This window comes from Microtus pennsylvanicus, chromosome 2 (assembly GCF_037038515.1).
Source record: "Microtus pennsylvanicus isolate mMicPen1 chromosome 2, mMicPen1.hap1, whole genome shotgun sequence".
NCBI classification, from domain to species: Eukaryota; Metazoa; Chordata; class Mammalia; order Rodentia; family Cricetidae; genus Microtus; species Microtus pennsylvanicus.
Genome location: NC_134580.1, coordinates 107,918,758 through 107,989,792, shown reverse-complemented (window position 1 = coordinate 107,989,792; position 71,035 = coordinate 107,918,758). Strand labels below are relative to the sequence as shown.

Here is a 71,035-nt window from a genome sequence, read left to right as displayed (position 1 = left end):
TAAACTCTTCCTCCTTACTTTCATTGAACTGTTTCTTTGTGTTTTCTTTAAACGCCTCAAATTCTTTAATGAAGTTTATGATTGTTGTTTTAAATACCGTTCCTGGAGTTCATCTAGGTAATTCTCATTGACAAACATTTCTATAAGACTGCAGTTTTTGAGAAGATACTGGTTTGATCTTTCATATTGTTGGTATCCTTGAGATGAAACTTCCTTTGTTAGTTCAGGCTAGACCCTGGAGGGGGACATGGAAAATCTGGGTATCTCTCTTTTCTTCTACTAGCATATTAAATATACATGCAATATGATTCCATTGTAATAAAATGGGTCCAAGCAACACAAAGGGATGAGGAACTGAAAGTAAGGACTTGTCTGCTCTCAGTGGGCAGATTTCTGGGAGCAGGTGGCATTAATTGCATAGAGTGAAGAGGAGTTTACACAGTATACAGGACACCATATCATGTGTGAAAAAAGGTAATCCTTGGGGACTATTAATACCTTCCAGGTGATGATGGAAGTTAGACAGGAGGTGAAGCGTGCCCGTGAAAGTCTCAGGTAGGAATGTGACTCTATCCTGAAGGCATAGGTCCCTTGAGAACCTTTCCGCTCTAGAGTGTCACCTAAGCAGTGAACCTGAGCCTTGCAAGTACCTGCTCCAGCTAGGCTCTTGTGTGTTCACTAAGTGCATATGCTAATGCTCTGCCTGTGGCCACTGGAACCTGCTTAGCTTTATAAGCCCCTCCTGCCAGGGGACTCCAAAGATATCCAGATTCACGGAGTGAGCAGCTACTGCATTCTAGCCTCTCCGTCTTGCAAAAGGCCCTTGTTGGATTACCCAGCCCCTGTCATGTAAGGCAATGGTATAAATCCTGTTATAGTATGTACATATTGGATCTACTGGTTCTGTCACTTTTGAGAACCCTGCCTAATCCTCCAGCACAGTTTTAGAAAGATAACACGAAGCATCATCCAAACAGCCCCACTGCCAGCACTAAAAACAAACTGGCTCAGGCACACTGCTTGGGAACCGTCAGGATCTTAGCTACCCACTCCTTCCCCAAAATGAACTAGAGAAGAAGATCAAACTGAGGGGGAAGCAGCAAAACGGTGCTCCAGTCTCAGCTGCAGTGGCAGCAGAACCCACTTGGAATAGAGGCCAGTAGATCATTGACCAGCAGGTGGTGGCTATAACGAGGAACTCCAAGGGGATGGGAGATAAAAAAGCCAGGTGGGTCCCAGGGGGGTCAAAATTCAGATGGCTCAGGGGTCAGTGACTCTCTGGGTTTCTGGTATTCAGAGAGATTTGAAGAAGGGTTTGCAATAGCCATTCAGCACCTGAAACTGCAGGGCCTGGCTTCATGGCAATCTCTGGGCAAGGCATTGCCTTCAGGGCTTAACAGGTAGAAAAGTCAATTCTGCGTGATTGGAAGAATAGGGGTAAATAGGCCCCCTTCCAGGGGTTGATGGCTTCTTGCTGGCTCCTTCTGGAAAAGGAAGCCCCCTAGCCAGTCGTTCTCAACCTGTGGGTCTTGACCCCTTTGGGGGTTGCATATCAGATATCCACATTATGATTCATGACCATAACAAAATTACAGGTATGATGTAGCAATAAAATAGTTTTATAATTGGGGGGTCACCACAACACGAGGAACTGTATTAAAGGGTCGCAGCATTGAGGAGGTTGAGAGCCACTGCTCTGGGCAGTCTTAGCCACATAGCCTGCTCCTCAGAGTTTCTTCTGAGCTATCGGTAACTCCATACTGCATCAAGAAATCTGAATGCATTTGCAACTGCTGGGTTTGTGTCAGGGACAGAGGCTGTGAGCAGAATCTTCTCAGGAGTGCAGTATCTGATGCAGGCAGTGTGACATCCTGGGAGTAATGTCCATGGCTCTGACCCTACATCACCTGGACCTACAGAAAATACCGTGAAGGTATGTTCCTAGCTGGAGGTAGCCTCCAGGGTCCCACCACCATCAGAAAATACCGTGGAGGTATGTTCCTAGCTGGAGGTGGCCTCCAGGGTCCCACCACTATCAGAAAATACCGTGGAGGTATGTTCCTAGCTGGAGGTGGCCTCCAGGGTCCCACCACCCTCAGAAAATACCGTGGAGGTATGTTCCTAGCTGGAGGTGGCCTCCAGGGTCCCACCACCCTCAGAAAATACCGTGGAGGTATGTTCCTAGCTGGAGGTGGCCTCCAGGGTCCCACCACCATCAGAAAATACCACGAGGTATGTTCCTAGCTGGAGGTGGCCTCCAGGGTCCCACCACTCTCAGAAAATACCGTGGAGGTATGTTCCTAGCTGGAGGTGGCCTCCAGGATCCCACCACCATCATTTGTCTCATGGCCTGGGTGACTCCAGGAATCTAATGCTGTCTACCTTTCTCCACTGGTGTCCCTCTAGGCCATGTCTATACACAGTCAATGTTCCCACCCCAGTGGAATTGCATGTTGTTCAGGATAATGTTCCAGCTCCTCACCAGGTCCCTCCCAGGTCCTACCTCATCCACATCCTTCAAAATGCTCATTCTCTCCCTCCTGGAGCTCAGTTCCACCTCCCAGCCTTAGCCCTATGCTATTCCCTCAGCTTCTCCTTCTCTTTCTCCAAGGAGAAGTGGAAATGTCACCTTTCCATTTCCATCTCAGGCCCAGTACCTTTCCACAGCTTTGCCTAACATATTTTTTGCGTAATAATCAACATAAGGTAATGCATTCTCAATTGATTGTGTTCTTATCCCTCCCACTAGGACTGGGAATAAGGATTTATTTATTTTTCCTTTCCTTTTCTTTTTTATTTATTTATTAAAGATTTCTGCCTCCTCCCTGTCACCGTCTCCCATTTCCATCCCCCTCCCCCAATCAAGACCCCTCCCTCGTCAGCCCGAAGAGCAATCAGGGTTCCCTGACCTGTGGGAAGTCCAAGGACCACCCACCTCCATCCAGGTCTAGTAAGGTGAGCATCCAAACTGCCTATAATTCGTGATCCTAGAGAAGCTAAATAAGAAGGTGAACCCAAAGAAAAACATATAGTCATCCTCCTGAATATTAACCTTCATCAGGCGATGTAAGGAGACAGAGACAGAGACATTGGAGCACCGGACTGAAATCCCAAGGTCCAAATCAGGAGGAGAAGGAGAGAGAGCACAAGCAAGGAACTCAGGACCGCGAGGGGTGCACCCACACACTGAGACAATGGGGATGTTCTATCGGGAACCTACCAAGGCCAGCTGGCCTGGGTCTGAAAAAGCATGGGATAAAACCTGACTCGCTGAACATAGCGGACAATGAGGACTACTGAGAACTCAAGAACAATGGCACTGGGGGTTTTTGATCCTACTGCACGTATTGGCTTCGTGGGAGCCTGGGAATAAGGATTTAATGGACCATGAGTCCTTCTCTGGTATCGTTGCTTAGAAGTTGTTCACTCCAGTTGCTGTTGCAGGGAGCTGATGAGTTGAGAGCTTTGGTGAGCTGGAGAACCACAGCACAAGGGTGAATTTCACAGGAGAAGGAGTGGGGCCCAGTCCAGGGACATTCGCAGAAGCGGGACTGGACCAGTGATGTAGGCCGGAGAGGGCCTGAGACAGCGAACTCCACAGGAGCAGGACTGAGTTGGCAACCTAGTCCAGAGAGGGCCTGAAACAATGAACTCCCTGTGGAGTTGCTCCTGTAGCAGGTACAGGGGAGCAACCGCTGAGCAAGTGGGCTGGAGCCAGAAACTTCTGTGGGTCCAGGCATGACTCTGGGACCTTTAAGGGAGTAGACCTGAGCCAGGACCCCTAAGGGTCCAAGTGTGAGTCTGGGACCTTCAAGAAACTAGGCCTGAGGCAGGACCTCTTTGGGTCAGATGTGAGTCTGGGCCTCCGAGGGAGTAGGCGGAAACCAGAGACCTCTGTGGGTCAAGCGTGAGTCTGGGACCTCTGAGGGAGTAGGCCTGAGCCAGAGACCTTTGCAGGACCAACCCCAAGCCAGAACCTCTGCAGGAGCTGAACCAGACCGGGGACATTTACAGAAACAGGTCCAAGCCTACAACCTAGGCTAGAGCAGGTCTGGGACAGCAAACTCCACAGGAGTGGAGCAAAGCCCGGGAGCACTGAGCGACCTTCAGGAACACAGAGTGACCGATGGGGTAACTGGAAGCATGGCACCGACTTTATCACGAGGAGCAATCATCTGAGCCTTGGATCCCCTGGCACCTGGAAGATTGATCACCAGAGTCACAGACAGCCCCAACTACACCAAATGACTTGACCAAAGCACCTCCCTTCTTTATTCTCCCTTGGGAACCAGAGCTGCTAAGAATACGCTGGATGATGTGCTCAAAGTGTCCACTGGGACCTCACCCCTGTGGGAGCTAACAGGACAGCAGCTGGCCTGTGGGAAGCAGGCCTAGAAGCCACATCCCAGTGCCTTGACCAGGCCACACAGGGCTCTACAAGTCTGGTGGCTTGGGTCCCTTGTGAAACCCTAGCTGTCACCCGTTCTGTCGTTCCTGTGTGGTGGAACATGACACTCTTGGCGTCTCCCCAGGGGAATGCGCCTGGGCCACTTGTGAAATAGCTGGGGCCCAGGAAGCTTCTAGGTGCTAAGGGCAGGTGTGACCCCCAAAGAGCCTTTGCAGCAGCCTGGGAAAGATGAGCACTCATCACTTGGCCACAGCAGAGCGAATCTTGTAAAAGAGACATCAAGTGTCTGGGAAATGTGACCCACGCTGGGCAGCAGCTTGTTTCTCGGAGAAATCGCCCGTGAAGAACAGGCTGCTTAACTCTCCATTTCCGTTCCCGTTTCCTTCCTGCTGGGACTTGACACTGACTATGGCTCACAGTTCTTTCTCGTTTTCTTTCTTGCTTCCCTCCGTCCCTTCTTTTCTCTCCTTCCCTTCCTTCTCTCTTTCCTCCTGAGATAGACAGTTGTTATGCGTTGTTATGCTGCCCTGGCTGGCTTCAAACTCCTCTGCTGAAGTCATATCCTGCCTCAGGCTTCCGAGTGCTGGGGCCACGGACACACACCATGTCCTGATTTGATTTTGATTAGTTGGCAATTCCCCTTATTTTCAACAAGGCCTTGGGTTTCTCAGTTGCTTTCCATATTCTGAACTAAAGTAGGCATACAACAAATACTTCTCTAATTATCCCTTCCCCCCCATTCTGTCCTGTTGAAAGGCCCTGGAGAGAACCCTGCCTTGAACAATTTCAGGTGAGCAAACGTAAGTTTGTTTCAACTTTAACCCATGATCCTCCCGTCTCAGCTTCCCAGGGGCTGGAATTACAAGTGGCCCAGGCCTGCCTTTGAAACTTCGCTCTTAAGTGGCGCTAGGCACAGGGATCAGGCTGCCTGGATTTTAACCCAGGCTCTGTCTCTTACCAGATGTCACCTTGAGAGAGTTTTTGAAGTCTTTGTTGTGCTTCGGGCTCCTCAGCTTGGAAAGGGACCCTCATGATTCTTGACTTAATTACTCCTCTATTGCTATGATTCAAACACCATGACCAAGGCAACTTCTGAAAGAAGGCATTTATGGGGCTCCCAGTTTCAGAGAGTGTCAGGGAGCATGGAAGCAGACAGGCATGCTGCTAGAGCCATAACTCACAGCAATAGCTAACTGGGAATGATGTGGGGTTGAAACCCCAACCCCCACCCCAGTGACACACTTCCTGCACGGCCACACCTCCCAAACCTTCCCAGATTGTTTCACCAACCTGGTACCAAGCTTTCAAACATGTGAGCCACTGGGGTCTCACTCAAACCACCACAGCACCTCTTTAGAGACTGGCGTGAGGGATATAACGGATTGACACACACAAAGTGCTTACAAGAAAAACTGGCACACGGGAAGTGAGCTATTACTTATTGCTATATTATTTCCCTTAAGAAGAATTTTATTACAGCATATAAATAGGGTACCAATTTTGAATTTATAGTTTCGCCAGCTCTGCTATCCAGACACTCCCACTGAAGCTGCATACAGCACTCAAGACAGAGTATTTCCACCTCCCCCAAGCCCCCCTGCCACTTCTGGTCCCCCCCCCCCTCAGCCCCTGACAGGGGAGTTGCAACAGTCCTTGGTCCTAGCACTTTCCATAAAGAGGATGCGCATCTGAGTGCTGATTCCTTTGGATCAGCATCGATTTGTTTTTGTTTTTGTAATTCCCTCTCTCAATAATTTATACCTTTTTTAAAAAAATTGCTCTAAGTCAGGTTATAGCCAATTATTTTCTCCACCTGAGTTTTTTTTTTTTATTTGTAAAACGAGGTTAATGCTTTCAACCCTCTTGAAGATAGGAAGGTAGTGAGGAGATTTGCACACCTCGCTAAGAACATACATGCTGTCTCCCATAATTCCCCTACTTCTCTAGAAGAGGAGCTTACATGATAGGGAGCTTTAAGCCCAGAGGACCAAAGGCATTCTGGAACTGAGGGGGAGAAGGCTTCAGAGTAGATTCACAGCTGCAAAAGAATGGCTTTGTTTATCAAGCAGACTGTTGTTTTTTAATTTTTTAAAATCTGGGTATCCTTTCTACTACCTCCCTTCTCTAAACATAATTAAGATGCAAGCCAGCACTCCCCAGGAGGAGATAGCTGAACATTTAATTGCCCTGAGCAAAAACTTCTTGCAAAAGGTCACGCTACAATGGTAGCCCAGGCTCCTTTGCATTTCGCACACAACATCGGGGATAATGCATTAGTCTGTGTGCACGGGGGACCCAACTCTGAGACAGCATCGGTCGGGCTACAGGGTTACCATTAAACGCTCACCCAGCCTCATTTTGAAGACTGTTTCTGTGGCTTGGATTCGTGCCATTGACTGCGACCCCAGCTGACCCTGTCTGAGTGGACAGGCAGGGTCAGAAGGTCTTGACCAGTGGGGACAGCTCTTCTTACCATAATGCCTTGTCCTTGAAGTGGGGCTAGGAAGACACATCTGCTGAGTGGCAGACAGTGGGACTCTCAGAATTGGGTCATCACCAGCTGGGGCTGTACAGGCTTAGGATAGGAAAGGTTTCTTGCACTTGTGTTTTCTTTTCTTTTGTTTTTATTTCAACATATTTAAGAAGGAAAAAAGTAAGATAAATATAAACAAAAGCTTGTTCTTAAACTGGTGGCATCTTGTAGTCTCCACAGAATCACACCTGGTAGGCACATCATCACAAAGCCTATTGAAAGTCAGGGAGAGCTAGGTGAAGTTTATTTACCGCTTTACTTTTTAGACAGGGTCTCTCTTATCCCAGGGTGGCCTCAGATCACTACATGGGTGAGGATGACCTTGAACTTTTGACCTTCCTGCCCCAGCCTTCTCTTGTGCAACTGCACCTGGTTCTCAAAGTACTGGTACTCAAATCCAGGGCTTTGTGCATCCAAGGCAAGCAATCGAACAGAATCATACCTACAGCCTGTGGCGTTGACACATAAGGAATAAACCAAACTTAGACAACAGGGTCTTTGGATCGAAGCTAACCTTAGGACTGGGTTAGGTCCTCACTGATACCACCAAAAATAGAGTTTTTCCATGTTTCTGCCTCACTTTTCTCAGCAAGATGACTTCCAGCCTCATCTCACGCTGATACTGTGAACATTAAGCCCTCCATGTTTCCCCCTTCCCCAAGCTGTTGGTAGCCACTGCTCTATTTTCTGTCCACACATTTAAATATTCTCAATGCCTCATACAAGGGAATCAAATAGTACTTTTGTGTCTGGCTTGTTATACTTAGCTTGCCTTCAAGTTTCATTTTTTCTTAGAACACGTGCCTGTTTTTTTTTTCAAAAGAAGACATACAGAAGGCTACCAAGTCTATAAAAATGTTCAAAATCACTAATCATCAGGCAAATGCAAACTTAAAACAGTAAGGTATCACTTCCTACCTGTCAGGATGACCACTATCAAAAAAGCAAAGGGTATGGGAGAGAGTGTGGGAAAAGCAGACACACATACATACATACATACATACATACACACACACACACACACACACACACACACACGACCTTTGGACATTGTTGTTGGAAAATTAAAGTACCTATGAAAACAGTGTAGGCTCTCCCCAAAAAATTTAAAAGTAAGGCTTGGAGGCTGCTCAGTATTAGGATACTCACCTAGCACACACAAGGCCCTGGGTTTGACCCCCAACACTGTTAAATTACAAATAGAACCATGATATGATTCAGCAAACCCACTACTAGGTCTATAGTCAAGAAGAGATGGAATCCATATTTAAGACAGAGCTGAACTCCCAATTTCATGGCTGCATTGTCTACAATAGTTAAGGTACAGCCTTAAGCGCTTATTAAACACTGAGTGGGCATAGCATTGCATGCTATAAAAACCTTAAGGGCCCCATATTAAAAACCAGAAAGTAATGCTGTCATACTGGCAACAATGAGGATGACCAAGGAGGACATCATGCTACGTGAAATAAACCAGACACAGAAAGAAAATTACTGCATGACCTCACTCGTGCACATAAATCTGAAAAGGTCAAACTCATCGGAGAGGAGAGTAGAATGGTGGTTACCAAGGGTGGGGTGGGGAGCTTGGGGAGATGTCGGAGTGGAGAGTAGAATGGTGGTTACCCAGGGTGGGGTGAGGAGCTTGGGGAGATGTTGGCCAAGAGTATAGTTTTAGTAACTCAAGTTGGGTAAGTTCTAGAGGTCTATTTATAGTGCAGTGACTATGGATAATAACAATATACTATATTCATCACAGTTGCTTAGGGAATAATTTTTAAGAGTTCTCACCACCAAAAAAGATGAGTAATACACCCACTAATTAGCTTGATTTAGTCATTCCAAAATATATGCATTTCAAACATCTTATTTGTGACATGTACAATTTTTACTTGTTAACTAAATATTTATTTCTTTAAAAAGTTCAAAATAATTCCTTCTTAAAGTTGAGCAACGTTCCATTTATGTATTCGTCACCATCATTAGTTGATGGACCCTTGAGTTGCATCCACCTTTTACCTGTTGTGAAGGATGCTACTGTGGACATGGGTAGGCAATGCTGAAGGCTTATTTTCATTTATTCCAGGTATATACACAGAAGCAGAGCTGCAAGGCACCAGGAGTTTTGTATTTGTTTTTGGAAACCATCTACAGCAATTGTACATTTATATATCGGTAAGGAATGAGTTTTCCAATTTCTTTACGTATTTGCCATTGCCTGTTATTTTTTATTTACTTGACAACAGCAATGTAACAAATATGAGATGGAATCTCATTGTGCTTTTTCACTTTCCCACTGTTGTGGTTTGGAGGAAAATGGTCCCTGTAGATCCATCAGGACTGGTACTATTAGGTGGTGTGGTCTTGTTGAAGTAAATGTGGCTTTGTTGGAAGACGTGTGTCACTAGGGGTGGACTTTGAGATTTCAGATGCTCAAACCAGCCCCAGTATCTCACTTTCTTCTTGCTGCCCATGAATCCAGATGGAGAACTCTTAGCTACCTCTCCAGCACCGTGTCTGCCTGCATGCTGCCATGCTTCCTTCCCTGGGAATAATGGGCTGAACCTCTGAACTATAAGTCAGCTCCAATTAAATGTTTCTTTATAAAAGTTGCCATGGTCATGGTGTCTCTTCACAGCAATAGAAACCCTAACTAAGACACCCAGTAAAGCTGAGTAGCATGTCACGTCATTGTTAGTCATTTGTGGATCTTCTTTGGAGAATTATCTAAAGACCTTGCCTGTTTTGAAATTATTATTATTGTACATGGTATTCATTCAATGATGTTCTGTACTTAGTTACCACTTGGCTCTCTATTTGCATCACAGTTCCCCACCTTGGATTGGAAGGACCATAGGGCTGGGCAGCTGGCTGTGATTTACAACAAACAAAGGGTCACAATGCTTTTGTTTCATTTCAAAGATATTTTTTTTTGCTTTAGAATCATTTAATTGTTTTTATTGAGCTATGTATTTTTCTCTGCTCTCCTCCCTGTCTCTCCCCTCCCCTTCAACCGTCTCCCATGGTCCCCATGCTCCCAATTTACTCAGGAGATTTTGTCTTTTTTTACTTCCCATGTAGATTAGATCCATGTGTGTCTCTTAGGGTCCTCTTTGTTATCTAGTTTCTCTGAGATTTTGAATTGTAGGCTGCTGTGGGAGCTCCTTTTGCTCCTTCAGCCAATAGCCTTTAAGATACCAGTCCACTTGTGCATGGTCTCTTACACTATAAATGCAGCTGTAAAGCCTGTGCTCACTCTCTTGCTTCCAGCTCTTGCTTCCAGCTGCTAGACTCTGTTCCTGTTCCCCATTGTGCAGAGGACTGTGATCTAGGACAATGATCTGTAAGTTTACCCTTTATTATGCGTAATTCTGAACTAGTGTGGGATTATTTTGTAACTTCCACCATCATCTGGTGCCCAAATGTGGGGACTAGTCCATATTGTTTTGGACATGAGGCTGCAACTGCAACACCTGCTGGCCAATAATGATTATTACACCTACTCCAATTCATTACAATTACTTTATAATGGTAAGATCTGAAAAGCTACAAAAATGACTAATACCGTCCAGGAGTTCAATAATTATTTTGCTTATAATATGGAAGGTATTGTGCAAGACTTATGTGATTTTCCTTCCCTTTATTTGATTCTAGGAATTAGCTTTGTCTTCAATATTATCTCATTAAAAAATGGTTTAATACTTTGGAGAGAGATAGCATCAATTTGACAAAATTATCTGAAAGAATTTGTGCTGTTGAACCTAACTATCGAAGTCTGTTGAAAAAAGTTATGACAGGTCCAAGAATGAGACATTATCTTTACTGGACAAGTTTCATACCTTAGAAAAGAACACTAGACAGGAGATTCAGACTTTACAAAGGGCAATACTAAAAAAATTTGAAAAGATTGATGAATTTACTGAAATTGATGAGCAGGGAGGGACAGAAGGTATAAGGACAGGATTTAGCCTCATTATTACGTGCCAGACCCAGGGGTGACTTACACAGAGTTTTAACTGCATATACAGTAATTTCCTCAGAAAGACCATCTGGCACAAAGTACCCTAAAGTAGCCAAAGAATATTCATGGGAACCAATATGTATGAGTGATTTAAAAGAAATAAAAACAAGCAATAGTTTCTTATGGGCTACATTCACCTTTTGTCAGGGAAATGGTGAAAACGTGGGCTTCAAGCACTAAGACCACCCCATACTGTTCTGGATGATGGAATAAACCTGGAGGATGAGTCAAAAACTTCAGTAGGGAAACATATATTTTGGTAAACTTCTATAAATGATCAAAGACCAAAGCTAAGAATGCATATAAATGATATTGTAATTGAGGGATTACTAGACACAGGTGCGGATGTGACTATCATTACTCCAGAATCTTGGCATCCAGATTGGCCTCTTCAAGAGGCAGATACTTAATTCCTAGGAATTAGAACCCTATCTCAAGTAAAACAAAGCACGAGGTAGGTTGAATGCATAGGTCCAGAAGGACAGAAAGGAAAGCTGAGGCCATATGTAGCCAATATTGCAGTGAATTTATGGGGCCATGACCTATTGCAGCAATGGAATGCCCAGGCTAACATTTCTGCAGTTCCCCAAACTCATGTTTCTGGGAAGGATATTATAAAATATTATAAACAAAGGTCACCAGCCATTCAGTCTGTACAAGAACACAAAGCAAATAGCAAACCCTCAAAGGTACTAACAGCCTTGCCTTTAAAATGGTTAACTGAGAAACTCATATGGGTTTAAAATGGCCTTTACCGAAAGACAAATTGCAGGCTTTAGAACAGCTGGTACAGGAGCAATTAAATGTTCACCATATTGAAGAATCAACCAGCCCTTGGAATTCCCCTGTATTTGTTGTTAAAAAGAAATCTGGAAAAGGGAGAATGGTGACAGATATAAGAGTTGTCAACAAGGTTATTCAACCTATGGGCCCTCTACAGTCTTGAATTCTTCTGCCTTGTCTATTACCAAAAGGATGGCCTCTTATAGTTATTGATTTAAAGGATTGTTTTTTCACTGTACCTTAACAAGAAAAGAATTGAGAAAAATTCACTTTCACAGTGCCTACTTATAATAATTCTCAGCCTACTAGGAGATACCAGTGGACCATCCCCCCATAGTCAATACTCAAAATAGTCCCTCCTTGTGCCAATACTTGGTAAATCAGCCATTTGAAATAATACGTAAGCAATTTCCTAAGTCTATAATTTACCATTACACAGATGACATTTTGTTATCGGACTCAAATGCAGATACTTTAGAAAAATGTTTGAAGAAGTAAAAAAAGTTTTGTCTTAATGGAGATTACAAATTGCTCCTGAAAAAAATACAAAGAGGAGATCTGTCAACTACTTAGGTTACAAAATAGGTTTACAGAAAATTAGAACACAAAAAGCACAAATTAGGAGAGACTGGTTGTGGACTCTTAATGAGTTTCAAAGATTATTAGGAGATATTTCCAGACTATGACTGGCTGTTTGGATAACACCTGACCTAATAGTTCATTTAAACAAAACCTTAGATGGTGACAACGACTTAAATAGTCACAGAAAATTAATAGCTGAAGTGGAAAAAAAATTGATGGTATTAAAGAGAAATTACAGGAGGCACATGTAGATAGAGTGAATCCAAATCTTAATTGTATTCTGGTTATATTGACTTCCAGAATATCCCCCTACAGGAATTTTAATGCATAGGGAAGATATTCTCTTAGAATGGATCTTTTACCACATAAACAAGTAAAAAAATTTAAAAACTTATGTGGAAAAAGTCTCTGAATAAAAGGAAAATTGAGACTTTGTCAACTAGCAGGTATAGACCCAGCAGAAATTATAGTTGTTTTTTTTTCTGCTGATGAAATTAAAAAAATTATGGGAAGACAATAAACCTTGGCAATGAGCTTCTGTTAATTTGGGGGGAGAAATTAATAACAATTATCCCAAAAGTGGTAGAATTAACCTTATTGTTGGGGGAGCAGTCTATTTGGTGTTCTGTAAATTTCTTGTATCTTCAAATGCATATCTTTCTTTAGATTGGGACAGTTTTCTTCTATGATTGTGTTGAATACATTTTCTGTGCTTTTGAGTTGGATTTTTTTTCTCCTTCTTCTATCCCTATTATTCTTTTCATGATATCCCACATTTCCTGAATATTTTGTGGCAAGCTTTTGTTAGATTTAATGTTTTCTTTGAGTGATGAGTCTATTTCCTCTATTGTATCTTCAGCACTTGAGATTCTCTCTTCCATCTCTTGTATTCTTCTGTTTATGCTTGCATTTGTGGTTCCTGATTATTTTCTCAAAATTTCCTTTTCTATAGTTCCCTCAGTTTGTGCTTTCTTTATTGTCTCTATTTTGGTTTTCAAGTCTTGAATAGTTTCTTTCATCTGTTTGATTGTTTTTTTTCTTGGTTTTCTTTAAGGGATTTATTGATGTCTTCTAATTTTTTGTTTGTCTTTTCCTCCATTTCTTTGAGGGAATTTTTCATTTCCTCTTTAAGAGCCTCAAATATTCTCCTAAAGTTAATTTTTAGGTAATTTCTTCTGCTTCATCTGTATTTGGGTGTTCACATCTTGCTGTTGTAGGCCCACTAGTTTTTGTTGGTGTCATGCTGCTCTTTGTGGTGTTGAGTTTTTCCTTACATTGTTATCCATCTTTTCCTGATTGGTGTAGTTGGGGCTGTGTCTCTGTTGATCAATTTTTTCAGGTGCCAGAGAATCCAAGGCTCAGATGGTTACTCCTTGTGGTACAGTCAGGGCCACAGTTCCAGTCACCCTGAAGGTCACTTGGGGTTCATTTGGCCCTGCTCCTAAGGAAGTTGCTTGCTTGGGGCTGCTTCTGCTGAGGTTGCTGCCTTGGGCCTGTTCTGGCAGAGGTTGCTGGCTCTGATCTGCCTCCTCAGAGGTTACTGATTCACACCCAGTTCCTCAGAGCTCTCTGGCTTAGGCCTGCTCCCTCAGTGGTGGCTCCCTTGTACCTGTTCCTGTGGAGGTCGCTGCTTCATGCCTCCTCAAGCTGAGGTTGCTGGCTCAGGCCTGCTCCTTATTTCAAAGTTCTTTAGCTTTGAGATGTTTTGAACAGAAAAAATGAGGATAATGTCATGGGTTCTGAGTTAGGGCCCAGACAGGTTGCCCAGTCAACATAACCTAAGGAAGGCCTCAGAGGGTCCATCTAAAGGAGACTCTAAGGCACCATAGTGAAGAACATAATTGACCCACCAAATATGGGTCTCATGGCTGCCCATTGCCTGGATCCAGCACCATAAGCATTCCATTTAGAAGATCTGACAGAGCATCTGCAAGCAGCATTCGCTAATGAAAATAAGACAAGGCCATTCTTGGAAGAGTGTGCCCCAGAAGATACTCTTTGTCACGAGACCAACCAGGTTCCTTTCTAAGGTCCCTCAGAATAACAGCCTGGGAGCAACTAAGACTTTCCAAGGCTGACAAGGCACAGAGTGGACAAAGGAAAAGATAGCAACACATGGGAAAAATTTTGGCTTATAAAACTCCAACCTCAGGCAGGAACAACAGTAAAAACCAATATGCAGAAGCAGATATGAGTGCAGCAGAGATGATCTCAGAAGTTGTCAGCATCTCCCACACTGCCCATATCCCAATGATCTACAGACATAGATCAGCAATCAAGGCATGATGTCAGGAAAGAACACTTGGCAGTTTGAACTATGTTACAACAAGTCCTATCAGTCAGTGAAAGGAACGCTGGCCTAAGTTTGCCTGAAGAGCCTTGGGTGAGAAGTCTTGGCAGTGCTCAAAATAGCCAGCCAAGCTAGGAAGTCTTTTGCTTCTGCTTTGAATGGCTGCCCACCCTTGTTGAAAGTCAGCTTATAATGCAACTGGATAGGGTCTTGGTGTGGGTTGTCAAACAGCAGCATCTGAGATACCTTGACTGGAGGCATTAAAGGACTAAATGCAGGGAGCTTGGAGCTGGATGCTGGCTGCAGCTTCACTCGCATTGACTTGGTGACAGTCACCTGAATCATATTGTTCCATATTGCTGGGTGGCAGTGCTCATCATGGCCAACAGCAGCACCTGCACATCTGGGTGGCCAGGGGCCCCAGTCTTGGGAAAGTGCAGCAGAATTCTGAAGCCATTCCGGTCACACACGATGCTGGGTGGCAGGCTGCTGGGCTTCACAGACTCCAGTGGGATGTACACTTGAGCCAGAGGTAAATTCTGTGAGGCTGGGGAAGAAGCCAATGGTCCAGCCTCCCAGGGACAACCTGAAGAGGACTTGGTATCTGGTGGTATGTCTTTGGGGATGCTCTTTTTGCAGAACATAATTCAGTGGTCCTGGAGATGGCTGTGGTGAGAAGAGATCCAGCAAACTCCTGCAGGCAGAAAGGCTCTGTACTCCAACCCCCAGGAGTGTAAGGGCAGCCACCTGCTTGTCTTTACAGCAACTTGGAATCACAACCTTGTTCCCAGCGGTACCATGGTATCACTGATCTCTATGGGTGCCAGGTCCTGATGAAGCAAAACTGGAGCTTGTAGGTCAACGAGGGGGCAGCTCTTCCTGTAGGCTATTTGATTCAGAGAGACTCTGGGGACAGGAATGTCTCCCTCCGCAGTGGGTCACTGTGTTGACTCACCCTTCAACCACATCGACTCATCCCTCTGCCATCTGTTTGTACAGCCAGAAACCCCTGGATGAGCAGGCCATTTGCTTGAAGAATCTCCACCAGTGCATCCTTACCATCGGCCGTGTCGCTTGCTAGCTGGAACAGGGTCCACCAGAGCTTCTCGCATCTTTCATAAACAACTTGCATGCAGGACCTCGTGGTCAGGCAGGGCTGCGCCTGGCCTGTGGTACAAGCTCAGCATCTCCCACAGCATCTTCATGTGGTTCTGTACTTCCCCCACCGCACTGACTCACTTGAAAATCGTCTCAGACTTTCCTTGTTCCTCCTTGACCAGATTCTCTATCAGCCTGTTTGCAGTCGGAAGGTCCTCGGGGTGTTTGCTCTTGAGAAGTCTTGGCAGAGACTTTGACATTTCCTCGTCAGCATCAAAGATGGAGCTCTTTGACCAGGAAGAAGGTGGGGGCAAGATTATATCCATCGGTGGCTTAGGATCTTGCTGTGTTATTCCTTGCTTCTTCAGCGTTTGATGAGCATCTCGGATCTTGATGTCTTCTGGAAACCAGACCATCCAGCTGAAGAGAAATCCAGTAACTCTTCCTTTAGCCTTCTCCATTACCCATGCCCCTAGGTACTTTGGGGATAATACTTTGATCAGCTTGTTCAGGAAGTGGAACTTGGCCACCTCAATGTGGATCTTTCCCTCTCCACCTCCCCCACCCCGGAAGTAGTGCCTGCACATTTCCAGCATGGTCAGGGTGTAAGAGGCTTCCTTCTCTTGTGGAGACTGGATCTTTGGACCAGTAGCAAGGGTGTGTCAGGCCACTGGGCTTACTGTTAAAACACTCGCAGAAATTCTGGATAGCTGAACAGTCCTGCTCCACCGTGCATGGGTCTATGGCTGTGTTGAGCCACAGCTCCAGCACCGAGGTGAGGTCCAGGAGCTCCCTCAGCTGAATCGGTCTGCTCCAGGGCTCTGGTCTCCACTGCCACCACTATCGATGCCATTGGCCCAGCCCAGTGCTGAGGCCACAGTCCGCAGCCACCCCTGCCCCAAAGCTGCAGTCTCTGCCACTGCTTAGCTTTCTCTCCAGCTGCCAAGACAATAGGGCAATTTTATTATTATTGAGTTCTTTCTTTTATTTTTGAGATTTTAGCAAAATTATATCCACTTCTCTCTTCCCTCTAAACCCTCCCAGAGATCCCTCCCCACGCCCCTTCAAAATCACGCCTCTTTTCTCTGTTAACTGTTGTATGTATATTTATGTATATATGCACAGATACATTCCTAAATATGACCTGTGTAGTCTGTGCAGTGCTGCTTGTATGGATGTTCTCAGGGCTGACTATTTGGAACTAGATGTGCTCTTTCCTGACAAGACTATTTCTGTTATTGCTTAATAATACGCAGTTCTTAGCGTAAGGCTGAGGCCGCGGGGCTTCCCTCATCCACTTTGGCGTGTCTGTTCATGTCATTCTTGTTCAGCTCGTGTTTAGGCAGTCACATTGGTGAGATTTTTATGGTTGTAACTTCTGATATTGCTAGGAGACACAATCTCAGAGCAAACTGCCTGGTCCTCTGGCTCTTACCATCTTTCTGTAATGTTCCCTGAGCCTTAGATGCAGGAGTGTTTCGCAGATGTATCCATTGGGGTTGTGTTCCACAGCGTTACATTTTGATTGGTTGTGGATGTCTATTGTATCCTCCATCTGTGGCAAAGATAAGTTTCTTTGAAGAGGGCTGAGGACTATACTTATCTGTGGTTATAAGGCAAATGTTTAGATTGTCATTGTGGATTATGCTGGCTTAGAAAAGTAGGCTCTCTTCCAAGAGTCATGACTTCATTAATCCTAAGTAGTTGGCTAGGTTCCCAGTACCATGAATGGTTTCACTCTTGCTGAGCACATCTTAAGTCCATTGAGAGGATCGTTGGTTACCACCAAGATATTGATGCCACTATTGCACCGCCAGGGTTATTCTGCCGTGCTGGTCATTGTTGTGGTTCACAGCTGTCATGGCTGGGTAGGGCTGTTGGTTGCTTCTCTCCTTCGAAAGCTTGCCTGATATCTTCTTATACCATGAAAACTAGTCTTCAGGGAGGGAGCATCTGGCTCAGTTCCTGCTCAGAGGCCTCTAGATCCTGTTTCTGAAGTGCACAGTGGCTTCAGCAATAGGGGCTTACCTTCTGCCTCTGGAGGATGAAAGGTCAACAGCAATAGGCTGTATGTTTTGGAAATCCTCTGGAGAACCTGGATAAGGGCTTCTCTGTCTGCCACTGGGGATTTACTTAGAAAAATCTTTGATTCTTCGAGGGAGCATTGCCAGGCCATTGAACTATATATTTATATATAGAATCATGCATCTACAGTGTCTTGTTGAGATAAATAGCTAATAATATGATTTCTTATTATCTTTCCTGACATCCTTATTGTTAATTTACCCTCCTCCCTCACTAAAGGGTCTACCCTTTCCCCACTGTATCTTGTTATTCCCCTTTACCCTCCTCCTGCTTTCTGCTGTATTTACCCCCTTCCCCTCTCGCTAAAGAGCCCCCTTTCCCTGTCAATCTGAACAGATCCCTGTGCCCTGCTACTTCCCTCTATATTGTTTCCCAACCCCTTTACTCCGGGAATGGCTCCCTTTACTAAAGGAATGGCCTCTTTTTATTTACATGCTTTCTGCGGTTACTCTGAGATATGTACTTGAGGATTTGGAGCTAGGAGCCTCCAATGAGAGAGAACACGTGATGTTTGTCTGTCTGGGTCTGGGTTACCTCACTCAATATGACCTTTTCTAGCTCCATCCATTTATCTGCCAAGTTCTTTGTTTTAGTTTTCTTTACAGCTGAATAATACTCCATAGTAATTATGTACCACATTTCCTTATCAATCTGGAGGCTGTGGTGGCATTTTGTTTGCCTCCATTTCTTAGCTATTGTCAGCAGAGCAACAGTGGACATAGCTGAGCAAGTGTGGGTGCAATAGGGTGTGAAGTACTTTGGGCGTATGCCAAGGAGGGCATAGCTGTGTCAAATGGCAGGTTTATTTTTAGCTCTCTGAGAATTCTTCCCACTTCTCTCCACAGTTGCAGTCCCAGTTAGCAACCCCAGCAGCAGTGAACACACGCTCCCTTCACATACACCCCCCCCTCCCGCACGGCTTCCAGCGTTTTTTGCTGGTTGTTTTGTTGATCTTTGCCATTCTCACTGGGTTAAGATAAAATCTCAAACTTGTTTTGATTTGCATTGCCCTAATTGCTAGAAATGACGAACATTTTTTCTTTTTGGAGATATTCCTTAGCTATCTTTTTTTTTTTTTTTTGAGAACTCTTGTTCAGATCTCATACCCATTTTTTGAACGAGTCATATTTTTTTCTAACTCTTTGGGGTTTTCTGAGTTCTTTGTATGTTCTGGATATTAATCCTCTGTCAGAAGTACAGCTGGTGACGATTCTCTTCCATTCTGTGGGTTTCCTCTCTGCTCAGCTGATTGCTTCTTTAGCTTTGAGGAAGCTTTTTAGTTTTATGAAGTCTCCCTTATAAATTGTTGGCCTTAATCCTTGGGCAAACGGAGTCCTGTTCAGAAGTCCTTTTCCCACACCTTTATCCTGTATGGCTCCGTCTATGTTTTCTTCTAGCAGTTTCGGGGTTTCAGGTTTTAAGTTTCGGTCTTTGATCCATTTGGAGTTGGTTTTCATACAGGGTAATTTCACTCTCCTGTTTGTGGACATCCAGTTTTCCCAGCACCATTTGTTGATGGTGTTTGTTTTCACCAGCTTGTGTTTTTGGCATCCTGATCAAACATTAAGTGGCTGAAGTTACATGGACTTCTGTCTGGTTCTTTGAGGCTGCCCCATTGGTCTACACAGCCATCTTCACCACTACGGTATTGCTTTTCTTACTGCAGCTCCTTAATGCACCTTCAGGTCTGGAATGGTAACACCTCCAGCTCTGTTCTTGTCCTCAGGATAGTTTTAGTTATCTGTGGTGTTTTGTGGTTCCAAATAAACTTGAGGATAGTTCTGTGAGGGATGAGTTATGGATTTTGATTGGGATCTCACTGAATCCTTAACTAATTTTTGCTAAGTTGCCTGTTTTTATAATGTTATTCTTATCAATCCATGAGCATGGATATTTTTCCCTTTTCCCTCCCTCTTCCTTCCTTCCTTCCTTCCTTCCTTCCTTCCTTCCTTCCTTCCTTCCTTCTTCCTTTCTTTCCTTCTTTCCTCCTTCCTTCCTTCCTTCCTTCCTTCCTTTCTTTCTTTCTTTCTTTCTTTCTTTCTTTCTTTCTTTCTTTCTTTCTTTCTTTCTTTCTTTCTTTCTTTCTTCGAGACAGGGTTTCTCTGTGAAACAATCCTGGCTGTCCTGAAACTCACTCTGTAGACCAGGCTGGCCTTGAACTCACAGAGATCCATCCTTTTACTCTAAGGCAGTGGCTAACTTTAAAACAAAGACATGTTTCTTTTTGACAATAGATGTAGTAATAAGGGCGGCGGGGCTGCGTCCCCAGCACCCCAGCTGCCTGGCTAGCTTATGCCCGAAATAACAACACACAAACTGTATTCATTTAATCACTGCTTGGCCCATTTCTATCTAGCCTCTTCTAGGCTAATTCTCGCAACTGGACTAGCCCATTTCTTATCATCTGTGAGCACGGGTCTTACCGGGAAGATTCTAGCCTATGTCCATCCTGGGTCGGAGCTTCCTTGCGTGTGTCTGCCTGGGAGCAGGGCATGGTGTCTCTCTGAGGCATCTGCTCCCGAGAGGAGAGCTGTGGAGTCTGAGCTCACTTCCTCTTCCTCCCAGCGTTTTGTTCTGTTTACTCCTCCCACCTATCTTCTAACCAATGAAATGGGCCAAGGCAGTTCCTTTATTAGCCAATGACCTTCCTCCATCAAATAGATAGTTTTTCTTTCTTGATCCATTTAGTCAGTCTTGGCCTTTTGATTAGAGAATCCAGGCCAGTGGTATTTAAAGTTATTATTGAAATGCGAGTGTTAGTTATGATCATCGTATTGTTGACTTTTGATGTTGTTTGTGTTCTCAGTGACATCTTGTGTTTTAATAATTATGTCTTCATATTTTCTTCCATGGTCTCTCTGCTGGACTCACTCATCTTTTCAGCCCGAAGGAAATTTTCCTGTGTTTACTTTAGGTTTGGTTTGTTGACTATAATTTTTTAGGCTGTTCATGTTGAGAAATTTTTCTTTCTCCTTCAATTATGGCAGATAGCTTTTCTTAATATTTTACTCTATGTTAGCCATCATAATATTCTAGTACTTGGAAGTCATTGCTCTATACTCTTTGACTTTCAAAGTTTCCATTGAGAAACTGTTCTTATAGGTTTTCCTTTTCATGTGACTTGTGTGTTTCCTACTTAGTGTTTTAACTGTGATCTGCTGTGAAGATTTTCTTTTCTGGTCTGGTCTATTTGTGTTCTTTGGGCTTCTTGTATCTGTAGTGGTGGGTGTGCCTTCCCTGAGTTTGGGGAAGTGTCTGTCAATGATCTTGTTGATGATCTGGTCTATGCCATGGACTTCAGATCCTTCTCTTTCATCTATTCCTAGTATTTGGAAGTTGATGTTTTTCATGGTGTCTCTCATTTCCTGTGTGTTTCTTTCCTGTGATTTGAATTTTTCATATTCCTCACTTACTTTGTCTAGATCCTGGACTTATCTTTGAGTCCTGATTGTCTGTCTACCTCCTGTTTGATTCTCTTTCTTTTAACTTTCTTTTATTTATCCCATGTGTCTTTCACATCATGCATCTCGATCCCATTCATCTCCCGTCCCTTCATATCCACCCTCTGCTCTTGCAAACCTCCATGCCCTCTCCACAAAATAAAATAAAATTTAAGAGAAAGAAAAAAAATCTCATCATGGAAGTTGTTGTGAGTCACACAGTAACCCCTTTTAGCCACAGATCTTTACTTGCAAGTGTTCATTGCAAAGAGTCATTGGTCTGGCTCAAGGCCTCAGGTTTCTGCTGTACCATGAATAATGGGCCCTGACTGGGGCTCCTCTTGGATATCCTGTTGTTTCCCTGTGTTGTGGAGACTCTGCAGCTTTGCATTTGCAGGACATGCCCCTTCCCTTGCTCTAGCAGATCACAGATGGATGTTGGCGTGGGCCAACTCATAACCCTGGTTCTCAGCCTCGGTATTTGCGGGGTTGATCAGCCCATCAGCTCTCCCCCATCCTCACCACCAGGGTGAGCTTTCCAACATTATCCCGGCTATTCACCTTTTAATGAGATGAGCAAGGGGTGAAACTGGTTCTCCTGCTTTCACATCCTCAGGGTCAGCTCGCCCACACCTGCACCATCAGGACCAGATCTACTGTGTTGCCCAGGTGAGGTGCAGGGCCCACTCTCCCTAATGTCACAGCTGGTAAGGGGGAGGGTAAGCTTCCTCAGCTGCCACCAGGTGATGAGAGACAAGAGGTAAGAGGGGGCATCCTTCCCCATGCCACCATATACAGATGAGAGGCAGGGCCAGATCTCTCACCCACATCCCTGTCAACAGGGTAAGCTCTATTGTGCTGTTCAGATGAGGCATGGGGCCTGCTTCTCAGAGTGCTGCAACTGGAAAGATCTTCTATTATAATTATTATTGATAGAGTTTCTCTGTATAGCCTTGACTGTCCTGGAACTTGCTATGTAGACCAGGCTGGCCTCAGTCTCAGAGATCCCCCTGCCTCTGCCTCCTGAGTGCTGGGATTAAAGGCGTGCGCTCCCATCACCCAGCCCTGCTTGGTTCTTTCTACTTGTGCAGTTTTCCTTTGAGTTCTCCAGTTCAATCATTGGGTTTTTCAATTTTACCTTCATTTCAGCTTGTCCTTTTCAATGTCACTATCAAATTCTCAGTCATCATAATCATTTTCAACTGCCTTATGCTTATGGGTTTCTAATTTTTTCCACCATTCAGATATTTATATCCACTAAGTTCTTCCTCCTTAATTTTCTTTTTTATTTATTGAAAACTTTTTCATATAATATATTGTAATCATGGCTTTCCTCTACTCCAGATCAATGCTAGTACAATAATGGCACAAATATTGTAGGAGTAACCAGCCACTCTCTGACTAGATTTAAGTCCTACTCCATGAGATGGAACCTGTGCCTGATACTGCTTGGGTGCCCAAGACATTGAGACAGGATAGGCTGCAGGCCTACAGGAAAACCAAATACTGGTGTTATGCTAAAACCTAGCAATAAAAATCACTCCTTAGGTTATTCTGCCATACCCAAAGATCAGTACCTTTTCAGCCATTGTTGGAGAAGCTTCCTCTTGCAGTAGATGAGAACTAGCGTAGAGACCTACAACTGGCCAGTTGTCAGAATGAAAGGCTCTGGCACATACAGTTCTTTCTCCTTAATGTCATTAGGCTGGTTTGTTTGTTTGCTTGGTTAGATGGTTTGTGTGTATGTGTGTGTGTGTTTAAATTCCTCGAATTCTTTATGAAATTTACAACTCTCCTTTTAAATTCTGTGTCCTGGGTTCATCTAGAAAACTCTCATTGGCAGATGTTTCTATAGCACAAGTAGGTTTTGAAGAGAAGATACTGGCTGGCTCTTTTGTATTATTGGCATTTTTGAGGTAAGATATGGTAAGATCATTTCTTAGTCTGTACAGAACAGGTTGGAAATGAAGAGAGTAAGTTGAGTGGGTAGAGATGTGGGGCCTAGAGGCTGGAAATGGCTTGGGTGGAATGAAGTCAGGTGCATAGACAGGGAATGGGCAGTATGCACTTCCTGCTCTAAGCCTAGACTCTGGGGGTAGATATGACTGGTTGGGTATTGCATGGATGGGTCCTGTGGGCTGGGGAATAGGTAGGGCAGGTGTTGTCCAAAGCTTAGAGATCATCTGTAGAGCAGGCAGGGGTAGAAGTGGTTGTGGTAAAGGTATGAATTGGGAGGGGGGCGAGGAGACTCACCTGGCTAGACCCTGGAGAAAGAAGAGGGGTGTGTCTTACAACCATCAATAAGATATCTGTGGGTGTTACGTGGGTGTTACAGGTAGGGAGGGTCCTGGTGGGAGCCTAGCTTGACTGCAATGCAGGCAGGCATGGTTAGACTAGGTCAGGGCATTAGATGTGAGACCCAGGCCAGATCTGGCAGGTTTGGGAGGAGACATGGAAAGGGAAGTCAATGAAACTTCTTGGGCTAGACCATGGAGGTAGATGTGGAAATTTTTATTACTGAGTTTTAGGAGATCTTTATATATTCTATATATTAATCTCTTAGTCAATACATAACTGTTTTCTTGTAGTGAATAGGTAGACTTTTCATTCTGGTAATAGTATCCTTTGAAGAACATAAGTGTTTAATTTTTTGACATAGGATCTTCCCATCCAGTCCTGGTTGTCCTGTAACTCACTATGTAGACCATAATGGCCTCAAACGCAGAGATCTGCTTGCCTTTGCCTCCCAATGTTAGGATTAAGGCTTGTGCCACAATGCCTAGTAAGTTATTAATGTTGATGTAGCCCAACTTGTGGGTTTTTTTCTTTTTTAGTCTGGAGTTTTGGTATTATACCCAAAAACGTCACTGTTATATCCAGAGTCATTAAGCCTCCTCCTCCTCCTATGTCTTCTTAGATGAGTTTTATAGTGTCAGCTCTTATATCTAAGTTTCTGTTCATTTGGATTTTTGCATACGGTATTAGCAAAATAAAAGTCTTATTTTAATCATTCATTTCTCTAAACTCCATGATTTATTTTATGTATATGAATATCTTGTTTGAATGTGAATATGTGCACTACATTCATGGTTAGTGCCCATGGGAGTCAGAACAGGGCTTCAAATCTCCTGGAACTGAAGCTACTGATGGTTGGGAAATGAACCTGGATCCTTTGCATGAACAAGTGCCCTAAACTGTTAGGCTGTCTCCCAGTCTCAACAATGTGTCTTTTATTTAGTATCATGTTTAAAATACAAATTCAAATATTTATCTTGTATGCCCTTTAAAATGTTTCCTGAGTTTATTTGAATATGGCTGTATTCTTCCATCCTGTTTTCTATGTATAGCCCCAGCTCCCCAAGAAGAGGCACCAAGGGCTTAAACAAGTGTCACTGGCTCCTTTGCCAGCTGGGAAAATGTACCCAGGACTATGAAGCTCAGTGGGAAAGGTCCAGGGACTAGGGCTTCAATCTAATTCTTAACCTGGAAGCTAGGGGGTCTTAGTGTTCCTAAGATGCCAAGTAGGCTCCAAACTACATCCTTTCTCTTCCCCTTTTCCTTCCTTCCTCTCTTCCTACCTATCCATCTGCCCGTCCATCCATCCATCCATCCACTTACCCATCCATCCTTACATCCAGCAATCTATCCACTACTCACCCTTCATCCTTCCACCGTTTTATCCATTCTCTCATCCCTCAAACAATTATTGCTGGGTACCACCTGGGGGCTGGTTATGGGAATTATATTAAGGAACATATTCCAATACCCTCCTTCAATCAGACAGCCCCAGGTCACTATAGAAGAGGGAAGCTTGTCAACCAACAGAAGATCCATGTGTAATTACCAACTGTGACATGGGTTCCAAGGACTTGCTGGGCAGTTATGACATGTCTAACAAATGAACGAGGTCCACTTGCCAGATTGGAGGGCAAGTGGAAAGTAGGTGTTCTGGACTGAGCAAGCCGGCACAAAGATCCTGGGGTCCATTTTTAAAGCTGTCAGCAGGCTGATTGCTATTGCAGGGGTGATGGAGAGAGAAATGTGAAAGCCGGTGCAGCTCTGGTAGGAACCAGCACCCGCAGGGAAGGCTGGACCAGAACCCTCAGGGAAGGACCAGCACCCTCAGGGAAGGACCAGCACCCACAGGGAAGGACCAGCACCCTCAGGGAAGGACCACCACCCGCAGGGAAGGCTGGACCAGCACCCTCAGGGAAGGACCAGCACCCTCAGGGAAGGACCAGCACCCTCAGGGAAGGACCACCACCTGCAGGGAGGGCTGGACCAGCACCCTTAGGAAGGACCAGCACCCACAGGAAAGGACCAGCACCCGCAGGGAAGGGTGGACCAGCACCCTCAGGGAAGGACCAGTACCCTCAGGGAAGGCTGGACCAGCACCCGCAGGGAAGGCTGGGCTCTGCCTGGATCTGGCTGCCTTGGACAACACGACTCATCCTTACTCAACATTTAGATCTCAGCTTAGGGATTTCCTCTCTGGAAAGCTGGTTTGCCTCGTGCAGGCTTAGCAAATGAATCTCATGTATTTTCATCTAATAAGAAAAAGTATCCCAAACTTAGAAGTAAGGCAAAGGGAGGGGGTGTTTCTTCTCATCGCTGCAGTAGAGCACCGTTTAAACACACTACTGAAGGATTAGTTCATCCCAACAGGGAAGACACTTGAGCTTGTTTCTGCTGTCTAATTAGAGCTCAGATTGTATAAAGTTATGATATATGCCCATCTGTAGATTCTGTCTGGGTGAGGGACAAACAGCTTGTTTAGCAAGAAAGATAACTCTCGAAGTCTGGCAATCACCTTGGGGACTGTAAACCAGCTGTATCTCTAACTTGACATTTTTCCCCATATTCCCTTTATAAAAGCCTGTGGGCCCCATTTCCTCTTGGCGGCCGGGCTGCCCTCCCGCAGGGGAACCCTTGCTCCCTGGCTGATGTTCTCACTCTGTATGTGGGCCATGGGCAGTCACAGCTGTGCTGTGAGGGCTGCCCAGGGCTCTCACTTCCTCCTGCCCCATGAGCTCATCTGGGTGTGGCTCACTTTCGTCAACACTGCATTCTCAGAATTTTGCGAAAGGCCTGGTTCCCAGCAGGATCTTGAGAAGTACTGATTAACTCGATGAGTGATCTGGAGTTTGCTCCTTTGCCTCTCTGAGCCACATTTTCCTTTCTGTGAAATGGGCATCATGAGACGCATCTTCCGAGATTCCGTGAACTGAAGAATGCCAGAGACCGCAAGAGTCTCGGGCACACTGTGTGGCTTAGCTCTGTCTCCCCAAAGGCTTTTGTGTTGAAGGCTTCGTCTCTGACTGATAGATGGCACCAATGGCGGGTGATGGGCCACGAGAACTATGGCTTGATTGACGGGCTCTTCCACTGAGTCATAATTTGATATCATTACTGGGAGGAGGTGGGCACTAAGAGACGGGGTCTGGGTGGAGGAGGCATGCCCCTGGAGGCATGTCTTTGAAGGCTATGCCTTGTCCTCGGACCCTTCTTCCTGGCTGCCACGAGGTAAGGAACCTCTGCTGACATGTTCCTCCTCCGCTGCCCTAATGTTCTGTCTCGCCACAGGCCCATAGCAGTGGGGCCAGCTAAGCAGACAGAAATCTCTGGCACCTGGAGCATTGAGTTACTTTTCAGGTGTCTTGTCACAGTGATAAAGAGCGGACTGGCACACAAGGCGGGCCAACGCCTCCCTTATGCTAGGGGCTGGGCACTAAAGACAGCATATGAATTTCTGGGGCGGGGAGCTCATGGCCTGGTTGAGAGGAGACCAAGCTACAGGGGGAACTCCTCTATGGCCTCAGCATTAGTTCCTGGCCTGACTTCCTTTGGTGACGGACTGGGTTGTGTAAGTGTAAGTGTAAGCTCTTTCTTCCCTAAGTCCCTTTGGATCGTAGTGCATTATCACAGAAATAGAAAGCCTAAGACAGGGTCGTGCAGGCAGAGAAGGCCAGCCCAACACCCAGTGCAGACCTGCCATATAGCACAGGGGGTTCCTTCCTTCAATCTCCAAGGAACCCCGCGAGGGGCACAATCAAACCCCATTGTACAGCCAATGTCCCCGAGGTTGCGGGTGGGTGAGTAAATCCTCCACAAAACTGAAATAGTGGAGAAAGGATAAAACTCTGTGTCTGGGTTTCAGCACAACCAATAACGCCATGACTCCCTCCATGCAGAGGGGACAGAACCTTTACATCTGTGTGGCCTAGAGGAGACCGAGTTACACAGAATGTTCCGAAGCCTTGACAGTCCAACCTCATCCCCAGCTCTAGGGGACAGGCAACTGGCAGACTCCAAGGACAGACAAGGTCTCAAAAGACAAGGATTGCAACACCCAAGAGCATTGTTGTTACCCAGAAATCTTTATTACAAAAATATTTTGCAAGCCAAAAATTTTAAGTTGCAACTATGTACAAAATGGGGCCTGTTTCCTTCTCATCTGGTCTACAGATAAACCGGATCCCACTCCTCTCACAGGACGCTTCCCCCCTTCTTCCTTGTACCAGAGTTCCATATGTAAGTGTGGGGGCGCTCCAGGCTGCCTGGCTAAAGCTATAGCTATAGACTTTCCCTGCCTCATTCCCTTTCTCCCTCCAAAAAAAAAAACCTAAGACAAAATTAGGATGTCAGCCAGAGGCTATTCTTTGAACTGGGCTTTGTACCTGTGTGTGCATACTCACGTGTGCCATCTCTAGGCAGAGAAGTGGGTGGAGGCTTACAAATCAACCCTTTGGAAACAGAAGAGAGTCCAAGAAGATGGCAGGGCCACCATAGGTCCCAGATACCAAAGACAAGTTCTGGTTTGCTGGCCCGGTGCTGTCCACACAGCCTACTGGCTCAGCTAACTCCTGGATGCCATCATTGGAAGTATCAGGTCACCAAGCCCAGAGAGCTGGGTCCTTGCTGAGTTCCAGGTAACCCCCTCCCTTGCACCTATAGAAACAAGCAGGTTGCCTCAGCTTCGTACTTGAATAGCCTGAGCCAGGGATACCCAGGGATCAGGGACATTGACTAGCGCCTTAACTTGCTGAACTACATGTTAAGACCAGATAGCCAGGGTTGTCACATCTGCTTGGCCATGAGCCCAGCCAGGCCCCGGCATCCAGTCTGAAGGGTGTGGGTCAGACAGAGCCTCTGCCAAGATTCCCTAGCCAGTGACAGAGGGGTCTGCCCTGGCTTACAGCTGTGTCATCACAGGTACGACCAGGGTCTGTCCCAGTGGGATCCTGCTGAGGTTTGACGGCAATAATGGACTCCCCCTGCCTTGATTACGTCAGAGCGCTGGAACGCCGGCTGCTGACTGGGCGTCCCTTCCCTCTGCGTGCCTCTGAGGTGCTTGTGAGTGAAGGAGGCTGTCACTGACCTTCTCCCCTCAACGTGGAATGGCCAACATTAGGTCAGCATTGGGTCAGACAAGGCTGCACTTACCACAGCAGCCACGGAGGCAAAGGGTCAGCCAGCCCCGCGGCTGTGCAAGAACAGGGCCCAGTTCATCCCAGTGAGGCTGAGTGCCTCAAAGTAGCAGCTGAGAGATCCCTTTTGGTCCTCAGAGTTCTGGGAATCGGAAAAAAATCGGTTTCTGCTGTAAGAAAATCCTTCCAGAGCAAGAAACTGTTAGACCTCAGACTTCACAAGACCCAACCATTCAACACATGACAAAGAGTCGAGATGCTGCTGCTGTTGTTTTAAGAAAAAAAGAAAAAAGAAAAAAGAAAAAAAATAGACCTAACAACAACCAAACAGCACAAATCAAATTTCCTAACACCTTAGCTTCAAGACTGCACAGTTCACATTTCTCAATAATTTACAGGAGTCCACAGAGTGACGCAGCTGAGTTAGTACTAGCTGGAGGAAGCAAGCTGGGGCTGGAAAGGAGGTGGGGCCACACTGAGCATGCCCAGGGAGTCTCTGCTGGTCTAGGAGAGAAGGTTCCTTCTCCCCCAGGGCTAGTCAGCCTGGCGGGTGGGAGGCCAGCACTGTTGGCTGGAAACTTGCTGTCTCCTGGTGTAGTTCTTCCGCAGATGGGGCAGTTTGATCTAAAGGGGTTCTTGCCCCCACAAAGCCCAAGTTGGGCGGAGGTGGGGGGCTCTTCTCCACACAGGAGACCAGGCTCTGGATCATCAAGAAAGCAACCCGGAGTCGCCAAGACCAGGATCCAGACCCGTGTGTGGAAGGCCGAGGCACACTTCTTGGGTTCCAGGCAGCTTTCTTCAGTTCCCCCCTCTGGTTCTGCAACACCAGCCTCCAGAAGAAGGGACATGGCTGCCCTGGAAGTGTTGGAGAGCCAAGGAGGGAAGACAAAGGCCACCCTTACTCCTGGTCCTAGGACCTGTGCCATCTGGCCTTCTAGGGCTGTCCTCATCATGGCCACTCCACGTGGGACAAGAAAACTTGTGGCTATGGGCCCTAGAGCCGACCACAGTCCCATTCACTTCCTCTGGACCTGGACACTGGCATACTCTGAGAAAGACGGCTCAGGCTTGTGGCCTGGCTGTGCCCGGTTAAGGTGGACCATGTCCAGGTCGGCATAGGTGAGGGTATCCTCTGGCCTAGGCGCTGCTTTGCCTGTCTCAATGCTCGCATATTCTGTGTGGTTGTTGGGCTCGGGGACCCGGGGGGCAGGCTTCTTCTCTTTGGGCAGATTTAGGTCTGCGTATGTGATGTCATTGATGTCATTTGTGTCCTGGATCTAAAAGACATAGAGAGAAAGTCATTCTGGTGCCCTGGCCTGCTCACCCATCAACTGGCTAAAGTCTGCCTGCTACTTTGCCAACGGACTCAGTCTTAATTCAGGCCCATCTCCTGCCAGTGCGATTTTATTTCCAGTCTTTCTCCCCCCAGTCCACCTTCTTCCCCATGGAGCCTGAAGGGTCTTCTGAAACACCACAGTGGTTGTCTCATATCCCTGCTTCATGTCACCTCCTTCGTCTAGGTGGAACCACCTGGAGCTCTCTTCTCCCATTTTCCTTGGCCTGGAGTACCCACTTCTCCTTATTAGAGGCCCAGGGCACCACGGATAATTCTGCTCTAGCCTGCTCTCAACGCCTCCTCTGGCTGGGCCCAGAGCCCCTCTGAGCTCTTCAGTTCACATCTTCCTATCATCGTATCTACCACCGAAGACTATGTTTTGCAACCTTAGTAAATGTGACCTCCCAGGAGATCGGGAAACCGTCTTCATCTACATAGCCATTCCATGACTTTTTACTGGGTTTTACTGTTTTTTACTGGGTATCTGTTAAACTGCAAACAAGGGCAGCAACAGAAGCCCAAGCCGCAGTGATGGGATGGATGGACGGTAAGATTAACATGGAGGATGGGTGGCTAGATGGATGGAACTATACATCAGGGTCATTTCACTTGGGCTTGACTACAACTCTGCCAGGGAAGAATGTGACCTAGGGAGTAGATGAAAATTCAAGCCGGGCAGTGGTGGCACGCGCCTTTAATCCCAGCACTCGGGAGGCGGAGGCAGGTGGATCTTTGTGAGTTCAAGGCCAGCCTGGTCTACAAGAGCTTGTTCCAGGACAGGCTCCAAAGCTACAGAGAAACCCTGTCTCGAAAAACCAATAATAATAATAATATAAAATAAAATAATTTGGGCTAAGCCACTCAGCTAAAAAAAGAAAGCAAGCCCGTTTGATCCTAAAGAGGTGGTACCCTGAGTCCCGCAGGCATTCACTGCTCTCTGGGAAATCATGTTGACTGAACTGGTGTCCCTCCCTGGCAAGGTATGGTGGCTGACACTGGCAGCCCAAAGTCTGCTGGCTGCAAGGGAGAGAAAACTGGCCACCTTGCTCCAAGACCGGGCACTTAGCTGCATACTCAGTAAGTCTTGGGAGGTGACTTTCTACAGGCTTCAGTAACCGATTCTCACCGTCATCTTTTACCCAGAAGATTCCAGAAGGAAGCGTGAAGACAAAATAACAGTGGGAAAGGGTTCTCACTGCCACGATTAGAATTGTTCTACATTTGCTGGTAACCACTCAGCGCATGCCTAGGGCTGGTAGGGGCTGGGACAGCCAACCACGGCGTCCTGTCTCCGAACACCATCCCATCCAGCCTGGCTCTGTCAGCAGATTCCGTCTAAAGTGGTGTCAGCTGCCCTGGGAATGGCAGGAAAGCTGGCGCTTTCGTTCCGGGTCCAGGATAGGGCTTATCTCTTTACCAGGCTCAGAGGGTCCCAGTGTGACCAGAGCTGGCACGTTGGGACACAGACAGTGGGGCTCAGGGGTCTGGGATATACACTAACAATGCTGCCTATAAAATCTCCTAATCAGTGTGTGGGGGGGGGGGGAGAAGCCACCAGGTCAAGGAAGGTGCCCTTGGAGCCCAGGTAGTCAGTGACAGGGGGCTTCTCCTCCCCCATAGAGGCGAGAGAGGACGTGCTGGCAGGAAGAATCAGGCTACAAGGAGGTGGCAGTGAGGTTGCAGGGATGAGCAACACAAAGGAAGCTGCAGCCTGACTCCAGGGCATCATTCACTTGGGACACTTTGCTCTTTGGAAATTGTGCCCTGGCTAACAGAGAAGCAAGCCGTCCACAGACTGTGGCTGGAGCAGAGAGAAGGGTGCAGAGGACTCGTGGGTGACTCAGGAAGTGCACAGATCCTCCCTACCCTCGGAGTCTTAATTTAGAACTAGATCTGCAACTCCGGCTGAAGCAAGGAAATCACACCCCGAGTTTCCCAGGAAGGGCAGCTCACCAAAGACTGTACCTGGGTTATTTCCCTGGCATTCTTCTCGGGCTCGTGCAACCTAAAACGGAAAGAGACACAGATAAAAATATCTATCTCAAGAGCTTATGCAAATCAATCAGAATAACATTCGGGCCCTACTTCCTACATGGGTGGGGGAGGGACCATAACTGCTTATCAAATGTCTGGACCCAGGAGCCAGTCTCACTGAGGGAATTCTAAACAATGGCACGCTCTGTTGGGAGGATCTTTAAATATGATGCTGGAAAGGTGAACAGCGAGGGAGTGGGGGGAAGGAGAGGCACTTCCGCATACGGCCGCCGGGGATGGGGAGCAAGCCAGGGCTAGCCTCTGAGAAGTAGTGGGCAAATCAGGAGCACAGATAATGATCCCATCTTTTGACCTATGCTTGTGCCTTTCTGGGGGATTCAACATACAAAGGCATGTGCCCTGGACAAGATGTGGAAATAAATTCACAGCCTGGTACTTTGCCAATGGGCAGTGGTTTGGGGAGAATTAGCATAAAACAAACCATTTCGTGTTCAAAAGGTAGGTGAGAGAAGCGGTACTTTCGTAGGGCTGGGGAAAGGACCCACCGCCCCGCTCATGCTAATAAAGCGGCATATTTGAGTCATGTCTCCAGTCCTGAGAGTTTTTTTCCCCTTAAGTTACAAATGCTTTCACTAAAATGAGTGAAAAATCAAATCTCTATGAAGTACCCCCCCACACTAAAAATATGTGGGAAGCCGGAAAGAAAATGCTAATAGCAGTGGTCTTCCGAGCATCTTCCTTTGTTTTAGTTTCCCGTATCTCCCAAATGTTCTATATTATAAATATACTCATGCAGCGCTGTTAAAAGAAAAGGAAGAAGGAAGACCAAAATGTTTTGCTTCATCAACAACAACCGTGCATGTCCCTGATTCTGCAGTCAGAGCCCAGGCTTGGTTCCCTGGAGGGTCACGGCGAAGGTGAAGAGCAAGCTGGAGCCACTGGTTCTGCAGGGGTTACATAAATTTCCAAGCCAGGGACTTGGGGCACGTGAGCATGAATAATGTCAGAATGAGCAAGCAACGGGGCTTGGCAGCAGGGTTTTTGATAGCGCTGTCACGAGTGCTTGGATCCTAAAGTGTCCCAGGTGGCCAAATAGTCCTCTAGGCTCCAGGACACAACGGATAGGAGGTCATGCCACTCTCTCCCCAGTCAGAGCTCCCACCCTCTGCAGTGCCCATTGCTTGTCTGGTTCATAGCCAATCACCGCAGCGTCCCCCGACACCCCCACCCCCGCCGTGGTCTGCTGTGTCTGCTCACTTCACCACCCTTACTCGGTCCCATGTCTGCACACTGACTCTGCATGGGGGTTACTGCTGCTTTGCATTTTCTGCTTCAGCAATAGCCCTGGGTGACTCTGTTCTACCGCTGTGATGAAACACCATGACCAAAGCAACCTGGAGAGGAAATGGTTGGTCGTCGGTCTCTAAGGTGTATGCTTCCTCATCACTGTTCTCGCTGAAGGAAGTCAGGATAGGAATTCAAGCAGGGCAGGATCCTGCAGTGCCCGTGGAGGGGTGCTGCTTCCTGGCTTGCTCCTCATGGCTTGCTTATGCTGCTTTCTCATAGAATCCAGGACCACCAGGTATGGCACCACCACCAAAGGGCTGGACCCTCTCCCATCCATCACTGATTAAAGAAATGCCTTACAGGCTTGCCTTCCCTGATCTTAAGGAAGCATTTTCTTCATTGTGGTTCCTTCCTCTCAGGTGACTTTTAGTTTGTGTCAAGTTGACAAAAAAAATCTAGCCAGCATAGGTTCCTAACTACTTTTTCTCTTGGTTAACTTGTATCCTTTAAGACTTAGCTGTGTGTTTCCTCCCTGGAAGGCTTCACCAACAGTGCTGAGTTAGCCAGACTGCTTCTCTCTGACAACCTCACATCTTCCTGTACATCTTCATTTCTGTTTTCTGTTCCTCCTTGCTATGCTGCCTTACCACATAGGCACAGGCACCCAACCTTGAAGCTAGCACCTATCAAACGGCCCCAAGGCCTTTTGCACAGACAACTCTCTCTTCAGGTCTTTGAAATCCTATTTTAACACTTTTCTTTGGAGACAGGGTCTCACTGTGTAGCCTGAGCTGGCCTTGAACTCACAGAAATCCACTCGCCTCTGCTTCCCAAGTGCTGGGATTAAAAGCATATACCACTGTGCCTGGCTGAAATCCTATTTTAAACAGCCTTATCTGAACCTTCACAGAACTTCCGAACTCTGTTCTCAGGAGACCATCCCTGTCTTTCAGAGCAGAAGTCAACACTGTAAGCATCGGTCCGCTCTGTTTTAAAATATGGCAGCACCATTACTCATCCTGGGTTCAGGTTAGAGTGGGGCGCATCCTGGATTCTTCCCCTTTTCATTACAAGGTGAACTGGCCATCTCCAAAAGTGACGTCAAATTCGGCTACTTGGTCATCTTATGTTGCTGGTCCCAGGTCCCCAAGCTTCCCTGCCTCCATTTCTTGCTTTTATAAGGCATATTGGTTCATCCCTATAATCCCAGTACTCAGGAGGCTGAGACAGGGATTCAAGTTCAAGGCCGGACTGGGTTATATACTGAGACTCCAATCACGAAACAAAACAAAAAAGGTGACGGAGAGAGGAGGAGAAAGAAAACCAGGAAGAAGAAGGAGGAGGAGAAGAAGGAGGAGGAAGAAATTACTTTCCGTACTGAACCCTTACCATACAGTATAGTCCATTTGTATGGGTGAGGCTGTGCACAGCATATTCCTGACCCCTGCTGTGTGCTCTAGCTAGTCTAGCCTCATCCACACCCCTGCCTCAGGGCCTTGGCATTAGCTACTCCTTGTCTAGTGTACTTCGGCCCCAATGGCCCCACCCTAGAGAGTCTCTCACTAGCTGGCTTCTAAATGCAGCCTCCGTTGGGAAGTTCTCCCTGATCACCCCTTTGCTCTGAGCCTCCTTCCACCTTTCCTAGCTCTTGCTGCGTGTCAATTATTAAGCTTCTAGTTGGTAGGGTAAGCTGCTTGCCAAGGAGCAATGAAACCCTAGCACCTAGTCCTGGGCTAGCTTGGGGGATGATGAAACCCTAGCACCTAGTCCTGGGCTACTCAGGGTTCATACTCCTCCATGAATACTTGCTGAATGAATGGTTTTCTCACTGAATTTCCCCAAGTCTGGCTCCAAACTGAGCTCAATCCAAACAAATAAATGAACAATCGAGGTAGTTCTGGTATTCTGAGAATAAATGCAGCGAAAGTGTCACATTTCATCAGTGCCCATTCAAACAAACCCCAGGGTCCAATAAAAGAGCAGACAACACTCCGATGTGGGCGGGGATAAGAGTGTTCCGCCTGGGTGTCAGAAAGCTGGGCCTGTGGCCAGCCAGCGTCCTGCAGGGTCCTTTGAGTTCAAAGATGCAGGATTCCCGTCACCCTCCCTGAGGTGCTAGGCTGTCTCCTACACCAGCACCAGTGTCTTTCAGAAAGTATTTGATGCCATGCTGGGCCAGAGCCACTGCTGCCCGGGAAACCGCCATTAAGGCTTGCTACCCACCATCACTTTGGTCTAGAGACATGAAAGAAGCTAGTGATTTCGCTCCCTGGGTAGGCTCACACTGGAATGATATGAAAGGCCAGAAAATGTCCTGCTTCACTAGAGGAAGGAACAGAGGACGGGAGGCAACAGAGCATCAATGGGGACATGCAGGTGTCAGCACCAGAAATCCTGCACAGGCCCGGGGCAGCCCGACATTACATCAGTTCTCAGATCCTGGCTGCCTCAACTACAGAAGAGGGACTATAATAACCTCCTGAGACAGGGGCCCCCAAAGGGTGGCATGGAGTCGGAATCAGAGACTCGGCTTTGGTCTGTGTTTGAACAGCCCTGGAGGCTTCGGCCACACTCGAGTCTGGAAACCATTGTCCTTCAACAAGGATAGGAAAAGAAAAGAAAGACGAGGAAAACCCATGGGAAGGAGTTTCAGGGGCTCGGAGCTCACAGGCTCTGCAGGGGTGTGAATGTGTGTGTGTGTGGGGGGGTGACAATTATTCAGGCATTCTTTCATTCAACAAGCCTTTATGAAAAACTTATCCCATCCCAGGGATGGCACCAAGGGATGCAGGAACTGCTGGCTGTGAGCAGAAGGGACGTAGAACCTGTGTCCAAGAGATAAGGTCAGGAAAATGTCGTCAGGCTAGAGCTACTTCATACATACCAGAATGTTCGTGCAGGACGCCAGAGGCTCACAGAAAGCCTCCTGACCCAGGAGGAAGTACTGGCCTCACTGAGGAAGACCACAAGGGGCCAGATCAAAGAAAGATGTCGACACTAGCTACTTTGGCACACAATTCCAGAGGTATCATTTGCAGGACCCACAGTGTTTCCATATCCGTTAGAACCCCTGGAGGGTACTTGTGTGGAAGAGGCAGGAGTGTACGGGTTAGCAGGAAATCCAGGGCCCCATAGGTGGCAGGAGAGAAAAGAAGCCTGGCCCAGCCCAGCCCAGCCCAGCGGGAAGCCTCATGGTTGTCCAGAACTAACAGTGTGTAGGCACAGGGCCCAGCCATAGGCCTTTGGATTTAACCTTGAAGGCCCACAGAGGGCAACTGAAGGTGTCTGAGCAGAGAAAGGAGAGAGGAGAGCCAAGCCTTGACCTTGGACAAGGCTGTAACGGGGAAGAACGAGACAGACAGAGTGTGGGTGTGAGGACGGGATTCCTGAGGGTGGCGGGGGTTGGTACAGCCATGGCATGTTCAGGGGCAGAGGCTGCCTGGGGAGACCAAACAGGAGGGCAGACCGAGGCGGATGAAGCTCCCCAGAGCCCCTGGAGGTAGGTGAGGTGAGGACAAGCTCCTCGCTGCCCAAACATGAGTTGTCTTTGACTCTACATTCCCTTTACCAGCAAGTGCTCTTGGCTCTGTCCTTAGAATATAACCAGAACCTGACCACATGCTAGCCCCCACAGCACCTGGCCCAAACTTTCAGCATCTGCTTAGCCCAGTATAGTCATTTCCTTATTAGCCCTTTTGCTTCCACCTCACTGGTCGCCTAGGCGATACTTGAAAAACATAAGTTAGACCACATCTCTCCATGGAACCACCCAGAGTCCTTCTGCAGTCAAGCTCTGTAGTACTCGCTTCCCCTCTGGACCCTCAGTTCAATCCTGGGCTCCAGAAGGAGGGGAAAGAGAGAGGGAACGATGAGGGAAAGAAGGAGAGACCGGCACAGCTCACATGATCACGGAGTCATTTAAGGTTTTATACAGCACACTGGCACACTTACACAACAGACTGTGGGGTGCTGTCCTACTCTCGGGGAGCACCAGGGCCCATCTTACAAGCCAGAAAAGCCTTTCTCCAAAAGGGGCGACTCTCACTTGGCTGTGCATTTCCTCATCTCTCACCTTCCTGTGCCCCGGTCAGTTGGGCCTCCCCACTCCAGGCTTGGCTCTACCTGTTCTCTTGTCCAGGCATGCTAAGCCTGCCCCAGAGCCCCTGACTCCAGGTCCCTGCTCACAGGTCTCTTCAGAGACTGTGGCTTCCTATACCTAAGCCATATATGGCCACCCACCCTTGCTGTGTTGGAGCCACCATACCCTGGATGGCTGTTTCCACACCCACTTCCTCCCTAAGCCTGAGACGGGGTTGTACCCGAGCCCCTAGAACAGAGCTCTGGAACCCCCTTGAACAAGCTCAAATACCCTTGAACACAACTTCTGCACTAAGGTGTCCTGTGATGTCACCACCTGAGCTACTGAGCAGGCTGTGACCTCAGAAGGACTTCCCCACTTCCCCTACCACCCTAGCAGGTCCTTAAGCTACATCCTAGGGAGATGCTTCGCAGAAGGAAGGAGGGGACCATGACTAAGGCCTGGAGAGTCCCGTGGAGTGCACAGGGCTTCATGAGTACAGCAGGTGTAAGGAAGGAGGATAGCCCCATCACTGTCACTGGGTAGTAGGCAAAGGCCTCGAGCTACCAATGCCAATGTGCCCTGAAACCTATTTCTTTAAGGCAATAATAAAAAAGCTTAATCAATTAAAATAATTATACTTTAAGGTTAAATAGTCCTGACAAGCAGGGCACAAGAGAGAAAGCACTATGGACAGGTAAGAGCAAGGGTCGGTGATTTACAGTGTTTTGGGGTCTGTCAGACAACTAAGAAAAAGGGGGTCAGTCCGAGTAGATGGCTCCATGCAGAAGTGCCAGCTGCACCCGAAGACCAAGTTTAGCTCTCCAGAACCCACATAAAGCAGAGGAAGCAGCTTAAGTCTGGCTGTAACCCCAGCACGTCTAAGGGGAGACGGCTGACAAAGACGGGAGAGTCCCCAGTTCTTCGGCTAGCTAACCCGGCATACTCAGTGGAATCAGAGGCCCCCCTCAAACAAAGTGAAGGCAAAGACCCTTCAAACGCATGCCGCAGCACACACATGTCCACGCTCACGTACACAAACGTGTACACACAGGTTAGAAAAAAAATATGACTATGATAGTATCCTGGCCCACAGAAGCGCTTACCTTGTGGAAGAAGTTGACCCCTTAGCTGAAAGAGAAAAAGAAAAAAAAGCGGTTATTTAACCAGAAACTGTGTAACTTTCCTTGAACCAAGATCTGCCTCAGGGATGTGGGGAGAATTAGCTCAGCGAAGGCCTAGTGTCAAGCCAGTAGATGGTCTACTCTCACCCACCACCTTCCAGGGCTAAGCTAGGCTACTGTGTTGCGCTTTTATCAGATGCCAATGGTCACGCACAGCCGTCAGTCCTGGAGGGCCCAGCCGGCTTCCTACTCTCTTCTGGGCCCCTCTCCATTCAAGCACATAACGCTGGCAGACCCCACTTAGGTCCCATACTGTTGGGGAGCAGATTCAAACAGGAATTTGAGTTGGGGGAGGTGGGTGTGGACCCTGGGCCTGCTCCCCCACTAACCTGCTGTGTGATCCTGGGTGGGTCACTTCCTGTCTCTGAGCATCTTTAGCTCACTGGCTAGCCATGGCATTCATCATTAACCCACCCTCACTTTCCATGAAGGCAGCTGTCTGGGTCAGCGTTTTTAAGTCTGTGGTATAGGAAGGGCATCCCAGAGATTATCCCTGGGGGATTCTCTCTGCAACAGTTTGATTCCCATTTTGTTATAAAATTGCAACTAAAAAGTAACATATGTGCCAAGACAGGCTCAGCACCGCACTTTGCCCAGGCCACCCAAGGATGATGAGCTCCGGCTGCTGGGCGGGGCAGGCTGGGGCATCCCAGGACCTGAATCTGCAGGCGAGCAGGGACAGAGAGGGGCTGCAGCTAGCATGCTGCAGCTGAATGGGGCTCTGGACCAAAGGTCTGAGCAAAGCCACCTTTGGGAGTCGAAGGACAGATACGGTCTTCATTTTAAACTGGGCAATGGTATCTTCTCAGAAACACAGAGCTGGCATGTAAAATGGGGTCCTTCACCCTGAATACAGCCCTGATAGGGGAGAAGGGTGGCTACTCTTTAGAGTAGGAGGGGAGTGGAGTGGGATGGTGTGTAGAGGAGACCCTAATGTATCCTCTGGCTCCGAATTCTGGCCTACCCACCGTGACGTTTTGAAGAAGTTTTATAATGCTGCCATGTCTCAATCTCCTCATCTGTCAACTGTGTCAGTCAGAGTCCCAAGGTCTGTTGTGAGAACCGATTGCATTATTACATGCAAAACATCAGGGGTACTGTGGGCCTGGGCCGATCACATTTTGGCCGTCCCTGTTGCTTGAGTCTGTGTTTGACTCTGCACACACTCACTTCTCAGTGCCTGTGCTCACAGTCTTCCAGGCTGCTATGTCTCCCCTGATCTCTTAGGCACTGATGCTAATTCACACAACAGTGAGCTCCCAAGCACCCTGCACACACTTGGTGCCGGGCCTCTGAAAGGATGGCTGGGATTTCACCAATGTCTACCTCGAGTGGACCAGGGGCCCCTCCTGTGTGACTCTCTCAAGGCACTCTGGGAAGAGCCCGGCAAAGATGACCGAGAGCTCAAGTCCTCAGTCAGGACTTGAGGCTTGGCTGCTGTTTCAGAGATGAGTCCTTCCAGGTGGTCCAGATGGGACAGAAACTGTGGGACATAGCCGGAGGGGTGCCGAAGGGATGGGAGACAGGTGGGCCATGCTGTCCCTCCTAAGCAGACACACGGCTGCAGAATGGCAGCTCGGGATGGTACTCGTGTTCAGGCTGTGGTTCATGAGGCGTTTTTTAACAGCCAAGTGAATAGGATATAAAAGAGAAAAACCTCGGAGTTTCAAATGGATACAAAGGGGTGTGCTGAGTAGAGATAAAATGTTACATCTATAAACATTATGGAAAACCAGCGCAAAACAGCCTCCTCCAGCAGAGGGAAGAAGACGTGTACCGGTGTGTACCAGAATGCAGCAGACCTTCTCTGACACAGCAGTTCACACTTGGGCCTCCTAGCTACCCTCCAAATCTGTGCCCCTGCTTAGCGGTGTGCCCTCGAACAAGTCAGAAGAACAGCGTGCCCCCTGCCAGTTTCCTCTACGGTGACTGTGGCCTAAATACAACACTGAAGCAATCTCAGATGGGGGGAGGGAGTCCGGTGGGGGCTGGGATGATGCGTCTGAAACAAGGGTCTGGAGCCTGTTTGCTGGCTTCAGGGCCAGAGGCCTTGCACGACCATAACCATACATACACAGGCGCACACCCAAGGGAAAGATGCCTGGCCTGGAACTCGCACCTTCCCCCGTGGAGTTTAAGGTCATGTACCTCGCTGCTGTGAGGGGTCTCTCCTGGGAGGGGCTTGATTATGACGCTGGCTATAGGAGCTGCCTTTATTAAGCCTTGTGTATCCAGGGACCTACCTAACCTCTTACATGGAAACTCTGCTGTCTCTCCCACTCCCTTGGCGACAGTTGGGAAACCTAACTGGGGAATCTGGTAACATGAAACCTGCACGTATGTAAGGGACACGGAAGGCTGCATGCTGCTCAGGCATTTCCTCTCTGAGGCTGCCAGGAAGAGTCCCTGAGGTCTCCCTTGCCACCCTGGCTGTTCCCTGTTTCCTACCACCTTAGTAGCAGCCCCATGAGAACATGAGACCCGAGGCAGTGAGGGAAGAAGGCTGAGGAGCGACTGTCCTAGACTCCAGCATGGTGAAGCTGTTCCATCAATCCCAGGACTACCCTCTGGTCTTCTTGTCACTGGAAGTTACATACGCTTAAGATGCCAGTGGCCCTTCTGTGAGAAGGACTGCCTGGAGAGAAAGAAGAGATCCCACCCACCTTTCTTCTGTTTGATCCGGAGGAGGTAGAGGGCTGCCATCAGCAGGACTACTAGCAAGGCGCACACCACACCCACCGCGATGAAGATGTTCTTCTGTGTGGGAGAGTCACTACCTGAGGACAAGCAAGAGGGACTTCATGTATGCAACTGAGAAACAGAAAACAGGAAAGCCCACCTCTTTCTCACCTGTCCTCTGTAGCTGTGGGCATCTGGCTGGCTCTCCTCAGATGTCTAGCTTCCCTACCCACCCATGCAGGTCTCCCATGAGCACTGCGGAACACACGCTGTTGGCAGTCACAGAGAAAGCAGCTACCGGTCACCAGCGGAAACCATACTCCCAACCCTGAGGGATGCAAACCCATCCCTTCTCATCCGCCACGGCAGTAGGACAGATGCCCTGGAACCCAAGCGGGCGATTGTCTGAGAGTGGAGGACCTGCTGCTGGCGCGGCTCTGCAGAGCGTTCAGGGCTCCACACTCTCTGTGCCCAGGACTTAACCCGTAGTATGTGTGACTACGGCAGGAGCTTACAGCACGGGCCAGCCAGGTCCTAGACCATAGAACGGTACTGTCAAGAGCAGGGCTCCGTGACACAGAAATGTGAACTCAAATAAGGGCCCCAACTAGTCTTCATCTGTATTGGTGGAACTGTGTTCCCCTGCTCTTTCCTTAATTACTGAGGCCAGCACTCATCTCTACCTCATTCCACAGCACCAAGGATGACCTGGCAAAGCACCTGCCTGACCTTTCATCCTCTCTCAGGGTTTTTATTGGTTCCCTGCTATGCTTTGTGTGCTCCGAAGCTACAGGGTTAAGGAAGACAGTCATGGCCCTTACCAACTGAGGGACAAAATCCCTTTCAGCATGTCCACAACAGCAGAGGCTCAGAGAGAGACACCGACTTGCCCAAGATCACACAGCAAGTTGGTGATAGAGCCAGTGTGGACATCAACATTTCCTACCTGCAAGTTCTATGCATCCTATAAGAATCGCAAAGGTCTCAAAGGAGCACAACACGGGTCTGAGGGTTTCCTGAGTCATCTCTGAAGGATGGAGCGGGAAAATGGCCCCTGCTCTGTTCCCTTCAGAGCCTCTGCTATGTACAAAGCATCAGTTGTGGCGGTGACAGACCATGGGACACAGCCACAAAGCCAGTGCATGTGGCCACTTTCAAAAAGAAGGGCTCTTGATTGACAGCACGCGGAGGGGCTGAGGTGACACTGCTGGCATGCTGTCACAGAACCGTGGGGCACGGCACTGTCCTAGACACACACACTTTGGCCTAGAAACAGCCTTGGTAAGACTGTCCCGTGGAAACAGCCATTCAGTGACAGTGTGAACAAGGATGCCCTTGGCAGTACTGGCATCCTTGAGCCAAACCACCAGCATCTACGGGAGGTGGAGGGGGCATAAGCAAGTACAGGGCAAGGAGCAGAGGACAGAAAGAGCAAGGGGTAGGGAAGAACCACGTGGACAGTTGTTAGGTAAAGAAGACAGGAGGTAGAAGGCAAGCAAAGTCCCGCTCTCTTTCCTTCCCTCTTCTTTGGCACACTGTGTCGAAAGACACAAGACAGGAACCAAACTCTGAACAGTGCTGACTCTAGGGGTATGAGAGAAAAGGAGCCCACTTTAAAATGTGCTTAGTTTATAGACTTCTAGACTGTTCTACGATAGGCATTACATATGACTTTAACATTTAAAAACAGATAACATCAAGATAAAGTAAAAAAAAAAAGTCAGTCAATGGGAGTAGAAGCCTCACCAAGGGTAGCGTCCATGCCCTGCTCCTTCTGGTGCAGGACCCTCACGGTATAGTTTTTGGCGATCGCTGGCTTTTCATCATGGACCACCTGGCATGTGACCATCACATTCTCTCTATGGGCAGATTTATTCACCAGGAGACAGCTTGTCCAGTTATAGGTCCCATCCTTGTTCACTGTGGCATTCGAGGCCTCGTCTGTCCGTGATATGTTCCCGTTCTCCAGCCAGGTCAGCCGGAGTTTGTTGGGGTAGAACTTCTGCACCCAGCAGGTGACGTTCGCCTGGTTCCCTGTGCTTGTGGACTGTTCGGTGACGTCCAGGATGGGGGAAACTGAAACAGTACAGGCAGAAGCTCTAACCTTAAGCTGCAGAGGAGGGGCTGCAGAGTTGAGCCGCTCCCACCATAGCGGACACAGGACGGCCACGCATGCATCAGGCACTCAAACACTGTGGCTCTGAATGAGAATGGAGTGAGTAAACTGGGCGCCCAGAGCACAGTCGATGCCTGGTCTGGGCCCTGGTAGCTACCGTTAGGGTGATAACAAATGAAGTCGATGCATGCAGCTTCTGGCATGGAGTGGGAATTCAGGCACAAGAGCAAAATAAACAAAACCACCAGGGAAGGGGGGTGTGGCTCACACTGGGCGCCCAGCGATTGGAGTTGCTATTGGTCAAGTAAATGCAACTGCCAGCACGGTGCTAGTCACAGGGTAATTAATGGCTCCTGTGTGTTTGGGCTAGAAGTCAGGGACATCTACCTCGGATGATGTCAGACAAGTTAGCAATCCCACGAAGAGGGCGGCTTTTCAAGGTGTCGTGGGCTACTTCGCAGATGACCTGAGAACGAACATCCTCGGAGCTCAGGACCACCTGGACTGTGCTGGAGATGTTGTAGGAGATACTCTCTCCCGCAGGGCTCACGGTGGTCTGGAAGTCGGGGAGTGCCTCCTTATCTTTGAACCACTTCAGGGTGATATTCCGGGGAGAGAAGTCATAAGACTTGCAGGTGAAGTTCACTGTCTGCCCAGGTGTGACCCTGTTTTCTGGGCTGGATACCACCGGTGCAGAAGGTTTGGCTAGAGGAGCATTTATAGACAAGAGATACGATGGTGAAGGCCAAGCGAAGGGAGGGATGGGGTAAGCAACCTGCCTAGACAGTAGCATCACTGGGATGGGCCGCAGGCTTTTGTACACTAAGTACATGTTCTAACGCTAAACTGTACCTCCAGCCTGGTGACACTAGTCATTAATCTTCGTCCTGGTAAAGCTGGGATGGCCCTGTCCTTAGCAAAGGTTCCATGAAATGAGCAAGGCAGACAGTAAGGCAAGGCCAGGAGCTCCAGGCCCGAGAGCTAAGTCTTCTCTGCATTGAGGATTTCCATGATCTGGGCACACACGGAACCTACCTCATCCTTTACTTTAACTACACCTAACGACATTCCTGGAAACTTTGCCAACCCAGAGAAAGTGTTTGCAGATGGAAGCACAGGAAACAAACGGCACTGTAGGACGACCACGAAGGTGGAGCCCAGTGGCTGCTCTGAGATGTGTGCTCCTCCCAGAGCCACGCCTGAGAAATGGGTGGCAATGTTTCTCCTTTCTGGATGCAGTGAGGATGAAATGGGGCCCTGGGAGCTTTCTGCTTTGGGTGACAGACACACAGAGATGCCTCTCAAACATGACACATGGATCTGTCCTTGACCCAAATTTTTATTTAAAATAAAATTGTTTTAAATGTGTCTATATGTGAGCAGGTTCCTGCAGAGGCCAGAGGAGGACACTGGATCCCCTGGAGCTGGCGTCACAGGTGGTTGTGAGTCACCGTGTGGTTGCCAGCAACTGAACGAGGGCCTTGGTAAGAGTGATACAGACTCTTTAACTACCAAGTATCTCTCCAGCCCTAGGCTTCATTCTAATGTTCCCCCTGAAAGAACTTAGGGGTTCATGCAATGGCGTTTCTTTCCTCTCATCCTAGTAGGTCTCACCCATGCCAAGTCCCACATTGGAAAGGGAGAGAGGCTAAAGATTTTGTTGTTGTTGTTGTTGTTTTTTTAATCCGGAGGGCTTTTGTTTATAGTTGGAAAAAGAGATCACCTGTGTGTTAAAAAAGTCAAAGGTGGTTCCTTGATTTCTAACTAATTATTAAAGAGACAGACAGCTACAAGACAGACAGTGAGCAGCCCCACCAAGCAAGCAGAAGCACTTCAGTCCTGAAAGCCCACATGAGTGACTAGGCGGGAGGTGGTGTCCCTTGGGTGTTAATCCAAATTGCTCATTACCCCTCAGCACCATTTCCAGACAGCAAACGCCACTTTTCCATGTGTGAACACATAACTTGCTCCCTAATATCCACCTATGTTGAGGGCACAGAGAGGAAGGTGTCACTTGAAGAAGTCATATCATCAAGACAGCAGCAGCTTTAAGATCCTTGAGAGGTGAAGGGCTGCAGCGTCATCCTCCCAACTCCAGGGGCTCCCCGTGCTTAAAGCCAACCAACCACAAATGTAAAACATTGTCGGAAAAGCTGCGTCTATACTAAATAGTGACAGATTTTTTTCTTGTCACTATTCCCTAAACAACTATTTACATAGCATTTGCATCATATCGGGTATTATAAGAAATGCAGAGATGACTTAAAATAGACGGCAGGATGTGTGTAGGCTACACGCAAGTCTCCCCCATCTTGGATGAGGGCCTTGAACATTTTTTAATTTGGGCATCCCAGGAGTACTGAGAGAAGTTGCCATCTTTTGAGTTCTTGGGAGCCTGACACTGGTTGCTCCCTCTGCGCTCTCCAGCCCATAAAGTTGTGTCTAGGATGAACTCCTTCTGTAGGACAAGGCTCTGAATAGTGAGACTAGGCAAAGGCACGTAGCGAGGGAGACTCAACTCTTCCATTCAGATGATTAGTTTAGTATTTTAAAAAAATCCTCTTAGCATCTGTGTTTCCTCTGTACAAAGGAGGACAAAAACATCGCCCTGGGAAGGTGATGTAAACATGACTTCTGGCATACAATAGGTGCTTAATAAGTAGCAGCTATGACTGCTACCTTTAGTTCTGAAACTACACATTTATTCTTTGGCAGTCAGAAGGCACAAGAAAGCCACCCACACTGTGGCTCTTTCCTCTTTTGTAGTAATCCCCCTCAGGACCTGAGTTAGGCCAGCAGCTTCAGAACCCCAATGGGGTCACAGGTGTTTCATTCAGATAAGTCATTTAGGAAGCATGGGGCACTGAGAAAGAGTCTGTGTATGGGGGGGTCATTGAGGCAGAGAGGGTCTGAGCTGAAGACGGGAGATTTGTTTGGTTCTGTTCAGACACAGATGTGTGTAAGTCAGGAAGGTCCCTCTCCTAGGGATCTGAGCATGGCTGGCAGAGCTTTGTGAGCTGCATCTCCAGTCCTCTGAGGCCAGCTCCTGGACATGATTCTGCTCATCACTGGGACCCAGAACACACGCTGTTCTAAGGCATAAAAGGTTTTTGAGCACCAGCTTCACGGGAACCAACTTTGCCAGGGGAAAAATAAAAGCCACAGTTTTTCTTCTGTGGTTTCAGGACACATATCTCAGCCTGGCTGTGGTGAGAAACTTCAGATACTAGCTGTAGAGATGGATCTGAAGGTAAGAGTATTTGCTGAGCAAGTATGAGGACCTGAGTTAGAATCCATGTTTAAAAAGGCTGGACACCGTGGCATGCACCTATAACCCCAGTGCTATGGGAGTGGTGTGGACACAGAAGGATCACAGGGCTCCACTGGCCACCAGCCTACAGCCAGGATCCGTGAGAGACCTTGTCTCAAGGGAACAAGGCAGGAAGTAATATAACATGACACTAAACATTCTCCTTGGTCCTCTGCTCGTGCACATGTAGATATGACAACACACATGCACACATGCGTGCACACACACGCACGTACGCGCACTTCAGATCTGTATCAAGTAAGTTACAGCAGAATTTCTAGGGTAGATACGGGATGTGTGATGTTTTTCAGTTTTTTAGATGAGTCACACAAGTAGACAGATGGAAAGCCACCAACTCATCCCAACCCCACCAACACTTGAGGCCTGGGAAGGGAAAGTGGCCCATCCAAGGCCACATGGACACAGTTCAACACAGTTCCTACTGATGGGATAGTTCCTACAGGCCAGGCACTATTCTAAGTGTCTGATATGATGTCACTGCTTCAGTCTGACCACATACTCTGTGAGAGGGTCATGGGCAGGTGAATCCACTAAGGTGCTATGTGGAGGGGTTTGTCCAGGACACAGGCAAGGGAGTGACTCATCTGGGATATGGTTCCAGACAGACTCTGTCCTTCTTGTCACTGCACTTCTGAACACAGTAATAACCCTGACACACACCCCATCTAGGACTTTGTTAACATCTTGATGCTCATAGTACCCAGAATGGGGGCCATTACTTTTATCATTTATAGAAAGAGAAACTGAGAACTTGACAGAAGCCAAACCTTGCTCCAAACTTCAAGGTCTTGGGCAATTCCCCATGGCTTCCTAAGGCGCCAGTGTCCTAATACACCCTGGACACTCACAGCTCTGGTTTAAGGAGAAAATGCTATGATAAAGGTGTGGAATGAGGCAGGAAGCCACTTGTTAGCTGGTGCCTATGCAAATGACATGACCTGGGAAGTTGGCGTCTTTGTCCTACTTGCAAAGTCAGGACAAGCTACCTGCCCTGCTTCTGTGCAGGGGTGGGTGGCGAGGAGCACTGGCTGCTACCTGGAGGGGAAGCTGGTGACATCCACACAGGTTAAAATGAACACACTATGTGATGTAGTAGGCCGCATGCAGTGGGTGTCTCTGTCCTAGACAAGTGGGATGAGCCAACCAGGGCAACACTGCTTTCAAAATCTACAACTAGGAAGAAGTGAACTATCTATCAGCAGAAGACGACAGTAAATTGTGGAATTTCTGGATGCTGGAATAAAAGGCAGCCATTCACACAATGGCCTTTTGTGTCCTCACATGGAATAAGAACCTGACTGACATTTGGGAGATGTTTTCTGTCACTAACCAGCCTCAAGTTCTGAATGAAAGGGGCATCCTGGATCTTCGTGAAATGATGTGTGGAAAGGCTCAGCACTTCCTCGGTACCCACTGTGTACCTGGCTCACCTGTGGAGATGCTTAGTGCCTGGGCAGCAAGGAGCCTGGCCGCGATCTGTATTCTGATGTACACTCTGGCACTCACTGGTAGCATGACCCATGTGCAAGGGAAAGCGAGGGCTGTGTGGTGGGCAGATGAGGGGTGTGGGACAGGCAGATGAGTGCCTCTTACTTGCTGGCACTGAGCCCTGGGCAAACAAATGGCCTTGGCTTCCCTGATCTGCTCAAGGCTCAGGTCAGATCGTGACCATGCTCTCCCATTGCTCCTGCTGTGAGCCACACTCACAGGACAGGGGATGCTGTTCTCTGACCTGTTGCTACACATCAGGGGATGAAGAAGGCACAGGCTTACTTACCAAGCACAGAGACCACTGTTCCCCCTCCAGATAGAAATTCCTTGTCATTGTCTGCCTTCTGGAACTTCACACAGTAGTAGGTGCCAGCATCTGCTGGGGTGACGTTACTGATGTGGATGGAAAAGTCCAAGTTCTCTCTCTTGGTTGAATCTGCAACATTTGTAACTCGAGGAAACTTGTCTCCTATGAAACTGTAGATTAGTTGTCGGCTTTGCCCTGTTCCTCTGAACCACTTAATGGGTCCCAAAGGTCTCAAGGAGGTCACAGTGCAGTTCAGAGTGACCATCTCTCCAGCAGCAACAGACACTGACTTCTCAGGCTGAATCACCTTCAGGTCCTCCCCTGCAGCTCCTGAAAAGACAGATGGCAGCTATGATTCACCGTAAGGGATCCCGCAAGTTCAAGTCCATCAGTGATTTCCACGGATTGAGCACACACAATGGTATTGAGTTCAGCACACTGCATATGGTAACATGTTTAATCCACATGCGGGCCTGGAACTCAAGACTAATAAGCAGGAAAACAGGGCACAGAGTGCTAAGTCACCTAGCTTAGAGCAGTAGAGGGCCCAAGCCCTTTGTGGAGGTGTCATGTCTGATCTGGGCTCTGGAATTTAAATCTAAATTTTCCAGTTATAATGGGAACCTGGATTCCCCACCAAGGAAACAAACTCAGCAGAGATGCAGAAATAGGAGGCCCCGATATGGATGGTGTGTTTCAAAGAGGTAGATTCTGTATTGGAAAACAAGCCCCAAGCAGAGCGGTTGTTCTCTGCAGTCTGGTGATAGGAGAGCTGAGAACCCCGGCCCTCGGTGTGGCTCTGGCATGGGGCTACATCACTGGGAGCCATCAGTGTGTCCTAAGAGAAGGCCGGGTGCTCACTCACTGCCAAGAGCTCCAGGGGCGTGAGTGTGGCTTCAGCTTGGGCTTTTTCTGGTCCCTAGCCTTCACTTCTTCATCTGTAAAATGTTACCACGAACCCATCTTAACACACTTCTGACAGGAACAATCTGAGGCCAGTGAGCATGTTAAAGGCAGCATCTGGGGGCTGCGGGGTCAGCTCAGTGGATAAAGTCCTTGCCATCCAAGCACAGTGGCCCAACTACCTTCCTGAATGATGGTTTGCTGAGCGTGTGGCTATGGGACATGAGCATCTGGACACACAGACATCAGAGACTCAGTTACCCAGAGAGGAAGACAGGATGAGGACAGAAGGGGGAATAACAACAGCAGAAATGGAAGGACAAGAACAGTGAGCCAGGTGATCTTGGTCCCCAGCTGGACTCTCTACTGGCTTCTACTGTGATCCTGTCTATCAGACAGCGCTGCAGCAGAATCCTTGGGCAGCCTCTCTCACTGGCTGGGTAAGAGACGCTGTGTGTTTGCCCACCAATCCATGGCCTGATATTACTGCGCTGACGAGGGGAGAGAGCCCAAGAAAAGAGAGGTTCAGGGATCAGAGTCTGCCCTCACTGCAGGCACCCAGGGCGCTGGGATAGGTCCATCATCAGTTGCCCAGTGTCCTGCCTCGTCCTCTTCCCCAGCCCGGGCTCCCCTGGAGGTCCACTTTTCATGGCAGGTATAAACAGAATCCACAAGTACCAGCCTGGGCACAGCCTGATTCTCACACCACAGGGGAAGAAAGAACTGTAGAAAGCAGGGGCTCAGGCAGCATCAGCCAGCCTAGGAGAGGTAGGGCTGGTGGCCAGGCAAGTGACAGACACAAGGCGGAAACAGGCTCGAAGAGACAGGAAGGACGTCAGTGACATCCCCAGCTACTGCCAATAGCAGGGAGCCATGAACAGTTAACCACGGGAGACCGGTCGAACTGGAACCGCCACGTGCATGAAGACAGGCCTGGGCGAGAACAGGCCCTCTTTGCCAGCTCAGTATTCGTGAGTGGATTCCCATTCAGTCGGACATAAACAGGGAACTGTATCTGCCCTCTGCTTCGTCATTGTTCCAGAGTTACACATAAAGTCTGGCTGTACACATGCTGGTTAAATTCTAGTTCTAAGCCCATCACCACACTGCTGTATTCTTTATATATCTAAACTGCTGTCGACTGTTTGTTTCCCCACCACTAGGATGGCAGCTTCACGAGGAAGTACCGTCTAGCCTCCCGCCTGGTATATACCGTGTCCTCAATAGCAAAAGGACCGTGAGACAAATGGATCGCTGTGATTTCCAGCCCAGCCAGGGAGACCCGGTCCCCAAAAACACATATCTGCTGAAGGAACACACTGATGAACTGAGAAAGTAGAGGTTTTATTCGCTCTGTGACCCTGGCAAAGCCCCGAGCCTCTTCCTTCATCTGTTCCGTGGATGCGGATGCTCCGTTATCATTATCCTCATCCCCAACAGGGCACAGAACTGAGTCAGCGGTTGGTGAGGGAGCTACGCTCAGGGCGAAGACAAGTTGGAGCAGGGCTATTCTTGTGATGCAGCCAGAGGCCTGTAATCACACCCCAGGCAGGTGACAATAAAATCTGGGGCTGGGGAGGGCTGGCTCCTCCCCTCAGCCCCGTCTTTCTTTAGCTCCTCTGGAGCTCTCGACCAACTGCAAGCAGATTTCGGCAGCTTAATTAATTAGCTAGTGTTTCTAAAGCGTTTGAAGAATTTTAAAAGTGTGATCTAAGTGCCAAACATTATTTTAATCTCTCTGTGTATTTTCCAACAGGGTTTTTTTCATTATTATTATTTTTGCTTGCTTGCTTGCTTTTCTTTCACTCTGCAGGTTCTGTTCTGGTAACTGCGCTTGTTAAAACACACTTCTGTGGGCCGGGCCTGGGGTCATCAGGCTGACACTGCCAAGGAAACCATTTCCTGCCCTCTTTGGCCTGGGCAGAGAGCAGCACCACCATTCTGGGGCCTAAACCAGACAGTATCCCTGTCGGTGTCACACACTGCTGGTGGTGGCGGTGGGGAGCAGTCTGGCAGGGTGGACAGCAGGGTGGACATCAGGGTGGACCAGCAGTGTGGACATCAGGGTGGACCAGCAGGGTGGACAGCAGGGTGGACAGCAGGGTGGACATCAGGGTGGACAGCAGGGTGGCCAGCAGCGTGACAGTGCTCATAGTGTGTGCTAGGCACTTCCTTGAGGACCCAATCACAGACACCTGTAGGTCTCCCCGTAAAGACCATGAAGATATGGGGAATAACCCAAAGAACAAGTGACAGGAACGAGGAAGGGGAAGAGGATGCAGCTTATCCACAGGTGAATTATAGGCACTCATAGCAAACTGTGATAATGTAACATTTTCCGTGACACAGTTTAAAATAACAGGGTGGCTATGCAAAAACAATCAACAGCAAAAATAAAACACCCCAACTTTTGTAAAGTATTTAAATGAAACAAAAAGTCTAAAAACCAAATAATAATATCAGGGCTAGAGAAAAGGCTCAGAGGTTGAGTGGGTGCTGATCTTTCAGAGGACCTGGATTTGGTTCCCAGCACCCACACGGAGGCTCACAATCCCCTGTAACTCCAGAGGAATCCGATGCCTCCTTCTGGGACTTGCAATCACATTCACATACCCTCGCCTCACACACACATGGCTTAAAATAAAATAAATCGTTTGAAAAGCCTCACATAATACCATTAACGATCATTGCTGCCAACACTTTGATGAGCTGTAGTGAAAATCAGCGAATAAAAGTGCCATGAAATCACACCGTCCGAAAACTAAGGGCTGGGCAAACACTCTGAGCTCACTTAGGCATCCCGAGGGCAGTGGGAACCGGAGGATACTGTATCCACGGAAAGGAGACCTCTGATCCCACTTAGAGCCATCTGATGGCTAAATCCACGGCCATGAAAGGCCGTATAGGATCACAACAAAATATGCTGACTGTCAGGGCTATCGGGTGACATTTGCCTTGATCCTAAATCTTGAGTTTCAAGGGGAAACAGGTTATTAAAAGAGTTAAGGGCTGTCAGAGACTCCTTCTGAGTGGCAGTTTCCGTGTGATTTGCTTCTGTTTGTGCGGCCTGTTTGTGCTCCTATGTGAAATAGTCTAAGGAAACCTGTATTTTCAGGGTGGCCGTGGTTCTGTGGAGTGTCACTGTTCACAAGCAAAAGATAGACTGTCTTTGGACTGTGGGCCTAAAACTGATAAAGCTGCCTTTCCATTTTAAATTTCTACCTGGGATATTTTCCGGGTGAATATTTAGGAAAGCATACAGCTGTGTGACATATAACTCTGTGGAAGGGCACTTGCCTACATGCAAGGGGCCCAGCACTGGCCCTACAACTCCAAAGGAATGCATGCAGGGTCTCACTGCGTTTGAAAAAAGTTATACATGTAACATGTACGTTCCATATATGTCTGCTGTTTGAATGAGCTTCTATTTTGCAATTCGGTCCCTTTTGCTTACTGTTGTGTCTCCGACTCCTGACAACTGTCCCTGTGACAGAGTAGATGCTGACTACACGTCTGTGGTGGATTGAGAAGCCACATGTCTGGAGGAAGAGGCCTGGATCAGTAAAATCAGCACCTCTGTGTGCTAGGGCTAGTTCCACGTGGGAGTGGGGGTGGGGTGGGGAATACCACTTTCCGCTTTCCTACCGCTTTACAGTAAGTTCTACATTGGATACATTAGTCTTTCTTTTTGTAGCTCATGTTTAATGCTCTGGGAAAAGATACAAAATCATGAGTGTGTTTCTAGGGCGGGGTAACTGCCCTGTGAGCTTGTTGCCGTGGAAGGCAGTGATGAATCATGGGATCCTCATGGACTGAGGGCTGTGTGCTGTCTTGGCACACTAGTTATGAAGTCAGATTTTGAGGAAGTCATGTAAGTGACTTCAACGTTCAGAAGAACTCCGATCCATAGGAAAAACAGCTCCCGATGGCTAATCCGATTACACCTTCTACCCCACCTCACCCCCCCCCCCCCTGGTGACCACTGTCCCGTCACCTGGAATCTTTTTTTTCTTCTATTGGCCAAAATGGCAAATGCTTAACCAGTATGCTGAGTGTTGTGCAGTAAGGAGGGGCTGAGAACCGACTAGTGGGCTTAGAAACACACACTCCACTTTAAAACACAGTAATACTCACATGCAGCTTTGAAGATGAAGAAAAATGGCTTCATAAGAAGTGAATAAAAGAACTGTGCTCTTTCTAACGAGGAAACCACACCAATGAAGAAGTGAAGCTAAGGTGGAGGGCGGGGCCTAGCCACCCCCCAGATGCGAGTTCCCCAAAGCCTCATCCCTGGAAGACTCCAGATGCCAAGCCCAGCACCCCTAACCCTCAGCACACAGCAGGACACCCCGTCAACATCCGCGTTGTCGTCTGGGGCTTGTCACCCGCACACTAGGATTTCGCACTGGTCCACCTTCACTGTTTACTTGGCTAGATTCAGAATCGACTAGGAGAGTCGGAAGGCAGACCGCCAGATGCGTTTGTGGGGACATTTCCAGGCAGGATTTACTGAGCAGCAAGGCTAACCCAGGGTGTGGGTGGACTACGTCACGGGGTAGAAACTCCAAAGGAATGAAGTGGGAGTGGGGGGTGGGGTGGGGACAGAACCAGGCAGGAGCCAGCATCCCTTTGCTTCTGTCTACCAACACACCAGTTCCTCGGTCATACACACCCGCTGCCGAGATGCTCTGCCAAGCGTATGGGGCCACGTGACCATGGACCCAGTTCTTTGGCACCATTGGTTAAAATAACTCTTCCTCCTTTATGTTGTTCTCGGATAGTCTGCAGTGCAAACTCAATCAGCACACACTTCATCGGTGCTATTGCCCATACCTTCCGGTTGTGACTTGGTGGCTGGGTAGAAAAGCCCGTTGTGCCAATACTTGTACCATGAGATATAAAGGGGGGCGTGGAGTGCTTCACAGCATGTAAAGTCCTGAATTTAATGCCCAGCACTACACACAGACAACATGTGAACACAAGCATGCTGAGTGTACACATAAGAGCACGTATAGACTGATTGCAGATGCATGTGTGAACACACATAAGTGTGCGGAGCTTTTACTGGGTGGGTATATAGGGTTCTGGGGAGAGACACAGCAGGGTGCCATATGCGGAAATTTGATTATGTGTGCAGAGACTTTGGGGAGTGCACCACTGGAGGGTCTTCAGAAGGAGTGGGGTGAGCGAGTCCATAACGGGGCGACTGTCTGGACTGTGCTGTCTGTGGGGGAATGTCTGAGGGTGAATGAGTATGTACATGGGGAAGGTAACCGCAAGAACATGTATGCATGGTGTGTACACAGAGGTGTGTGTGTGCACTATACATAAGCAGGGAGGCACACAGGGTCAGTGTTTATGAACATGCTGTGTACCCATGCACTCATGTTTACCAGTGTGGCCAGATGGGAACATGCCTGACTCAGAAGTTGTGAAATAAGATTCTGCACAGAGCGCAGTCAGAGGAGGGAGGAGCAGGAGGGCCACTGTCATCATCACCATCAACTCCCAGCGGGCCAAGTCTGCACGGTGCTAACCCTGCGTTCCTGCCCGGGAGAGGCCGTACTAACTTCCCAAGGCCACTTGCGCTCTGTGCTGGCCCCAGAGCAGAGGCAGGAGGTCCCCAACACTGGATTCTAGAGGGGGCTGCCCCAGTGTACAGTTGCTTGGACTCCGTGGTTGCCAAGTTGGGAGCTTAGGGCTCTGACATCTGTGGCTGGTCAGTGGTTTTCCTCCGAATGATTCATCTATTCCCGCCTACAAAGCCTCCTCCGCTGGCAGGGCCTGTCCTAGACACCACAGGAAAATGAGGAATTTGGGCCTTATCCTTCAATAGCTTACTCTGGGGGCACCCATGAAACAAGTCATGGCTACATATCAGTTGCTAAATATTATGAAAGGAATCTTGGGGGGGGGGGCTCTTGGCAAGGGGCTGACTCCAAGAAGACCTCCTGAAGGTGGTGGTCCCTGAGCCGGGTCTTGAAGCCGACAGAGACCAGGTAAAAGCAGGAGAAACCATGAGTAAAGACAAAGAGGTGAGGTGAGGCAAGGGCCTCGCAGGCAGGGACCAGAGTAGAGTCTGTGGAAATCCAGCAAAAAACTGGAATGGGACTGGCCTAGAGCTGGGTCAACTTAGTATTTGGGAGAATAGCTTCCAACACACATCTGGGGGGCAGACCATCCCTGCACCTTCTGCTGGCACCGCTGGACAGACCACCGAGTAGACAAGTCCTGATGGTGCAGTAGGCGCTACCACCCACCCTGAAGCATCCGAGTCAGACAGGAGGCCTGGTCAACAGGAAGAGCCTCCACTTTATCTCCAGTGCAGGCAACTCCGAGGACTGGGCATGGTGCCACGTCCCTGGTGGCTTCTCTGTGAGGCAGTAAACTCCTAAGGTACTCAGACAGTGCCGAGCTCTGGCTTGAGGTTAGAGGCCTGCATGTCTTGTCCCCAGAGGGGTGACTTGGCAAAGCAGCTCCCTCATCTGTAGGCAGGGATCCAGCTCTGCCCCTACTTGAAAACACATGTTCAGTGGTGGAGAACTGAGTGGAGAGCCACGTGGCCTCTCATTCCTCTCTCCCGGGCTGCACACCCCACCCATTAGCCAATCCTGCTGGCTCAAATCCCAAGCTATGGATGAACTCCATCTTCCTATCCCGCCCCCCCTCCACTGCACTCCACCCCAGTGGCCTCCCTGACTCCACCTCATCTCTCCACAAGACACGCTCCCTCGTAGTCAAGGCATCTCCCCTCTGTTCTTTGCTGAGGCCCCTACTACACCGAGAACCAGGATCCTTACAGTGTCTCCCCCTGGACCCTGTGTCCTTGCTCTTTTGCAACCATACCACATTACCTGACCACCCCAGAGCCTCGGATATGCCATCCCATCTGCCCATTGCTCCATTCCTTAGACGTTCACATACACGGCATGTCCCCTCACGCAGGTCTATCTGGAACATTCCCTGCCACCTGCATGAAACGGTATGCCCCGCGCTTTGCTCTGTTTGTGTTTTCCATGTATCACCTACTACTTCACACGTTTCACATTTATTTCGTGTTCTCAGTGTCCGATTCTCCACCTTGGACTGGCTTTTAAGTACTCCGAGAACAGGGACTCAGTTTCATTCCTCAGGTTTAGAGCAGCGGCCAGCATTTGCTAAATGTTTTGGTTTGGATTCTCATCCTCCTCCCAGTTATGAGTCCAGTTAGCATCCTAAGCACTGTGGGCCTCTGGCTTCGATGTAAAAGGAAGCTGGTGTTGCTATGAGGTTTAGGCCACAGGAGCTCAGCGCCGGACCCAGGCGGGCAAGTGCTTAGTGCAGGCGGCGACTCCCGTGTGTCTGGGCATTTAAAGGAGGAGAAAAAAAGACGGCTATGTCCTTCAGCTGGAGGAGCTTCGGGGTCTCTCTGCCATAAAATACACAAAACCACCGCGCAGACTGACACACCGGCCAGTGACTTGACGAGCAGCAGCTAGGTCAGACAGAACCTGAAGGTGACAAAGCCATGCTTTGTGGCCTGGCCATGTTTGCCCAACGGCTGGGAAAAAAAAGGAAAAAAAACCCCACAAAAACTGCAAATATATGTGTACTGAGAATGCCCTTTGAACTGTAATGGACCTCTGGGGACCAGAAGTCGCTGAGAGAGGTTGAAGTCATTACTGTCACAGTCACTGGAGTGGTGTCTCAGAAACCGAAGAGCCTTCTTCCCTCCAGGAAGTGAGGGTGGAGGTTAGGAACCCATTGGCTGCCTCCCAACTTCCAACCCTGACTTGCTCTGAAAGAAGCACCGTACTGCCCAGCATGCCCTCCAAGGGCAACGGACAGACCAGACAGCCCCATAAGACGCCAGCTGCTGCTACCAGTCCTTCCTCCATATGAGGCCTGGAGCCCTCAAGCCTGAGACCTGGCACCATCCTGTGAGGGTGCTTCTGTCAAGATGGGGCCTCCTGCCCAGGGTTCTATATTCTGAGGCTGTCACGGGTCTGTGCGCATTCTCCTGGTCAGGCTTAAGGCTTTACTGAAGGCAGCACGCACCTATTAAACATCATCCACCACGGTTACCGTGCCCCAAGCCAGCAGAAGGCAGTCTCCGGGTGGGCTCTCTCCCCAGCTAAGCTGACGTGATTCACTGATTCCTTTCGTAGAGCTTTTCCAGCTTAGCTATTAGTTCCCTTAACCCTTCACGGCCTCTGTGCAGGGAAGAACAGTGAGAATGGGTTCCAGATTGCAGACGGGGAAGCCAGGGTGCACAGAGCAGAAAGAAGACATGTGTCCCAGTGTCAGCCAGGAATGAGCGCACAGAGGGTGCCTGCCGCATGGTCGCCTGTGCCAAAGGAGAAGCTGGCCAGGGTGCCACAGCTGGAGAGACCTGTCGAAGCCTCCCTTTTAGAAGGAAAAGTCAGTGAGGTTGGGGACTCTACCTGCTCTCTGCAGTCCACATAGGATGAGGCTAGGACATACAGGGCCATAAAGACTCCTAAAGACCACCAATGCCGAACAGAGCAGAGCGGGCCTTAAGTATGGAGCTTCTGCAGGGACCCGGCAGGACAGAACTATCACCTCCTGACTCTGGAGTACCATGGGGTCAAGGCCACAGGGAGGTTGGGGGGCCTCACTCACACTTTTCTGGACATCTTCACCGTCTCTCACCAGACTGCCTAACTGGATGCCTTGGCGAAGTCACAGGATTAGGGTCCTCCTCACAAAGCCTGGCACTTCCCACGCCAGCATCAGCACCTGTGAGGTGACTATCACCATGGAGTCTGAAGCAGGAGGGCGTGTACAGTGGGATTTACACACCCGTGCTAGGGCTGCTCCGCTGCCTCCGTATCAGGCACTGGCGTGCGCTTCCTGGGATTGCAGCACATTGGGAGAGATTTGGAGTATAGTCATGGCCTGGGCCCTGGAGGAGGACTTTGTGGCATCTGGGGAAGCAGTCTCTGCCCGTGCAACCTCATGGCTCGCAGGCTTTCTCTTTAAAAAGGGAGGTCTCATACGCATGTTGTTCTTCTAGTCCACGAATGTAGACTGACCCACCCACTGTGGGCCAGGTCCTGGGTGAAGGTCCCAGTAGGCCTGGCATCACCGTCTCTACCCTCGTACAACCTATATCCTAGCTGGGGAGACTGGGCTGAAAGAACCAAACAAGAAACAAGCAAGCATAGACAGAAACGGCTGGCGGCAACCTATCATTTGTTTACTTGGGTTTGTTTTTGCTCTCTCATTAGAATGCCAGCTCATGAGAACAGGGGATGTGTCTACCTTGTTCACAGCCACAGCTCCAGGGACCTGAACCTGAAGCAGCTGTTCAATCCAGTGGCACTTATCACATGCTCAAGAACACTGCACAAATATAATTGAGATCACCCTGATATGGACAGCACAGCAATCAAGAGTAAGCAGACTATGGCTTGGGTTCTAGCTGGCTGAGTGGCTTGGAAGGAGCCTTGCTTGGCTTCTGGGAGCCTCGGTCTCTTTATCTATGAAATGGGTAAAATCCATACTTTTGGCTCTCTGTGAAGATCGGACAACAGCGCAAAGGAAGCCGTGTAATCTGAGCATCCATGAGGAATGGCTGTGTCCGACGTGCTGTGCAAGACTCCTTGTGCATGTTCACATAACCCAGGAAATCCAAGAGAAACAAGAAAGACAGGCAGTCATTTGGTATTGAAGCTGGGCCATTTTATCATTTCTTTTTATTCTGCACATGTCTGAAGTTTCCAAAAAAAAAATTGAAGAACATGGGAAGACCATGTGTTTTGTGCCAAGGACAGGTACACTGAGTATTCTCTGCCACCTCATGCTTCTGTTTCTGGAAGGTATGGATGGCTGGCGTGGAGCAATGGGGCAATGTCTGTATAGACCTGGTATGGCCATCATCTATTCTAGCCACTTTCCCCAGCAGCTGCTCACTCCAGTGCCCCATCTTCTCCGACCCCAGCACTGCATGTCCTCGGCTACTAAACTGATCTGAAGCTTCAGAGCCCCAAATGGATGTGCCAGGAAACCCTTCTGGCACCAAGGACCACGCTTTCTACTTCTGCCTCTGCTGTTCCACATCTTCCTGGACCAAAAGCTTGGCAAGGCACTTGAGAGGGAAGACCCATCCTGCCAGGTTCCAGGAACCTCATATGAACAGGAAAACAGCATCGGCCATCATAATAGACCCCCCCCCAGCATGTGGGTGGGAGCACATTTTGGAAACATCTGCTGTCCTCATCTCCTGGAGGATACACTGATCGATAAAACTCTATGAGCTCTCTCAAGAGAGCAGGGTGCCAGAAGCCCTGGTCATTGGCCTCCCGACTTGCCAAACAAAGCAAGGAGATGTCTAAAGCCTGGTGGAGCATAGGCTTTGAAGCCCAGGCTGATTGATCTGGGTGGCCATCCGATGCAGACACCTTGCTGAGCCATCATCCCCTCGCTGGTCAAGTGGGCTAGATGATCAATCAATCACCAATGGCGCCTCCCCCAGGGTAGCTCTGAGACCCACTAGGATCACACACAGTAGCACGGAGGCCGGGATTATGATGATTATTTTTAGCATTTTCTCACAGAATTGAGGACCTTGCCAGGACTCTGGCTTTCACAGTGGAAATGCCCAGCCCTGTTTTAAAAGTGTTGGCTTGTATCGAAGGAGGCCTGGCATCTCCCTCCTGGGCCTGGCCTGACCTGACTGCATCCCTGGAGACCCTTGCTAAGCTCAGTCGGCCCTCTATCCCACTGCACGGGGAGCAGCTCCCAGCCCCTCCAGCTTTCCAGGGTTGGGAAGCCACAGTTCCAGACGCTGAGTCCAGAGGGAGACACCTAGAGTCAGGTTGGGTCCAGAGCTCATTGGCACTAACAAGGCAATTAGATCACAGTGCTGGATTCCTCACAACCTGTCCATCCCCCAGGAGGAAGCTTCAGGGGAAAAGAGATCACTGAGCCATACTGACATTTACTTGTGGTCCTTGTCTTCTGAGTGCCCACTATGTGCAGGAGCCATGCTAGATGGACTGCTTGACAAAAATCCATCCCCGTGTTATAGATGAGCAAGTCAAACAGGAAGAAACACTGGCTGCCTGAGAGCTAACAGGTACCAGGACGGGCAAGTCAAAGAGCATAAAGCAGCGATTGCATGATAGCTTACAGGCACCAGGCATGCTTCAAGCACCATCTGAATCTGCATTAATTGACTTATTCCCTGAGAAAGAGCTGCTAATGACATCCCTCATTTCTAGAGAAAAAAAGGAGACCCAGAGAAGTTCAGCAAATTGTTCAAGTAGGTGGCAGGACCAGACCTGACTCCCCGGGGGGTCCTGGCACTGTTGTGTGTACTGGGTGAGGCTAATAGTCAGTGGGGCTGCAGAAGCAGATCTGAGAGTTAAACACGCAATACGCAGGCACCAAACAGAGAAGATGTAGTAAGTAGCCTCAGAGAGGAACAGATAAAGTCATGGGAGAGGGTCAGAGGAATCAGCTCCTTGGAGCGGGAGGCATGTAGAGTGAACCTGGGAGGATGAGGGTTAAGACAAAGGGAGGCAAGGAAGTGCAGGGAAGGCCATTTCTGATGGAACAGCAGAAGCAAAAGTAGAGAGATAAGAAGCTACTAGCCAGGCACACGGATTTGTCCAAGAGCCAAACTGGGTTAGGTTGCACATTAACAGAGATAGTACAAATCAAATGCTTCTTGTTCATGCGGTGGTGGTGGGGTCTCCCATGTGGGATTCCTCTGGCCTTTAGGAGGTGTGTGAGTGACCATTCAGACTTCAGTCTGCAGTGGAGAAGCCCTGTGAGCTCACAGCATATGAACTGTATTCCTGTTGGAAAACATGTAGGAACTGAGGTCTGGTGGGGGGACACCCAGGCCCTGGTGTTACTTTTTTTTTCTTCCAGGAAATTTAGTTCAAAGAACCACCCAGGAGTGGTGGAGCTGGGGCGTGACCTGACGGCATGGTCAGAGCGGTCCTCACAGCTGTGCCCAGGAGTCTGAGCAAGGTTAAGGAGGGTCTACTTCCATCAGCCCGTGATGACAAATAAGAAATAACCTGTCACACGCAGGCACTGCAAGCAGCGAGGGGGTGCATGTGGGAACCACTCAGCACTTTTAGACTCCCTTCCTTTCGCCCACTGCGCTCCATCTGTTGCAAAGGGCAAGACGCAGGGAGGAGCCTTCCAGTGCCGGGGAATCCAGAGCTCACCAGCCCAGATGGGGCCTCTGTTCGAGCCACATCACTCCCCGTGTGTTGACATCTGTGCAACCAAGAAGCTGCCAGTGCCCTGCTCAGTGGGCTGCAGGGAGGCTCAACCAAAAGCCTTTGCTCACAGGAGCCCCCCCCCCATAACTCTCCAGCTAAGCCTCAGGTGGCTCTTCTTACCCCAACAGTGTGGACTGCATGCTCCCAAGCCTTTTATTTCTCCCACCAGAAGCTGAATCTGGAATTCTGGCTCCTTTACCACTTACACACTGGACAGGTTTTGGACTCAGTTTTCCTTATCTGTATATCACTGGTAAGAAGAGCCAAATGGCACACCGCTGGTAAATGAGGCAGTGTAGACAAAGTACCAGGCCTGGAACGCAGTGAGCTACTTTGTAAACATTGGTTCTCTTCCCTCTCTCGACACACAGTTCAAATCAGGACTTTTTATGGACTGAGTGCAAGCAAAGAAAAATCAGCCCATGTGTCCCCATGACATGGGAGCAGGGAAAATTAATGGCCACAAAGTAGCCAGAGAACACCAAGCCTTCAATGAACCTTCCAAAATCCTCTGCACGTCAAGCGCCGCAGTTAGCTCCCACTGCACCCCCTTTTTACTATGAAAGAGGAAGTGAGAATAGCTATAGGGCTTAGGAAAGCACAGAGGAGCCACCGGCATGCTAGCATCTACCCAAGGGTCACAGGTTCACTGGAGGGGCCACTGGCCCTCAAAACTGGAACCTCGACTTCCCTCGGCCACCTCCTACTGGAGCAGAAGAGTCCCAGCCGGGGCCAGGTAAGCATCTTGTAGTCGACTGTGAAGCCTGTTCCCATCTCATTGTGAATCTCAGGCTCGGTCCCTACACCGGCTGCAAGAACCCACGGCGGTGACTTCACCGGAGTCTTTTTAGAATTTTCCTTTGGCATCATCTGTGTCAAGCGCAATCTTTAGAAACTTCCTCTCCTGCCTCCCGGAGGCAATAATTCACATGACCAGCTCCCTTCACCCAAGCAGTGATCTTGTGAAGCCCAGCAATCACATGACACCTCCCAGGATGACAGTTCTGCCAGAGACAGCAGTCATTCCACCCAAAGCTGTCCTCTCTAAGCTGACATTTGGGTTCCTTGCTCAAACAAATCCATGTTCCTAGAAAACTGGATCACTGCCTTCTACCTGCCCATCCTTCTAGCTGACTTCTTCTTAGCTGTAAATACCACACCCTGAATAAGGGAGACTGAGTCCAGTGGGGGCTGAAGTCCCCTCCCATAGGAAAGACATGAGCTTGAGGCTGTGCCCCAGTGAACTAAGGGTGCAGGTTGCTGAGAGGCTGCAGCTCAGTGGCCATACACCCGCCCCCTTCCTCACCGAGAATCTCATTCTCACCTCCTAAGACTTAACACTATGAAGTTCACCTATGGCCCTTCACAGCTCCCACCGTTTCAGGTTACTGATGCTGAATGGGTTGGAAATGAAGGTCCAACTTTACCATTTTATAGATAGTTTTAAAAAGTCAGGGTGGGGAAGGGGGGAGAGATATGCTCCTAAGAAAGGTGCTGTCATCCCCCAACCAGAGCCCAGGAAGGGCAGGCTGCTGGGTTGAACACTTGTCAGTCACTACCCATTTGCCAGGGACTGAATCACAGGGGCCTAGTCAGAAAGAGGTCTAGGGTAAGCATTTATATATTAATCTGAGCCCAGCTTTCTGGACGTCAAAGAGATGCCCGTGGGCTCCCGAGTCCCGGAGGATGGCAGGGCAAGGCTGGGGCACTGGCAAGGCAGGAGGAAGCACATCAGACCCCAGCACCACTCACAGGAGAGAGGCAAAATGCATCAGTTGGCCCTGAAAGGACCCAACAGTGACTGAAAACTATGAATGGGGAGGGGCACTTGGTGGGTTCCCCGGGATCAGGGGAAACCTCCTGGCTGCCCCACCTCTTCCAGCTTGCCGGTTCTCTCTTCCCTGGGGCTGGCTCTCTCGCCCCTCTTTCTACGCTGCTATCGGATGCCAGGATCTAGGCAAACGTTGGTGAGGAGGGAGGGAATGCCGAGAACATCTTTACCTCCCTGCAAAAGCAGGATGGTACAGAGATCCCTATGCTCATAACACCGATCCAAGAAGACACTAAACAAGGCTCCCTTTTCTCCCTCCCCGGCTATGTCTCTGACCTTCCTATCCTTCCTGGAGAGACCCAGGATTTTTGCAAAACCCTTTTAAGATGCAGGACTCCTGAATGGTGACCTCACTCCTTGGCCAACCGGCCTTCAGAGCCCTCCTGCTGGAAACAGCCAGGTGTTTGATGTAGACCAACAAAGAAGACAAGCTCAGAGCCACAGGTACATGCGGGAACTGCAGGGAGCTTCTGGAAGCCTGCCTAAGGAAGGCAGGAGGGTAGCGGGAGGAGATCATCCAGGGAGAGGCTGTGCCACCACAGGTAAACCCACTGTGTCTCCCAAGGGTCGGCTGATTACCCAGGCCTCTCTCCCCTCACACACACACCTCCATACACTAACAGGCGTGTTCTGGTACTAGGGGGAGAGCTCACTCTTCCCTCATCCCAACAGCCCAGCAGAGCGGGAGGACCTCTGCCCCCCACCCTCTCTCCAATCAAGTCTAGCAAGGGAGCTACTAGGGAAGCCAGGCGCCCTACTGCCGAAAGCAATAGCCAGCCTGCCTCCTCATTCGGGTTGGGCAACGGGTACGGTAAAAACCAACTCATTCCTATACCTTGCTGCTCAGCGCAGGGCTACCCAGTCACAGTCCACAGGGCAGATCCGTAGAAGAGTTCTATCCTGGCTTCTAGCCTTGGCTATGTGACCTTGGGCAAGTGGCTGACCCTCTCTGGGCCTCAATTTTGCATCTGTAACCCCGGTTACAGGCATCCGTCGACATGAGCTGAGCGGCAGTGTGCGGGGCCTGAGACGCAGCCTGGGGAGGGTGGCAGTGGGGAGCTGAGGGTGCTTACCTGGACAGGAACAGGACACGAAGAGCAGCAGGCAGAGCAGCAGCGGCCCTAGGCGGCCAGGGGCCGGGCCGGCGGGCTCCATGGGCCGCGGCTGCAGAGCAAGGAGGGAGAGCGGCGGTGAGCGCGCTCGGCAGGCGGGCGGGCGGCGCGGGCGAACGACTAAGGCCCCTCCCCCTCCGCTGCCCCCCAGCGCCACCGCCCGGCGGGGTGATCTGACCCCCTCCTACAACGAGACGCCGAGCGGGGAGACTCCGGGAGCGTGACGCCGGGCCAGGCCGGCGGGAAAGGGGAGCGGACCCGAGGGAGCCAGGCGCAGAGCCAGAGGCACGGGGGCGGGGGAGCGGATAGCGAGGGAGAGGGAGAGAGGGGGAGAGGAAGAGGGAGAGGGAGCGGGGACCGAGCACCGAGAGCGAGCGCGAGCAGAGACAGCTCGCAGAGCGAGTGCGGGCGGCGCGGAGCCGTCGCGAGGCCAGCGCGAGGGCGGCCCGGCCGAGCGCCCCCGCCCCGCGCCCGCACCTTCCCGCCCGCGCCCCAGTGCGCCCCGCGAGCTGCGCCGCCCGCCTCGGCTCTGCGCGAGCCCGCTCTGCCCGTGCGGGTCCCCGCCAGCCGCTCGGACCTGCGCCGCCGCGCGCAGGGCTGCCAGGCGGTGGAAGCACCGCTCCCGCTGCCCAGAGGCTGGCCGCGCAGCACTTTGCGCAAACTTGTTTTTCTGAGGCCGGCGCCGCGGGCTGGCTACTCCGTCCTCTTAAGGTGGACTGGGGAAGTGGCGGCCGATTGCCACTGGCCCCGGTCTCTCACCCTGGCCAGTCCTCCCCTCCTGTGGGCAAGAGGCTGACCGTGGTGCGCTGGCCCAGGGTAGAGAACGGAGGAGGCGGGGAGGCTTGCTTTCTGCCCCTCCCCAAGGGGCCCTGTCCATGTGTCCCAAAGCAGAAGGTCGGCCTCCGGGTGGGTGTGGGTCCTAGGGACCCAAATCTTTCCAAGCTGGCCCGAGGTAAAGCAAAAGCAGGAAGTAAATGCAGGGGGAAGGGGGAGAGGAAGGAGAGAGTGATGGTACAAAAATAGCGTGTGTGTAGGAAGGACTTCAGTGCCTCTTGGTAAAGACGCACTGGGGGAGAGGAGCAGGAAGAAAGGGGTGGCAGCGAAAGGAGAAGGGTAGGGCTGGGCCTTAGGGAGGAGACTGACCAGAGGCCTTCTCATCAGGGAGAATAGATTGAGGTTGGAGAGGGCACAGACAGAACTGTGCTGGGAGAGGCCTGGGCTGCAAAACAGTGACCCTAATGAGGAAGATGGGAGAAAGGAGAACTAATCATCCCAAAGGAGCCTCTGGATGCAAAATGCACCCTAGCTCCGCCTTTCCTTGGGGGAAACAGCAGAAGCACTCAAGGGGTTGTTGGTCATCTGAGGAAGACTGTGCACCAGGGTGGGGAAGAGGCATCAAGACCCTCTACTAATTGGAGACTTTCCGAGTTGAAGGAAGTTCAGAGATAGCCAATTTTGCTTCCCATGATGGCAGATGAGGGACATAATGAAGCAAAGGGGGCCCTGCTGGCTCGGTCTCTTAATAAAGAGGATGTTGAGGCTCAAACAGGGAGGGTGCTTTGCCCAGCCCTCCGGCAGAAAGCCCTTATGTATTGGCACCCGTCTGTCCTATGCACCTCTGGCCAAAAGCCTGGTTCTGTGTTTTTCTTCCAGAGAGGCAAGCAAGGTGCAGCTGTTAGGCGGAGGGACCAGAGCCCAAGATTTTGATCCTTTCTCCCCAGCTCATAAGCTGCAGACTTGGAGAAGGACCTTGTTTCTGTGTCTTGGCTTCCTTTAAGCTGCCAGGACAATGTGAGCAGCGACCCAGAACTGCCACGGGGAGGGTTACATGAGTTGATATTTGCACTGCATTTTAAGAAGAGCTTACCATGTACCAAGGGCAAGGACAGTGTTTGAGAAGTGTTTGGCAGCAGTCCTGGCGGGACCACAGGGCAACCCTAGCAGGAATATCGGTTGTCTATCTTTGGGCCTAGGGGATTACAACAAGAACCTGTCCACAGTCTAGTAGAAGATGCAGGTACACGCAAGCAGAAAGAATGAACAGAGAAGGTCTGGTAAGGAGTGTATGTGCGCACTTGTGCGTTCACTTATTTAGCTAAGGACAAAGGTGTGTCGCCAGCATGTCTGGAGGGTAGTCCAGAAGACTAAGAGAATTGACTCTGTGCATGCAAACCGCTGCAGGCAGGATCAAGTAGGGACTACCATGTTTGATTTCTATGCTCAGGAGGCCACTATACTTGGAATAGAGAGAGCTGGAGGGAGAAGAGTGTGGAGTCAGGGGACTAGGCAAGAAAGAGCATGGTTTTAGCATCCGAAGTAGGCTGCAGGGAGTCTCCAGGTCTTTAGATGATGTCGGGCAGGATCATGGAAGTGTCCAGTAGAGCCTCCAAAATCTGCCTGGGGTGCCAGGGGGCTGGAGTCCGAAACAATGTGGCCTCCGGCCCTGTGCTGCTGAGACATAGTTCTGGGGCAGGCACACACTCCTAGACACAGAGCTGCCTGGGATTAGCAACCGGGGGATTAGGAAGAATAAGCAGCGTTGTACCACCTGCTATTTATATATAGCATCTTTGGCAAAGGCGCTCAGCAGAGCTTCCCAACTACCCCCTTCACTCTCACATCCTAGTGTGGGGGAATTGACATTTGTCCACATAAAAGTCACTTGTGCTCACCCATCAGTTACTGTGCGTCCACTGAGATTCGTGGGCAAACGTGTAAGCTAAGTGGGCTTCGGTACAGCCTTCCTGGGGTCACAGAGGTTATGACAGATAATTGATACGGGCCAGTTATCGTAGCAGCCAGACTGGGTGCTGTAATTCAGATGTTATTCATTCATGCGCTTGCCGTGTGCGTTGTCTACTACGTCCTTGACGGTGCTCTGGGTGATGGAGATGTGGCGGTTGGGAGGAACAGACCGGGGACAAGACCGTGTGCTCAGGGAGCTGACGGATTAACCTGTACTGCTCCCCATGTCAGGTGAGCATCCGTAGTCCACGGAGGAATACATAGAGAAGAGAAGGGCCTGGGACACCCATGAAGAGGAGCAATGCAGTTCCCAAAGGCAAGATGGGGAGCTGTGTGTCTTCTCACCCGTGCCCATTTCTCCCCTCTCTCCTGTCCATTCTCCACAGCCAAGCAATCCTTTTCTATGAGGCTGTACAGTAAAGATTTAATTTCATCCCTTCCCGAGTGTGTGTGTGTGTGTGTGTGTGTGTGTGTGTGTGTGTTGTGGTGTAGGTGTTGTGGGAGTACCAGAGAGGAGACTTGAATGAGCAGGAGGAGGGAAAGAATCTGGGGACTTCAAAGCTAAGACACACATAAGCAACAATGGCTTTTTTTTTTTTGCCCCAGTCCATGCAAAAGGACTAAGAAAGACAACTTTAATATGAGCAGCGGCTGTGAGTGGCCAGGATGTGAATGCAATCTCAGGAGGTTCTGGCCTCTGTAAGAGCGACAAAAGCATCACCTTGTGCGCCAGGCCCAAAGATCCCTGTTCTCTCGTTGAGCCTCCCCCCCCCCCGCCCCCGCCACCCCTTTGTATCTCTAGATGAAAGGAACAAGGCCAGACAGACATTGACTTGACCAGGGCCATTCTGCCAGGCATGCTGGGGCCTGCAGAGACTCCGCACTGCTGATACAGCCTTTGCTCATGCTTGCTCTTGATTCCCGTAGCCCTGGGCTGGCATCAGCAGGCCAGGCCTGGCTGCCTTTGTGTGGGACCTGTCAGGAGGCTCGAGCTGCCAACGACCTATTTTTGCAGGGCAAGAGGAGCCATTTAGAGTTAGAGGCCTCAACTCTGAAGCCAGAACAATTAAAAATAAGTATCACAGACCCCTGGGCAGCTGGGAGCACGGGCCAGCTGTACTGGAAGGAAGCTGCTGAGCGCGTAGTGAGGCGATAGACTAGTTCCTCCCGTGTGTTTCCTGACCCTCAGGTGGGCCACTTGGAGCCTGACAGCTGCCCTTTCTGGGGGTAGCTGCTGTCATTCCCATTTTGTAGCTGTAGAAAGGGAGGCTCTGAGGGGTGTCATGACTTACCTAGGACACAGCCCTTAGGCTCTCAAGTAGTCAAGATTTGAATTCAGCTCTCAACATAACAATAATAATACTTATATTTTTTTCAGCGTCTACTATGCTTTGCAGTCTTGTACTTGCGGCATGGTCATGCCACACCTGGTAGGGGTGCTGGTCACTACTTCATTTTACAGCAAAGAAAGGCAAAAGTTGAAAACACCCCTCCAACTAGACCTCTCTCAGCATGGTCTTGCCAGAGATCGCTGTTGGTCATGCCTCTCTCCCCCCTGCATGCCCTATCCTCTTCCTCATTTATTTATTTATTTATTTATCAGCATGTGTTGATGTGTGTCATTATGGTGACCCTTTTTGCATTTCATCTGCCTCCCTACAGGTTGGCTCAGCCTAGCGGTTCAGTGGTTGTATCTGGGGACAGACCCAACAGCTCAAAGTTTAGCATGCTGACATTAGCTACGGAGCAAGTCACCATCATGGCCTCCTCGCCTGTGCCGATTAGGACAGCGATGGGTCCCTACCCAAAATGTTTCTCATAAGGGTTAAATAAGTTCATATTACAATGGTTTTCCCCCCCTGGAACTGCAGCCTCAGGACTTTCAACACGGAACAGTGGGATGTAAATTAGTATCTATTAAGTGTATGACGTGATCTATCCCAGCTGGCCGAGTGAGGAGTCCCAGGAGCCCACATCTGAAGGCAGGTATCTCTCTACCAGCCTGTGCCGCGACCACACTTGTCAATCCCCTCTTCGACCACATCCCCCCACATCTGTGATTTTACCCGTGTGGGTGAACTTCAGATCCCCTGGAAAGATGGTTAAACAGAGGTTCCAAAACCCCATCCCAAATTCAGTAGGTGTCAGGTAAAGTCTGAGAATCTGCATGTTTAGCAAGGGTCCCAGGAAGCTGATGCCACACTGAGCTAAGATGAGAATGGTTTGAGCCCAGCCCCAGCTTCCCTGTTGATGGTCGGTTTGCTCCCGCCCTCTGGATTCTTGGGGGGGAGGGGCGGTGAGGGAGGTGGAGGTCAGGACAGCACCTTCTCTGAGAAGCAACGGTGCTCCCGGGGCCTAAGGGTCATTCACAAGCCCCCCCCCCCCCCCCCGCCAGGGAGCCATGTGGTAATTAGTGCTTTCCCAGGAAAATAAGAGACTGAACCGCTCAGCAGGCAAGCAAGCAGGCAGTGAGCAGACAGCTAGCTAGCCAGCCAGCTTGCTACTCCCCAGACTAAGCTCATCAGGGGTGGGGTGCACTGTCAGGCCCTAAACACTGTTCTCCAGCTCTGGGGATCTGCTTCTACCCAGAGCCAGCCCAGCTGTGCTGAGCTGAGCCTTCCTCACTGCGTGCCCAGGCAGAATGTTGATTACATCTATGAATATCAAAAGACCTGGGTTCCAGGGCTGAGTGTCTGGCAAAACTGCTAATCAGCGCCAACACCGACGGGTAAGCCCTTGTAAGCCCCAGTCCTGAAAGAGTCTGCTGTTTCTGACTCCTCACTGTGACTCTCTTCCCTGGGCCCCTGGATACAATCTTATCCCCACTCCACAAGTGAGAAAAACTGAGGCAGAATGTAAGGTTCTTGTCCAAAGCACAAAAGTTGAAGGCTCTAGAGGCAGGCTTTAAAATGACAGTGAACAGTGAGACTGTCCCTCCTCTTCACGACTGGCTTTTGCTTTGTCCAGAGCTTGGGACGCCCCACGGGACCCTCTCTGGGTCCCCTCACCACTGAGACCATAGCTACTGATAGGTCAGGACACGTGGGCTCTGGCCAATGAATTGACAGCGTCACAGGGCTTTAACTCCATTGATGGCACAGCTCAGGGGCTGAGAGACCTGGTTTGTTCTGGGGTCTGCCAGCCCTCACCACAATGGAATCAGGATTATTGGGTGTGGGGAGGGAGGAGGAAAGGATGGAGGGAGGGAAGGAGGAAGATGGCTAAAATCCCTAAAGTGTGAATAAAGGCCCCTTATCCATTTTGATTCTGCTCGTGGGATACCTCCAGCATAGTGTCTTGGGGTCCCCTTTACACATCCCTTTTTCTTCCTCCCTACACATAGCCCCATTAGCCAATCTTCTTGGCTCTCTCTATAATAAACCAAAGACCATGCTACCTGCATCTGGCTCCTTTCTTCTTGGACTTTTCCACCCTGTTTTTCATTCATTCAAACCTCCCCAGAAGCCTTCCTCATTGGTTTTGAAATGAGATCAGAAATTCCAGAGTAGCTCCAAAGGCCTCACAAGGCCAGTCATGCTTCTGCGTGATTCACCCCATTCCAACCATGCTCGTCTTCTTAGTGTCCCTTGAACACGCTCAGTGAGAGCCTGCCTCGGGGCCTTTGCACAGGCTGTTGGCTATGCCAGCAACCCTCCTTCCCCAGTTACCGGCCTTGTTTGTTCCAGCTTTCCCTGCTGTGTTCACATGTGGTCCCCTCAGGAAGGCTGCCT

At 49.3% G+C, this 71,035-nt stretch overlaps 1 protein-coding gene and 1 pseudogene across 10 annotated transcripts; both read right to left on the bottom strand.

Moving 5' to 3' along the window:
- Positions 1-14,686: 14,686 nt before the first annotated feature.
- On the bottom strand, positions 14,687-16,568 carry LOC142844351 (ADP-ribosylation factor-binding protein GGA2 pseudogene; annotated as a pseudogene).
- Positions 16,569-27,598: 11,030 nt separating this feature from the next.
- Sirpa (signal regulatory protein alpha) lies at positions 27,599-65,732 on the bottom strand. 10 transcript variants are annotated; one of them, XM_075962133.1, is made up of 9 exons: positions 65,703-65,732; positions 64,521-64,611; positions 48,451-48,801; positions 43,730-44,047; positions 42,973-43,302; positions 41,211-41,324; positions 38,470-38,494; positions 31,957-32,008; positions 27,599-29,944 (listed from the first exon to the last, which is right to left on the bottom strand). In XM_075962133.1, the coding sequence occupies exons 1-9, from the start codon at positions 65,715-65,717 to the stop codon at positions 29,684-29,686; spliced, it is 1,557 nt and encodes a 518-aa protein (XP_075818248.1). In that variant the 5' UTR covers positions 65,718-65,732; the 3' UTR covers positions 27,599-29,683. The 10 variants fall into 10 exon arrangements, with proteins under 10 accessions (XP_075818248.1, XP_075818249.1, XP_075818255.1 ...); XM_075962134.1 differs by having other exon boundaries at positions 31,969-32,008; XM_075962140.1 differs by lacking the exon at positions 65,703-65,732 and adding an exon at positions 65,357-65,616 and having other exon boundaries at positions 31,969-32,008.
- Positions 65,733-71,035: the final 5,303 nt, after the last annotated feature.

Bases quoted from the DNA above. Each gene is read 5' to 3' on its own strand.
- Sirpa (XM_075962133.1), bottom strand. The intron at 38,495-41,210 runs GTGGGTGGGATC...TTTCTCTTTCAG, and splicing joins CCGGATCAAACAGAAGAAAG to CTAAGGGGTCAACTTCTTCC. The intron at 32,009-38,469 runs GTAAGCGCTTCT...TTTCCGTTTTAG, and splicing joins GGGTCAACTTCTTCCACAAG to GTTGCACGAGCCCGAGAAGA.